Source organism: Beta vulgaris, chromosome 4 (genome assembly GCF_026745355.1).
Source record: "Beta vulgaris subsp. vulgaris cultivar EL10 chromosome 4, EL10.2, whole genome shotgun sequence".
NCBI lineage: Eukaryota > Viridiplantae > Streptophyta > Magnoliopsida > Caryophyllales > Amaranthaceae > Beta > Beta vulgaris.
Genome location: NC_079205.1, coordinates 3,541,891 through 3,613,258, shown reverse-complemented (window position 1 = coordinate 3,613,258; position 71,368 = coordinate 3,541,891). Strand labels below are relative to the sequence as shown.

General features: G+C 36.5%; 3 protein-coding genes, 1 long non-coding RNA gene and 1 other non-coding gene across 28 annotated transcripts; 3 read left to right on the top strand and 2 right to left on the bottom strand.

Annotated features, from left to right (window-relative positions):
• Positions 1–2,512: 2,512 nt before the first annotated feature.
• On the bottom strand, positions 2,513–4,488 carry LOC125496305 (uncharacterized). Its single transcript, XR_007272983.2, has 3 exons — positions 4,146–4,488; positions 3,991–4,068; positions 2,513–2,669 (listed from the first exon to the last, which is right to left on the bottom strand). It is a non-coding gene; the product is annotated as an uncharacterized LOC125496305 (long non-coding RNA).
• Positions 4,489–6,661: 2,173 nt separating this feature from the next.
• On the top strand, positions 6,662–11,760 carry LOC104883392 (uncharacterized). Of its 2 annotated transcripts, XM_010667915.3 has the most exons (11): positions 6,663–6,821; positions 6,907–6,999; positions 7,121–7,185; positions 7,468–7,522; positions 8,802–8,891; positions 8,998–9,082; positions 9,184–9,279; positions 9,743–9,927; positions 10,003–10,091; positions 11,262–11,361; positions 11,455–11,760. In XM_010667915.3, exons 1-11 carry the CDS (start codon positions 6,771–6,773, stop codon positions 11,497–11,499), a joined length of 954 nt encoding a protein of 317 aa, XP_010666217.1. In that variant the 5' UTR covers positions 6,663–6,770; the 3' UTR covers positions 11,500–11,760. The 2 variants fall into 2 exon arrangements, with proteins under 2 accessions (XP_048498563.1, XP_010666217.1); XM_048642606.2 differs by lacking the exon at positions 8,802–8,891 and having other exon boundaries at positions 6,662–6,821.
• Positions 11,761–14,078: 2,318 nt separating this feature from the next.
• LOC104883391 (probable tetraacyldisaccharide 4'-kinase, mitochondrial) lies at positions 14,079–21,192 on the top strand. Of its 4 annotated transcripts, none has more exons than XR_788560.4 (8): positions 14,080–14,344; positions 14,469–14,592; positions 15,535–15,783; positions 15,911–16,060; positions 16,217–16,426; positions 16,789–16,848; positions 16,938–17,034; positions 18,106–18,244. XR_788560.4 is itself a non-coding variant. In XM_010667912.4 (8 exons), the coding sequence occupies exons 1-8, from the start codon at positions 14,172–14,174 to the stop codon at positions 18,256–18,258; spliced, it is 1,200 nt and encodes a 399-aa protein (XP_010666214.1). In that variant the 5' UTR covers positions 14,081–14,171; the 3' UTR covers positions 18,259–21,192. The 4 variants fall into 4 exon arrangements, 3 of the variants coding, with proteins under 3 accessions (XP_048498562.1, XP_010666214.1, XP_010666215.1); XM_010667912.4 differs by having other exon boundaries at positions 14,081–14,344; positions 16,954–17,034; positions 18,106–21,192; XM_010667913.4 differs by having other exon boundaries at positions 14,084–14,344; positions 15,550–15,783; positions 16,954–17,034; positions 18,106–21,192.
• Positions 21,193–40,141: 18,949 nt separating this feature from the next.
• Positions 40,142–53,498, top strand: LOC104895536 (GDSL esterase/lipase At5g55050). Of its 20 annotated transcripts, XM_057393851.1 has the most exons (14): positions 40,142–40,493; positions 43,218–43,348; positions 44,104–44,343; positions 45,132–45,381; positions 46,056–47,325; positions 47,533–47,600; positions 48,591–48,744; positions 49,409–49,473; positions 50,613–50,654; positions 50,759–50,962; positions 51,362–51,466; positions 51,976–52,043; positions 52,557–52,661; positions 53,275–53,498. In XM_057393851.1, the coding sequence occupies exons 1-5, from the start codon at positions 40,247–40,249 to the stop codon at positions 46,274–46,276; spliced, it is 1,089 nt and encodes a 362-aa protein (XP_057249834.1). In that variant the 5' UTR covers positions 40,142–40,246; the 3' UTR covers positions 46,277–47,325; positions 47,533–47,600; positions 48,591–48,744; positions 49,409–49,473; positions 50,613–50,654; positions 50,759–50,962; positions 51,362–51,466; positions 51,976–52,043; positions 52,557–52,661; positions 53,275–53,498. The 20 variants fall into 20 exon arrangements, with proteins under 20 accessions (XP_057249834.1, XP_057249843.1, XP_057249836.1 ...); XM_057393860.1 differs by lacking the exon at positions 48,591–48,744; XM_057393853.1 differs by lacking the exon at positions 50,759–50,962.
• Positions 43,985–44,057, bottom strand: TRNAF-GAA (transfer RNA phenylalanine (anticodon GAA)). Its single transcript has one exon. It is a non-coding gene; the product is annotated as a tRNA-Phe (tRNA).
• Positions 53,499–71,368: the final 17,870 nt, after the last annotated feature.

Sequence of the window (71,368 nt, the reverse complement as noted above, 5' to 3'; positions counted from 1 at the left end):
TTAAGAAAAACATATTAAAAAAATTAAAATTATTATAAATGTCTGTTCCAATTAAATTTTTTGTAACACTGATGAATAAATAATTGAGAAAAAAAGGGTAATATGAGAAACACGCATAGCGTGTATAGCTAGTACACTATGGGTGATGCAAGTGACTTTAACTTACCTACCTAAAAAAAGATAAGTACAATCAAATTTATGGATGGCTTTGGTGCAGCAGCGTAGCAGAGCGGCGAACGGGGGAAAGATCGAGTAGAGGAGAGCATGAGAGAAAGAGATTGTGAGAGAGGAGAGGGAACGAGGAAGGGAGATTGTGAGAAACACTAGTGGAAAAAACCTTATATAGTTATATGTCACTTAGTATCATATGTGATTTTTGTAAAACCGCATCCGAAAATGCTACAAAATATGGGAGGGAAATTTATCAAAAAAAATCGAATGCGGTCCATTGAAAACCGCATCAGATTACAAAATCTGATGTAGTGTTTAAAAATCTGATGCGGTTTTCTGAAAATCTGATGCGGTTTAATGGACCGCATCAAATTTTCATAATTTTGTTAAGCTCAAATGGTTAGTGCACGACCCATTTGTGCGTGGCCCATGTTTACTTTAACAAACACGACGCCCCTCTTTGTCAAAAACCCTTAAACTCCTCAACTCCCTCCCCCTAACCTCTTCTCTCCTCTCCTCAAACCCTAATTCCTCTGTTCTCCTCCCCTCTCCTCACTCAACCCTAACCTCTCCTCCCACGGCGCCATTTTTCTCTCTTCACGTAACACGCAACTCTAATCCCTCCTCTCTCTCCTCTTCAGATCTGCCCTTCCCTCCTCCCGCTCAAACCCACGAACACCGTCGTTTCTTCTCGTCATTCATGATTAATTGATGTCACGTTCACCGTTGTCCTTCTCGTCATTCTTCGTCGTGCATCGTCGTTCATCAATTTATCACGAAGCCATCAAATCGTTTTTATCACTAGATACTTTCGTTCCTATTTGTCGTTCGATTTTTTATCAGGAAGCCTCTTACTTTATCGGTTTTTTTTATTTCATTCCTCTTTGTAATTCGTATAATTCGTATGTAGAATAATGAAATTCGTTTTTAATTTGTATATCTAATTTAATTTTTGTTTGTATAAATTCGTTCCTCTTTGTCCTTTTCTTTTATTAATTTCGTAATTTTTTTTTTGTCCTTTGTATAATATTTGTCTGATTTTTTTTGGTTTTAAAGTATTGCTCTTGTTGGGTTGTTGCTTGGTTGTTGTATCTCAAAATTTCGCAGCTATTTTTTTTTTTTGAAAACCTTCCCTTATTTTCTGATGCGGTCTTGTTCAAAATCGCATCAGATCTAACGAGTCTGATGCGGTTTTGGACCGCATCAGATCTCGTCTCATACCTGCTGCGAGCCCATCTGTTGCGGTCTAAAATCGCATTCGGAAGCCTAGTTTTGATCGCATCAGCTGGGCTTTTTTTCCACTAGTGAAATAAAACCCTAACCGCTTAACATTTTAAGCCCACCGCACACGCGAGATCGTATCCCTTTCAAATAAAATTAAAAAAGGCCCATAAAGGGTCGGGGTTCGCCGAAAAACTGCAGCCCTTTATTACTTATAGGGTTGCGGTTTTTGCATTGACAACAACCCTTTGTATACGAAGGGCTGTGGTTTTTGGGCTAACCGCAATCCTTCACTATTAAGGGCCGCGTTTTTAAAAAACCACAACCCTTGTAGTGCAGCCCTTGCGTTTTTTCCCACTAATGTAGCGACTCCAGAACGTGGGATTTTGTGGCCAAAGTTGCTGCCCCTTTTACTTTATTAGTAGTTAATTACTATATTCTTGCTAGTGGGACATATTAAGCTCCTTAACTACTCCCTTGATATTCTCAACCTCTTTGACCTTGCTTACCAAGTATTCTATTCCACATGTGCCCATTTACTTTGCGAAGTAAGTAGAGATAATAATTCCCCAACATAACAAACTACCTTGCATGGACCACATCACCTTTGACCACGTGAAATGAGCCATAATAATTACTTCCTCCCTTCCCAATTAAATGCAACAAATCCACTTTTACGCATGTCAAGACATGATTTTGACCACAAATATCAATAATTACATATAAGTAAAAACTACATTTTATGAAAGTACGTCACAATACGAATCTAACAAGATCCCACTTGACTATATTTTTCATTATGCATAAATCACAAATCTTAGTCAAAGTGAAAAGTGTGAATAGTGAAAAAGTTAATTTATTGCATTTAATTTGGAACGGAGGAAGTATGTCGCTTGTCGGCGTTGGCCGTCGGTGTAACAACCCCCGTCCTAGCTTATGTTAAATATTAATTAAAAACTATACTTTCTAGCAATCGTGGAAGCAAAAGCATAATCAAACGTTACGGAGGTTGTCACCTGCTGGAGTCAACCCATTAATATGGCTGGATTGACTCTACGAGCTACACTTAAATTAAACATTCATCTCACATGAAAATTAGTTTAGTTATTACAAACCAAAATAAGATTGTAATCGTAAGTTTAAACAGTATTCATAAACAGAAGTAAATCGCAAAAGGTGATCATGTTCAAGCTTGCATCTGCTATGATAGTTGGGACATGACTTCATATTCGCTCTCCCCTCGGACTACCTTAGCTTGCTATTTCCTGCACAAAAATCTGCCCCCACCAGGATAGGTTCATAGAACAAAAATCAGCTTACGCTGGTACACATATCAATCTAAAGCTAATTATGGTGGCTGAGAATAAAAGGTATTCACAATCCAATTTACTTTGCAAAATACATGTTTCGGAAACACCATCTCATCATGAATTTACACAATTCAATGTTTAAAAGATAATCACAAATTTCTCAATACACACACAAAGTCAAAACGGTTTTCTAGTTATGCGTAAGAAGAAGAGTTCACACATTGAGGTGCACCTAAATGCAAACCTCCACACAATTCGGAGTTAAACTCCTACTTTTTACTCGCTTGCAAGCTTTTATAGGACATGTCCTCACACATATACACACATTCCTCTTCTATACGCAAAAAAAAAAAGTCCAAAACCATTTATCACAATTTCGAAACAAGTCACCAATGTCATGTGATTGAAAGAAAACTATTTGTTACTTCAATAGGAATGAATGAAGGTGATTATGACAATAGCTAAATGATAATTTGAGGTGCAACAAGACTTAGCAAAATCAAAACTTGGTCGTACAATCCATCTAGTAAAGAACTTGAGTTATCTTAAATAAAAGGATGTTTTTAGCTTCCGGAAACAAAGATGTACTTAGCTTGAATTCCAATTTGAACATTAAAATTAATAATAGGAGTTCTTCAACCTTAAACCTACTGAAAATTTCATCAATTGTAAAGGAAATTATTTATCCAAATTCTCAAACGAAACTAACATACATTTGTTTCTAAAACTGCGGTTTTTAAGGTGTAATACTCGTACTTTAGTGTGTCATTGAATAAGAGAAAACCTTTAAACAAGTTTCAATACCAAAATACAGTAGCTTAGTGATAAGAACCTTGGGTATACTTCCTCAAAACTTCAACTTATCATTTACTAAACATAATCTTATAAAAACATTGAAAATTAAGGTAGTTTAGTCACCTTTTTATTGTAAAAATCAACTATCAAATAAGATGTACTTTTTTTAGTCATGAATACCTACACATGCAACCTCTTAATCATCACTTAACCTACTGTTTCATCAACCAACATCATCCCAAAATACTTCAAATTTCAATCCCACACAAAATTTCATGAAAAACATCAAAATCACATAACTAGTTCTAGTGTAGTGAAAGAACATAATTTTCCACTTGATTTATTAACATGCAATGATTAATCCTTATCTAAGACTAATATACAGTAGATATTAATCACCTAAAACCAAGAAAATCATCCTTAAAATCGTTCTCAATGATTTTACCAAATTTTGTATAAACTAGGTTTCCAAATGGAGCTGTTTTATGTGTACCTTCACTTCTAACAGCAATAATCCGACTTCTCCTTCTCCTTTGGACGAGATTTTTACTTCTTTGGAATCCTTAAACACCTATTTATATCCACACAAAAATTCATAATGATTGTCTTAAGGAAAGTACTTCAATTTACCCAAATAAATCAACATACCTACTGTTTTTCTGGTTGAAGAAGATGGTTCTTTTTCTTGAACTTCTTGGCCACGAAATGGTGATCTTTTTGCTTCCCAATATGCTCCTATATGTAGTGAATGATAATCAGGCTTTGCATGCATAGGTTAAGAGGCAAAAATCCAAGAAACGAAGCTGAGAACCACCTCTGGTTCTTACCGCCAGAACTGGCGAGTGGGAAGAGGGAGAGAGAAAGGTTTTGGGCAGAGGAAATTTGTTTGTGTTTGGTGATGAAACTTATGTAGGATGTGAGGGTATATGTGAGGAAGGTATGGGTGTATTACTTCAGACTTGTTAGACCCATTTGGTTTGATTAATGTGGTTCCATTCCACTTGGTGTATTTCTGAATTTTCCAGCTCTTCTCATTTGTCTTAATATGACTCCAAATCTTATAATATACCATATGTTAGTGTTCTAAGACCCACAATTGCTCTTATTATACTCTAACATCCTCAACATAAAATTTACTTGATATACCTAACCTCATACCCTAAATGAAATTCTAAAGTCCATTCTATTAAGCGTAACCGTTAATTTGCTTAATAGTTGAACATAATTTCTATCTTCCAATAGCCCTCAATTTCCACAACTCAACTTCTTAAAATAATATATCGATCCTAAGTGTTTACACATAACTTGATAATATTATTATCTTTATATAATTCCTTCTAAGCACTAATTACACACAAGCATAAATTATTTTTACACACAACTTATCATACGTATTACCTACGTACGACCACATTTAAATTTCACGATTTAAGTTATTTAATCATATACTAATCTTTTATTATTTACCGACTGTTGCAGTCGGCGTCATATAAAATATGGTCATAACATATGACCTAATGGTTTTAGTAATATATCCCTTTAATTTTGGATGTCCTATAACCTCTAATACTTCAATGGAACACGTACAAGAGGAGGGGGGGGGGGTGAATTGTACTTTGTAACTTTTGGCAAAGTTTCTTGCGGAATTATAAAACTATAAAGGAACCGTGATATGAGAGGCAGAGAAATATAAAATTGAGGAAACTTCTTAACACTAATCAAGAAGAGAAAACCTCAAAAACTTTATTATTGCAGTGACTCTATTACAATAACATTCTACAACTCGAGTTCCTCTCTAACTCAAGTTCCCACAGTATTCCCCTATGATTATTGGAGCTCTCCTCTCTCTTGCTTCTACTCCGAAGCCTCTACTCACTGACTTAACTCTAAGTCGTTACAAGAGTCACTCAACCCTTGTTCTCCAAAATACAACTCAAATTTTGTGAAAACACTAGTAATTATGTTGAACTCAAGTACTTAAGGAACTTTGGAACTTTTATTGAATGCAACTGACTTTTGTGAAAACTCTTGAGATATAAACGTAGACAAATATCTTTTCAGTTGGTAGATTGCAATGAGGAAGACTTCTCTTTATATAATGAAGTCTTCTCATGCCAGTTCCACTTATTCCTCCATTAAGTGTGAAGCAGTAACCCACGTAGAATTATTTTCCCAAGTGGAATTATTTTCCCACGTAAAATTAAAACCACTGTTGCATTAATTAAATTCCATGTAGTTCCTTAGTATTAAGCAACATAAGTTACTTACATAAGTCATAAGACATACTCTTGAACTTAGACTTCATGTCATCCCTTTAAATCTTCAACTCTGAAGATCCATATGTCCCATCTAGGAACAACAGATAGTTCCTTAAAGGAACTGTAAAACACGAATGCATCTGTCAAGGAACAACAAGTAGTTCCTTGAGGAACTGTGAAACACAAATGCATCTGGAAAGGAACAACAAACAGTTCCTTGAGGATCTGTTAAATACAAATGCATCTGGCAAGGAACAACAGACAACTTCTTGAGGAACTGTGAAACAAGAATGCGTCCAGCTCAGGAACAACAGACAATTCCTTGAGGAACTGTTGAACAAGCAGAACTGTAATCATGAATCATCGCTTAGGAACTTCGTTCTTCTCTTGGAGTTCCAACTCAGGAACTTCACTTATTATCTTTATAAAGCACCATTATTAATCAATGAACCTTGCACACATAAAACTTATAAACCTTGTTAATTATTACTTTAGTTTGTCATCATCAAAACCCATAGCGGCTCAACAACCTCCTAGAAACGACTCTTGGCTCTTGCAAGAGAGATCCTCCATTTCACCCTTACAAGTCGCAAGAGACTTTCTATTTGATCAAATTATATAATATTTTATTTTTCTTCAATATTAATTTTACATGCGATATAACTTTAATTAATGAAATTTATCTTCCATCTTAACAACAATAAAAAAATACCAAGAATGTCTTGACCTAGTGGTGAAGATTGAGGTGCTGAACAAATAGGTCATATATTTGAATTCCACTCACTCTCTCTCTCTCTTTTTTTTTTTTGACGGGTTCTACTCACTCTCTTTTGTACTGTATTCGTGACTCATATTGATAAAAAAAACATAAAACAAAATTACCATAAAAAGGGTAGGAATCAGGAATTTCTCCTACTATACCTTAAAAAAAACGAAATAAACAAGGTTTGGTTAGTGTCTTCGTGAAGTGTGGAATTGCAGGAGCTCTAATCAGCAATTCTCAACTGCAGTGAAGATGTCAGTAGAGATCAAACTCTCCCGATCAAATCGCATGTTTCGCCCTGATGTTATTTTCTTCTTCTAAATCCTTCCAATTTCTCTCTCATATCTCTCTCACTTTATAATTTATAATAATGCCATGAAATTTTCAGGAACTACTCGAAGGCAAAATCATCACAAAGCTCACATCTTCTATATCCCATTATGGTATTCGTCTCACTGTTAATGGATCAGTCAACCTTCAGGTTTTTCACCCTTTTTTTATCCTCTTTATTCTTTCTTTATTTCATTACTACTCAATTTTACACTCATTTACTAATTCTTTTTCTGGGTTTTATTGGGTTAATTTGATTTCACTAATTAAAGGTTCGAGGAGGGTCAGCTGGAGTTATTGAATCTGTTGTTGGTGTACTAAAGCCCATTACTATTGGGTAAGTTTTTTTTTTTATATAAAATGTTATAAATTGTTGATCTTTGGCTTTAATTTTGTTCAATTTTCATAGGTTATACATTGATCATATAGTATATCACTATATTTGGGTGATATTATTGAATTTTTCTCATTTTTTTAAATAATTCACTTGAGATTATTCTTTTATTCATCTGGGTACTTGTCAATTTATTTTAATTGACTAAATGCTTTTGAATACTTAAGGAATTAGTTTGTGCAGCATGTATTTGAATTGAAATGATGCTTTTGCTTTTGGAAACAGGAAGAAAAGTGTTGAAATTAGACCTTCTGGGAAGATAAGCTCAGGCATTACTGAGGTATACTATTATTTATGGTTTACTGAATCATTAAACAGTGACCAGCATTGCGAATGAGTCATATTTGAGTCATTACCATAGTAATCTTGATCTTCAGTCATTAGTTATTACATATGATATCAATTGCAAGTGATATGGTTAATTTGGTATGTGGATTATTACACCTGACTATCTCGAAAATGCTGAAGGTGAATCATGTGTGTTTGTGTCAGAAGAATAGGAAAATTTCCAACTATATGGTTCATTCTTGCAAGATTTACCATTATTCTGTTAATGACGGATCTTTATTGGCTTGGCTTTGAGCTTGAATTATTACTGAGATTTGGCCCTACAGAACTACTAAAAATGTTCGCCAATTTTTTTTGATATGAAATGTTAAAACTTGAAGCAATTGAGTTGATTCTTATGTAATTTACTTTTCTTGGCTAAACTTAGCTACTAACCTAAAACTTGGAGAGCTGAGAAATGAACTCTGCATAACTCACTAATTATGTTTAACTTGTCCTGTCAGCAAAAGGACAACTTCATGAACGCAGTATTGGGTAATATCGGTGTCTAGTTCTATATTATTTATACATTCATGTTCGTTTCAGGAAAAAATATGCCTTTTTCTCCTCTAGATATGCTGTATGTCTCTATTCTAGTTCTTTTTGATGTCTAGGATTCATTGTCTCATTGACGTGTTCAAAGAGTATGTAAAAGCTTATTAGGGAAAGGAGGGAGGGAGATGAGCCCCATTGCTATTTTGAAAGGAATGTCTCAAAGCTGCTAGAAAAATGGGTTGACTTTGCATCTTTGGATTTGAGAAAATGTCTCCTTTTTTGTTTGATGATCTAAAACTTGTAACCCTTTCTTCTCCATATCTCTTGCTCTTATATAGATATTGTTTTTTTGTAGAAGTCATCTGCTAGTTGTTTTATGCCTTCACATCATAATTATGTTGGGAAACAAACCTGTCTGGTTAGGGTGACGGCCTGTCGGGCTTAGCTGTATAGACTTGTAAACAAACTGCAATAATGCACCTTGTTTAATTCCATGAATAAATTTGCTTAACATTTTTCTTTTTGTTTCTGAAAATGAACAAGAGCTCACTACTTCAAAAAAATTGGGAGCTTTTGCAGCTCTTGGATCAGTTTTTCTGTTCAAAGCTTTTGCCTTCTGTATTGTTTATGGTCTTATGTGTTGTTTAGATTTGAGATAGCAAATCCATAATTACATTGCATTCCTAATAATATGTTAAAGCACTTAGCTGAACTGATAATTATCCTAAAAATGACAGATACCTTTTTCTTTGACTTTAAAACAACCAGGGGAGAGCAAATCAGAAAAATTTTACGAGACGTTCCATGGGGCAGATATAAGCATCCAGGCATGTCATTGCTGATCTTATCACCTGTGCCATTTATTTGTAGATTTATCATTAGTTCTTCTGATGTGACAATGAGCCTTCTAATTTAGTTTGTATACTCTTTCAGTATCTGCTAACTGTAGATGTAGTACGTGGTTACCTGCACAAGTCATTGTCAGCCACATTAGAGTTTATCATTGAAAGTGAAAAAGGTATTGTACCTTAGTTTTTGGTGTGGATACTTGAGCTCAAATTGGAGAAACAAAAAGTACTTATTAGCTACACAATAAACTTGACCATGTTCCTCATTCAGCGGAACTTCATGAGCTGCCTGTTTCGCCTGAGCTCGTGCTCTTCTATATCACGCAGGATACGCAGAAGCACCCATTGCTTTCTGAACTAAAATCAGGTATGCTCCTCATTCCCAATAGTCTCTTGTTTAAAATTGATAGTAGAGTGTCGCAATTGATTTCTAGAAAGAATCTTTATTTTTACTTTGCTTTTGCCTTTCATGCTATGAAATTTTGTAACGAACAACATAGGTGAATCTTTAGGATTAAGCACTGTTACTGAGGTCTACTTGAAACTTTTCTTCGAGAGACTTGTGCAGTTCTAATATGATGTCGATATCTTTGTTGCTTTCGAAAAACAATTTCCTTGCTATTGCATGGGTAAGGCTAATTACATCTTCCCCTCCTCAGTCCGCTGAGAGTGGAACCTCCATCGAAAGCATGCAGGGTAATGTAATGTTGAATTATTGTTGCTTTTGTATTTTTGTGCTCTGACTTTTGAAGCAGGTGCTTTGCTTCATATCATCATGTTTATATTTACGCATACATTTTTCTGATGGCCATGTTATTCATGTTTCACAGGTGGTTTCCGTGTAAGTGGCAGGATTCCAACTCAATGTTCATTGTCATGTGCCCTCAGAGGGGAGCTGACTGTAGAAGCATCGGCATTGCCAATCCAGTCCATTGATATCCACTTGTTACGTGTGGAATCTATTCTTGTTGGAGATAGGATTGTGTCAGAAACATCTTTGGTTCAAACTACTCAGGTTGATGTTTTGTACTCACCTTGTACATAAGTTGTTCTCTCAAATTGAATTAACTTCTTTGTCTCCTTTTAGTAGATAGCAGATGGAGATGTCTGTCGAGGCCTGACTCTACCCATATATGTCTTACTTCCACGACTTCTAACTTGTGCAACAGTCTTAGCTGGGTACGATCTTATATATCTTTGTTTAGTGTTGTGGAATTTTGCTTGAATATCACTTGTATCATGCTGTCTCTCTGTTAGATGCATATATCATTTTGTATAGTCCGTGTGGTGATCACATACTGAAGTACTTAACAGGTAAACAGATATGCTTCACATTATCTCAATTGATTGAGATAATGCCTGTCAGTATGAAATCTATGGTTGAGAATTCTTTAACTTTGAAAGTGTGTCTGTTGACATGTAAAGATAGGTCGGTAACTTCTATAGTTTTAGGTGTATTATCTTGTCTATAATCCTTAAGTGTAGCTTTAGTTAGTTGGTAGTCCCTTTGTTCCTTTTTGTTCTTCCGATAAGGTATGTGGTTAGTGTGATCCCTCAGGTGGCCATTTGGGTTAATTGGGGAAAATTAATGGCCGTAAAAGGAAATATTTCAAACAAGAATAATAAAAGAATAACTTTTAAGTACGTCAAGAAGGGTAATCGAATAGGAACAAATGGAGTATTATTTATTGTCATAATAGTTCGATTAAAATGCCTGTGGATAACCTTCAGGCTCATCTGTTACCAACTTACCAATATATCTGTACTGTTCAACATGGTCTGTAGGTGAGGTGAAATGTTTCAGTTTGTACATGAGGTTAGAATTAAATCTAGTGATGTCTAAATTGGGTACATGAAGATTGAGAGCTTGGTGTTACCTGAAGATATACTATTTTTACAGCAAAAAGAAGCTTTTAGTATAGTCTGAAAAAGCTGTAGTCTAGGACTAGTGCATTTTGGAATTCTAGCTTCAACATCTTGTAGGGTAGTTTCATTTCTTGCCTTGACTCAACTTCCATAGTTTCTGCATTAGCAGGTCCATATGGATAGTATATATGACCTTGTCATGTTTGCTCTCGGAACTACATATTTGCTGTTAAAGCTGTTCGACATGGTCACAGCAGCAGCCTATTACACTGTTATGCTCTTACGTGCTCTGAAGTTCTTTGCAGTGGTGAATTAGTTTGACTGCTGTTTTTGGCCATCGTTGTTTTCTAAGGTGTAAATTGACAATCTAGTCTGACGATGTTAGCACTTGAGACTTCAGAGTTCTTATGTAGCATGTAGTTTGATTGTACATTTAGTTACCATGAATCTGAGAATAATTGGTGCATTTGACAACACTTGCAGTTCATTCTCAATCGAGTTCAAGGTCTCCGTTGTCATCAGCTTTCAGTCAGAGCTTAGCAAACTGCAACCTAAATCTGATCCTAGAACACCAAGACTTTGGGTATGTTTTATCTCCATGCAAATTAACTTTAAACCTCTATATCTGTTTAAATATTATAGTTTTTCCTGTTTCCTCATTGTATTTAATCTGCAGCTTGCAATGGAAACATTGCCACTTGAACTAGTTCGAACCAGGTAAAGTCATTGAGGTTATGTAATGCCTTCATGAGTGACTTGGAACTCCACCTCTCTTTCCCTAAACGGAACGCTGTAGATAAGAAATCGGCAAACGCACAAGTTTCTCATTGATAGGTGCATTTTGGTCTAGGTTATCACTGTATTGCATCTAATGCAGGTTTACTTAAGGTTGAATTTTACTTTGTTTTTATGTAATGCAGGAAAGAATGATGGATATTTTTGAAGGGTTCTAATTAAAAATCATGTTGCGTTTGTATATCAATTATTGCATATTGTTGAAAAGTTTGTATAGTTTGTTGCCATCCGGTTTATTTATCTAACATTACGTTTCTAGTTGAGAATGAATTTTGGTAAAAGTTCTAGAGAAGGAAATAACATCTTAGTTAGTTTGAGTTGATCAAATGATTTTTGGTAAAAAGTTCACATGAAGTATCTCATTTGAAAAATTACATGTGATCAAATTATTTACTATGATTTTGAGCTTTAGAAAAAGGTGTGAACTAAGTATGAAAAGTTATGGTCAGATTTATATTTTATGCAACAAACAAGCTTTTTCCAAGTATTGAGCAAAATTATTTATGAGTTGATCACAAATGGCAGTACAAAGTATAAAATAGGGGAGGAAGATTTGAAACTGTGACCTATCGTTTTCAATACCTCAATCTTAACCACTATGCCAAGACATCCTTGGTATCACAAACATATTAGATCATTTACAACTCTCTAGATGTTTTGATATAACAATAATTGTAGTGGCGATTCTGGCCAATTATAGCTTTTTGGTAGTCCTTATTTTTTTGGGTTTTATTTTTCTTTTCCTGCTTTAGTTGGTTCTTGTGTTTTTAGTTTGCTAGATTAGTAATTGGTCTTAGATTATTGTGGCCTCAAGTAATTGCGGTTCTCTTGAGAAGATTTAGGAGCTTATTTATTTTCAGTGCTATTTGTCTTGCTCCGTGAAGGGTTTCAAGAAGTTGTTTTCAGTTGGGCCTGGGAAGATGGTGTGTTGCCGCGGCGGAGCATCTACTTGCGATTCTTTGTGCTCTATTTTTTTCAGTTGCCCGGTGGTGCTTTATTCAATCTATTTTGACATATCCTAGAAGAAAGAAAAATGTCCATGTAAGTTTGGAGAACCAGAGTCAAGTTCAAAATCACTTCTTTTGAGTTTTGATCATTGGGCTGTTAGACAAGATAAAGATTCGTGCTTGAAATCTCAAATATAATGTCTAAACTGAAAAAAAACAAATATAACATGTGAAGTTGTGAATAATACATATTCCTTATACATACTCACTTAAAAGATCATAACATTCACAAATAAATGTAATCATCTACAAAAATTTCATACTCATTTGAAATACCCATTTGCACAAAATGTACAAATTTGGTAATCAAATAATCATGCTTATTGAATAATAAAAGTACAAAACATTAGTCGGAAAATAATACTATTACAATTTAAAAAATGTCTAAACTAAAAAAAAAAAACAAATATAACAAAAGATATCTTGAGAAAATAGTGAAAAATAAAGAAAAAAAAAACTGATGGTAACCAAAAAAATCTTATTTTACATTATCAAAATTTTTGTACTTGGATCGGTTGACCTATCACCTTGTAAACAAGGAAAACATAAGAGAGCGAAAAAGAAGTAAATTGCGACTATAGCTACTTTACATACATCCTAAAGGTGATCTTGGATTGGGTTGAACTTTGATAAAAAAAGTGTCCCGTTTTATGCCAAAATTCTCACGCCAAAACACACTATTTTTAAATCAGACCAAGCGTACTTTTCGAATCGTTTCGAGCCATGCCAAAACTTAGCCCGATTTTTCGAATTTAAGAAAAATCATGCCAATCTAAACCGTAAGCCGAAAAATCATGCCCAAAACCTGTCGGCCCTGCCCATGTTGATCCCTTCTAAATTATTATAGGTTGGCAAATAGCGCATCAACAAGAGTTAACTTAGAGCCTTTTTTTTTTTTTTTGAATAGTAAAATTAATTCATTAATAAAAAGTCATACGACATCTACATAAGCAATCGAATCAAACAAATACATAAGTTGAATCAAACAAAAATTTCCTTCATAAAAACTACGATCGTCAAACAAATCTTGCAATGTGGAACATCTCCCGCTTATATCGCTGGACAATACAACCTTGTTGGAGAGACAATCTAACGATCCCTTGTAGTCGTGAGGATGATTTCCGTCGGATTTATCTGACCGTATTCGAAAAATTGATAACCTTTGTGATCCCGCATAATTCTTCACCAACAAAATAATTTCACGGCAATCCATTAGATCTAGTATCCCGGATTGTAACCTGTAGATATTCCCCCTCTAAAAGAGGAGAAAAACCCTGTCTTTCGAAGGAGGTCGAAAAACCTTGTCTTTCGAAGGAGATCGAAAAACCTTTTCTTACTAAGGAGATCGAAAACCCTGTCTTTCGAGGGAGAAATCGTTATTGGAAACCTAAAAACAAATAAAAAAAGCAAAGGTGGGGGGCTTTCCAACGGTAAAAACCGATGGAAGCCTCTTTAAAAATCAACAATGGAGGCTAGGGTTTTTGAAAGTAGAAAGGAGAGAGGGGAGAGAGAAAAAAAAAGGGTTGGTCTTTTGGCTAGTTAACTTAGAGCCTAGCGGAGCTCAAGTGGAAAGTATTTTCTAGTAGTGCAGATGGAAAAATTGAAGAGAGTAGTGAGCGAGATAGCTTATTCCCATGATTTCTCCAAACTCTCCCTACTTCATCGTTCCCTTGTCCCATTTCTCTCCTTTGCTTCTTCTATCTATAATCTCTCTCTTACTACCCGCCATTATCTTTACTTTCTGGGTATTTTTCGCAAGCACAGGTAACTTTTATGTCTTTTATAAATATAATGACTTCACTTTTCTTTTTGTAAATTTCTAATCCTCATTTATTTTCTCCAAATGATTGTGTTTTTTGCTTAATTTTGTTGTAAACTATGTTTGTAGATTGCCAGTGCCAGTTATCAGTGTTGGGAATTTGACTTGGGGTGGAAATGGAAAGACTCCCATGGTTGAATTTCTCTCATGCTGGTTTAATAATTCTGGGATTTCTCCTCTCATTCTTTCAAGGGTACTCTTTCTTTCTATTATTTTTCTCAGAATTTCATTTTTCAATTGAGATGAATTTACATTTCTGTAGTGAGATTAGTGAAAAATCATATGTATTAGTATAATGGTTCTCTAAATTTGATTTCTTGGAGCTTATGAATTGATGGACAATAGTGAAAGGAGAGAACTTTATGTCATTTACTGTATTAATATTGGGTGCAACTGTTTTTATCCGAATTCGTCTGAGTGGTTACCAATATGAAATTGAATTTTGATGATAACAGATTTGAGTAATGAGGATGTAGGAGGTTTTGTGTAATGGGTAGGCTTTTATTGAATGTAATGACATCTTCATTCATTTGATTAAGTTTTAAGTTTAACTCGAATATGGATGCCTCGTATACCGTTGGCATTGTTGTGATGGCTTGAGATTTGGCAGATGATACTTGATTACTTGTTGCATAACCTAGCTGTCTCTTTAGACTAGCAAATGTTGCATCTCTAGTTTGAAGTTTGATCAATAGGCACAAAGCGCCATCCTATAGAACGATTTATGCCTTCATGGTAGTAATTGACCAGAAAAATGTTAGCATTATGGGTGTAGTGAGTACTTCATCCATTCCAAATTAGGGGACACTTCTCCCAAAGACCGAAGTTTGTCAATTTTGCTTTCATTATGTCAAATATTATGTCCAGTAAAATACAAAGAGGCTGTAAAACATCTTTGAAGAGACCGCCCAGGCTCGACATAATAGGTTATGCTTTGTTGAATTTTAAATTATTTCTTTTTTTCTACGGAAATCAAGTCTTTTATCAGCTTACTGATTTGAATCTTGATCTGAGTTAACTATTTGCTGCATAAGTCGGCTGCTCCAGTCACTAATGCATGCATGGTAGACAAAAAATTGAAGGAGAATCTATTTCAACTTTACCAGACACTTAGGCAGTCTAATAAAACTAGCAGGATTTTATGTACCAGGGTTATGCTGGGGGGGACGAAGTGAAAATGCTTGAAAGGCATCTTATGGGAACATCTGTGAAGGTTGGCGTTGGTGCAAACAGGGCCGCAACTGCTTCTTGGTTTCTTGATAGATATGGCTATATAAATTCTTGCACCAATGCATTCTTTGAGAAACTCCTTTCCGTAAACAAAGTTGATACTGATGCTACTTCAGACAAAATTGGTGCTGCAATTCTTGATGATGGAATGCAGGTAATTGTTGTTAAAATTGTGCTGCTTTTCTCTTCTTTTTTTTTTTTTTTTTAAGAGGGATGGGGATGGGCGTGACGGGTGATGAGCACTAATTTGTAACTAAAGAGAGTATCTACATGGCAGACAGCATGTGCGCTTGGAACGTGACTTGGACGTTGTGATGGTAAATGGGTTGACGCCATGGGGAAACAATCAACTAATTCCCTTTGGACCTTTGAGGGAACCATTATCTGCCCTTGCAAGAGCAGATATTGTTGTGATCCACCATGCAGATTTGGTATGTCGAATTAACCTTACAATTGTATACTTAGCTGCTTGAGTACTTCCACAGTTCCACTATCAAAGTGTATCCGGAATACCAGTTGTCAGCATGTTTTTGCTCTTACCAGTTAATTTGATCATTAGATTGAACAATTATGCTTTAATATGGCAGGTTCCTGAGCCAATTCTTATGAATCTCAAACGAAGGATTCAAGACATTAAAGAATCTCTTCCTGTTTTCTTCAGTAGAATGGTTTCCTCACACTTCTTTACTGTTCACAATGTCGACACTAAGTTACCTTTATCAGCAGTCCATAGCAGGGTCGTACTATGTCTCTCTGCAATCGGCTCTCCAAATGGTTTTGTGAAGTGTGTTGAGAAGGTATCTTATCTTTTGCTGAAATTTCAGGTGTTCATTACATTGTGAACGAGCCTTGTGATATTTTTATCTCTGACATTCTTGTTGACTATGTTACTCAGACACGGATTGAGTGTCTATTCCGATAAGGGTGTTTAAGTGTCCGACTCGACGATTTTGTAGAAAAAAGTCAAGTTTTTAGTTTAAAATGAAGTATCCAAGTAAAGCGTCATGTCGGACACGACATGACACGATACCTCGTTTTTGAAGTAAATGAAGGTGTCGGATTAACACTGCTTGTGAATGACTTGCATTTCTATTCGACCACATGCTTTTCCTGTCTTCTGATTAGTACTGTATATTTTTTTGTTTCTTTACTGCTGTAGCTAGGGCCATTACATGTTGATCAGCTTCATTACAGTGATCATTACATGCTGCAGCCCACGGTACATTTTCTTTCATCTCAATACTCTGGAATTTGTTGCATTATATTGTAGTACCCTCTCTTGAGCATCGAGTTAAATTATATCTGTAGCCTTCAACTAAAACAGGATATTTGCTTGATGAGGAGGAAACTTGAAGAGCTCTGTCACAGTTTTGGTTCCCGACCTATTGTTGTCACAACAGAAAAGGTGGGTATATCTGTGATCTGTGGAATGTGCTGTAGATTTTGAGCAACATGAGAAACACCACTTCTCACTCTGGACTGTTTTATTATGTAGTTCTTGTAATGAATTTTGGTCGGTCTTACTAAAACTCCCTCTAGTCAGAAACAAGTGTTGTTTGGGCTCCTCTTCTTCAGTCAAAATATGTGTTATTTTACAATATTTACTGAGGTTTCTAATCTTAGCTTTATCTTATGATCAAAGAAAATAACCCTTGAATTCAGTCTTCTAGAAAAACAAATCAACTTTAATTAGGTAAATTTGCCCTGTCATTCCTGAACTTTTGGCCTGTAATGGTACATTTAATTCTGACCAGAGAGAGTGCTTAACCAAAACATAACTCCAAGACATACCACTTTTCATCGTTTCCTTGTGAGTTGGATACACATACCAACAATTTGATAAAACTTTCAACGTGAACGGATGGTCTTGTAAGAGAGCGCCTACTTTTAATTTAGAATTAGGCAATGGCCCAAGGCCAATATTCAGAAGAGAACAGTTCACTTTTCTGAGTAAAGTGACTGGTTTAATATATTAGCAATCTGTTAAATCCATTTAATAATCACATTCTTGAATCCTTTTAGTGATTAGTTTAATCTATTCAGTAAAACGTTCGGATTTTTTATTTTAAATTTTGTTGTAGTTCAAAATTCAAAGTTAAACAAAGGAAGGAGAAGAGGAGCGACAACTAGGTTGGTGTGATATGTTTAGGGATAGTGTTGGGTCAAAATGGGGTGGAATGAGCTTTTGAAAAAAATGTAGGCTTGCGTTTGTTTAATTTTATATTATAATCAGATTGCGTATTGTAATAATTTGTGAAACGTGAATATCTCCACAAGTATCCTTTCAGTTTATCAGTTGTGTCGGAAACAGTGAGAACGAGAATTTTTTTTACCGATTGTACATTTTATTGGGAGTCTTGGCACGTCATTGCATCCTGTAACTAAGCTTTTTCTCTTTTGTGTTGCATTAGAAATGGAAATATAGCCATCCGCACTCTTCTGATCTGATTTAGCTGTTTTTATGGCACCTAAACAGGACTATGATCGGGATCGTGAAATTCTATCGCAATTGTGCCCTTTTGACGTTCTTGTACTCTGCTCTCAGCTACAAATTGTCCCTCATAATGGAAGCTCAGAGAAAAGATTCAAGGAGCTGTTAAAGCAACTCTTAGATTCAAGATCAAGGTGACATTAAAGAAGTACGCAACCATGAACTTTCAATTTCTTAAAATTGTAGGCTTGTAGTTGTAGGGGAGATCTGTTACCTTTCTAAGGAGGTGTTTTTATTTTTTTGATGTTCTACAATACATCAATATGAAACAGTCGTCTTAGATTTACAATTAAGAAACTATAAGTTTTGAACAAGAACAAGAACAAGAACAAGAACAAAAACTCGGCGAAAAATCGAAAATTACCTATTGAAATTCAAAGGGGAGGAAATTAGACCTGAAGAAATAAACAGCATTTAGTTGAACGGAAATAACTTAAATACTCTCGAATTATTAATTGACTTTATGTTGTCAAAGATGGTGCAGTTTAATATGACTTTTAGGGTAATAGTATGACTTTCTAAGTATTTTAAGGTATAATGATAAAAATTAATGCACAATGTTGATATAATTTGACCATGTACCTCAAATGTGGTGTATATATTAGGGACCAAGGGAACAACATTGCTTTTTTTCAATGGCTTTGATGGTAAGAGAGACGTTCATAATATTTTTTTTTGTACAAAAGATAACTAAAAGAGGAAATTCAAAAAAGAAAACTTGCATGATCCTGTCCACATTTTAAAGTACTTAACGCATCATTTGATATTTATTTTTTTGATTCGGTAATTAACTGGTCAAGTAGGCTCAGCCCTTATGAGTTAGGGGGTAACAAGGGGATCCTAACCCATAAGGAAACTTCTAGAGAAATTTGGGGGTTAATGAGAGTCGAACTCCCGACCATAAGGTTGGGAGGTGGGAGCTCCAACCATTGGGCTCCCACGTGATTCTCACACGACGTTTTATATGAGGGATAGGAATTACGAGTGTAACTCTCTTCTCTCTTCCCTTCTTCCTACCCGTTGGCCGTTAGTGTAAAATTGCACATTTCTTCCTTTTCTAATCCCTCCCCCTCATACTACCCCTCCTAGGTAAGGAGATGTTTTATATCTATCGTTATCCCTCCTCTAATCACCATCCCTCTAAGCGAACACAACACGTCGTCTGTTGCTTCGCGCTATTCTCTATCCCTTTAAACAATCACGAATCATTCGATAAAGATTAAAATTACACAAATTACTCAAGTAAACAAAGTATGTAAAAATTCAATTTGCTCAAGTAAAAATGTTTTGTCAGACCCTCTAACAAGAAACTAATAAGACACATTAAAAGTTTTCATGTCTTGATTTATCTGGTAATTAACATTCAGACTGTCAAATATAAGAATTTGTGTAAATCTTGCTATCAATTACCTTGAGGGTTAGAGAGACATTAATATTTGATTATGCGAGAAAAAACACTATTCAAAAAGGATACAATGAAACCTTCATGGTATACTACATCACATGGTATGTTATCATGCTATAGGTTCTGCAGTCTTCTCATATCTTTCCCTCTTCCTTTCATCAAAATTAAATGCTTCAATACCATGCAATATATATCAATGTGGTGTTTGTAACGAACACCGGGAATTTAACTTCTTCAACCTAAACAAAGACAAAATCCGGCAAATGATCGGGGGCGAGGAACATGCGCCTCTTTCCATTACAGGACTTCCTGTCGAATACGCCTTCAAATGGTCCCTTTGATCCTCTTCAAAGTGTGTCTGTATCTTCTTTGCAGAAGATCTTCTCTCCGGATGACTGCTCGATTTCGTCGAGCTTTTTCTCTCCAAGTGCTTGCAAACTTCACCATCACACACAACTTCCTTATCTGATGCATTACTTTCTTGTTTGGACATAAAACCAAATATATTCAGGAATGCAGGCATGATTCAGATTGTATGTTCAGGTGAAATTTTTTTTGTTTGATGGTTTTTAGATTAGGGTAATAATTTCCCTTCTGTTGGGAGATTAATTACCCTGTTTGAATTATGACCATCAACCTGAGCACAAAGATTTTTTTCTCTTTATGTATTTTTTTTCTGTCTCCCTTAATTTAAGCATGGACTAGTTTTCTTTGTGGTTGTTCATTGCCTTTGAAGAAAGAGAGTATACATAATAAGCTTGACATTTCTCCACATTATTAGGAAAACATATAGATGTGAGTTGTTGTCCTTAAATTGGAGTAATTTGTCTATTGTAGTAGTTAAATTTACCACCTTCACAGTTCAGCAACCCAACCAAAAAATCCTCCAAAAAATCCTGTCCTTTTTTTTTTTGGGTGAACAACCAAGGTATCCACCACCGATAGCGGTGATTAATCCCCTCGCCTCGGGTGCTCCACTTAAGGGTAAAGGGCTGGTCAAGAATCTCTTTCCATTACCAAAGGTGGAAGAGCGAACCTCGACCAATTGGTTAAGGGACAAAGTGAGCAACCACTATGCCAAGACCACTTGGTTTAATCCTGTCTTTTTACTCTTGATATATCCTCTTATGTTACATTTTAGTGGTAATCAATAAATAAAATCTATGAAAAGTATAATGTTCATAAATTATGCCATTAGCCATAAGATCCATCATATATTAATATACATATACATCTTTGTGGTAGATTCATCATATTAAGTTATACTTTGTTGAATTATATAGCACATAACAAAACTACAAAGAGAATCCATATTAATTAAGATGTAACTATAAAAACTCCAATTACTTAAACAATCAAATTTTTTGTTAACTTCTCCAAACTAGTCAAAAAATGTGAGTTATAAAAGCACCTGAATATTTTCTCTATTAAATATAAGTGTACAATACGAATTACATTACTAAATATATTTACTCGATCAATATAAAATTACACATAAATTCATTTCCATTCCACTAATATATAATCTTCTCCCAGACGACCTACATATCCGACCTAAGAGTGAAAAGAAAGAAAAAAAAAACATCTACAATCTCAAGCTTTTCTAGTTGAAAGACAACCAAGTGAAAAAAGAAGACTCAACTTATCATCCTTCTTAGCCAAATATCTTCTATCACTCAATGTACAAACATCACCATTACATACATACTTTTTGGAGCTTGATGCTGGTTCAGAAAAACACCTAAACAGATTGAAGAATGAAGCCATTTTTCTTATTGGCTCTTTCTTTTTCTTTCTCTTTGTTTTGAGCCTAATTTTGTGATATCTTTTTTCATGTGAATGACATTCTTAAGATTTTATAGCATACACAACTTGACCATGTAATTATGTTGTTGTTTGTATGCATTAAACTAGTCAAATTTTTCACGTGGAAATTTAATTTTAGAGGTGGTAGTCAATTTATAATATGGCCCCACTTTAGCTGCCTTTTTTTTTATTTAATGATTTTTTTTAATTAATATTGTGTTTACATGAAGAGCCACGACAGCATGTTCGTAATCATCCATCAGTTCATACTTGTGGTATGTGGTTATGAGCGAGGTAGGTCTTAGGAATATGTATGCGTGATTTTTTCTTTTTAATTCGGCAATTTATTGGCCTAAGCAAGTTCAACCCTTATGAGCTAGAGGGTAAGAAGGGGATTCTAGTCTTTAAGGAAACTTTCAGAGACTGAAAACTGGAAATTTATACCCAGAAGCATAACTTCACACAAACACCCCAAATATGAGGTTAATGAGAGTCGGACTCCCGACCATGAGGTTGGGCTCCCATATGATTCTCAAATATATATGCGTGATGCATGGGTACGTTTAGTCTTTGGTACAAATTTATTGATTTTATGTTGAATATTATGCTTCAAAGTTTACTGAAATATTCTATGAAACTAGTCCATTTTGTTAATTGAAGGGGCGAAATTGCTAATTATTTTGAATAATAATCCTATCGTGACTTTTTGCAAGCTATCATTATCAGTAACGTAACGATGGATACAAATACATCATTTAGCGTTACGTGCATGATTTATTTATGTGCATGGCAACCCATATATTTAAATGTAGTCTAGTTTGAAATTTTGGATATGAAGTACTCTATAATTTGAAATAATAAATTCTTGTAAATTCAAGAGACACTTTACTTATAGATTAGTGAGTTACAATAACATGAGGGAACTATTATATGGGTGTTAGAGTTCATACAATACCTAAGTTTTTTTTTTTGAGGGGATCATACAATACCTAGGTTGAGGCCTGAATTAGTAATAGGTTGTAATGAGTTGTTTGGGATGTTGTTTCTGCTAAGAAATTGAGGGTGATCATAAGTGTTGATGTGTGCTGAGAAACTTGATATGGGCCCCAAGAAGGTACGCCTGAGCTCCGTTATCCGTACATCGGAATCCTGCTAAAGGTAAGGTTAGCCTACCCCGGGGGTGGTCCCGGGATCGCCCCTCCGACACTCAAGTCAGTAAATGATTGAGGTAGAGAGAGAAAGGGATCGATGTAGAGAGAGATGCTCTGGGTTTGGCAGCTTAGAGTTGCTTACCTTTGCCTGGTGAGACAACCCCTATTTGTAGAGGAGAGGAGCCCCAATAAATGAGGGTATTTTGGTCACCTCCAGCTGGTGGAGGGATGGCTTCCCTAGATGTAGGGGCATTTTAGTAACTTTGCCATAGGTGGGCTGGTCCAATAAATGGGCCCAAACAATTAGCCCCACGCCAAGCAATCGGAGTGAAAATCGCCATTTTGGTTCGGTTGATTGGCGGAATTTTCATGCCGGATCGCAGCGGAGGAAATCTTCTGGCGCTAGGATTAACCAAGCACCTTGGTCGAGCTGAGGGTGCTTTGAGGCTGGCCGAGCTGGTCCCTTGGCCGACCCGGGTGCTTTGAGGCTGGTCGAGGCCTGCTGGCCGACCCGGGTGCTTTGAGGCTGGCCGAGGTCTGCTGGTCGACCCGGGGGCTTCGAGGCTGGCCGAGGTCTGCTGGCCGAGCTGGTCCCTTGGCCGACCAGGTGCTGGCCGACCCGGGTGCTTTGAGGCCGAGCTCCCTTGGCCGAGCTCCCTTATCCGAGCTGGTCTCTTGGCCGAGCTCCCTTATCTGAGCTGGTCCTTTGGCCGAGCTCCCTTATCCGAGCTGGTCTCTTGGCCGAGCTCCCTTATCCGAGCTGGTCCTTTGGCCGAGCTCCCTTGTCCGAGCTGGTCTCTTGGCCGAGCTCCCTTATCCGAGCTGGTCCTTTGGCCGAGCTCCCTTATCCGAGCTCCCTTGGCCGAGCTCCCTTATCCGAGCTCCCTTGGCCGATCTCCCTTGGCCGAGCTGGTCCCTTGGCCGAGCTCCCTTCCCTTGGCCGAGCTGGTCCCTTGGCCTAGCCGAGTGGATGCATGGTCGAATGGCAGATCAGGTGCCTTTGGTCAAGAGGTCGACCCGGTGCCTTCGGGTGCCTTGATGAGGGGTTGACCGGGTGTGCCTAGACCGACCAGCTTCATAGTCCGACCAGGTGCCTAGACCGAGTGGCCGAGCAACTCTCGAGCTTTGCTGGCCGAGGAGGTGCTTAGGTTGAGTAGGTCTTTACGCGGATCGGAGGCCACTCGGATGGAGGAGCTAATAATGCGCCTCATGTTATCCGAGTGGGAGAACATGGAGTACCTTAGCTTGATTTTAGCTAAGTATAAGAGCGATTCGCCAAAGGAGAGGGGGCCTCCTAGTGGCCGAGCAGGTCTCCAATAGGCCGAGCGGGTCGGACGCCACTCGGATGAGGAGCTAATGAGCCCCATGCTGTCCGAGTGGTTGCCATGAGGTACTTAGCTTTAATTTGGCTAAGTATGAGAGCGATTCGCCAAAGGAGAGGGGGCCTCCTAGTGGCCGAGCAGGTCTCCAATAGCCGAGCGGGTCGGACGCCACTCGGATGAGGAGCTAATGAGCCCCATGCTGTCCGAGTGGTTGCCATGAGGTGCTTAGCTTTAATTTGGCTAAGTATGAGAGCGATTCGCCAAAGGAGAGAGGGTTACCTAGTGGCCGAGCGACTCGATTTGTTTGCACTTAATTATTTTCGCTAAGTGATAGGGTACTCCTGGCCTAGCCGAGGAGGTACCGCGAGATACACGCTCGACTCGGGAGGCTAATGAGCCCCATGTTTGGCCAAGGAGGTGAATTTGTTTGCACGATCGACTCGGAAGGCTAATGAGCCTCGTGTTTGGCCGAGGAGGTGACTTTGTTTACAGGCTATTGAGCCCCATGTTTGCCGAGGAGGTGAATTTGTTTGCACGCTCGACTCGGGAGGCTAATGAGCCCCATGTTTGTCCGAGGAGGTGAATTTGTTTGCACGCTCGACTCGGGAGGCTACTGAGCCCCATGTTTGTCCGAGGAGGTGAATTTGTTTGCACGCTCGACTCGGGAGGCTACTGAGCCCCATGTTTGTCCGAGGAGGTGAATTTGTTTGCACGCTCGACTCGGGAGGCTACTGAGCCCCATGTTTGCCGAGGAGGTGAATTTGTTTGCACGCTCGACTCGGGAGGCTAATGAGCCCTATGTTTGTCCGAGGAGGTGAATTTGTTTGCACGCTCGACTCGGGAGGCTAATGAGCCCCATGTTTGCCGAGGAGGTGAATTTGTTTGCACGCTCGACTCGGGAGGCTAATGAGCCTCGTGTTTGTCCGAGGAGGTGAATTTGTTTGCACGCTCGACTCGGGAGGCTAATGAGCCTCGTGTTTGTCCGAGGAGGTGAATTTGTTTGCACGCTCGACTCGGAAGGCTAATGAGCCTCGTGTTTGTCCGAGGTGAATTTGTTTGCACGCTCGACTCGGGAGGCTAATGAGCCCCATGTTTGTCCGAGGAGGTCTTGCGACGCTACTCGACTCTCGAGTAGGTCTAGTCGTTGACACTTAGCCGTTTTTCGACTAAGTTAGTTAGGACGCTCCTCTTATGACTGAGGAGGTGCCAGTGATGGAGCTTCTCGACTCGGGGAAGCTAGGGAGATCCATGCTTCCCGATGAGGTCTTCGCGACGCTACTCAGATCTCGAGTACGTCCAATTATTGATACTTAGCCGTTTTTCGACTAAGTGGGACGCTCCTTTTCTGACTGAGGAGGTGCCCATGATGGAGATTCTCGACTCGGGAAAGCTAGGGAGATCCATGCTTCCCGAGGACGTCTTCTGACGCTACTCCGATCCCGAGTAGGTCCAATTGCTGATACTTAGCCGTTTTTTTTGGCTAAATTAGTCGGGGGAGGTTTCCTGAGTGCCGTTGGAGAAGTTTTTATTCAGGAGATGACGAACATCATCGCACCTCCATCAATTATATTCATTTAACCAGCTGAGGCGTTCAAGTAATTAGCCCCACGCTGGATGATCGGATAGGGTAGCATCATTCCTTCCCAAGGCGATCGTCCAGCGGAAAACGAGAGATCCATGTTCCCGGGGACCCTGCTGGACCCGAGAGGGGGGGGGGGGAAACGCCCTGGTGGGGGTTAGGAAGCAACGCCCTCGAACTTTTGCAAAGTATAGTCTGCCGAGCAGCTCCCTTAACCGAGATTGTGCCTCGCTTCAATTCAGGTTCAATAATGGATGGCCGACCGGGTCCCTGTCCGAGCAGGTATCCGTGAATTACTTAGCCCAAATTTGGCTTTAAGTATAAGGGCGGCTTGACGAAGGAGAGAGGGTCTCCTATCAGCTGAGCGGGTCGATGCACTCGGATAAGGGCTTGAGCCACATTGTCCGATGGGCGCCAATTAAGTACTTAGCTTGAATTTGGCTAAGTATGAGTGACTCGCAAAGGAGAAGGGGTCTCCTACTGACCGAGCGGGTCTGGATATGGAGGATATGGGTCGATTTGAGCCTCACCACTTAGACATCATGAATGTTCCGGTATGTTGTACTTAGCCATTTTTGGCTATGTTAGTGAGATTTCCCCCTCCTGACTGAGGAGGTGTCATGGCGAAATTCTAGCCTTTTGAGCCTCCTTTTGCTCGCCTCTATTGAGTTGATAGTCTTAGTTTTGCTGGGCTGATCTGGGTGATGCAAGGCTTTTGATAGTGTGCCTTTGAAGCTGAGATAAATTTCTCATAAGTTGAGCAGGCATCTGAGGCCGAGTAGATGCCTCAGCTGAGCAGGCACCCAAGGATGAGCAAGTACCCAAGGATGAGTGGGTACATCGAAGGAGTAGGTATCGTTGATGAGTTGGTGTTTTTGATGAATAGGCCCCTCTGACTGAACAACATCATAAACTCGAGGGCGCCACTTCTTATTCCGGAGAGGTTTTGCGGTTCTGAGTCACATACCCCTCGTTCAGATCAGTCTTCATGGGTTGTGTCTTCAATACAACCTCTTCCGAGTGATAACAGGTTTTCCCCTTTGAGGGTTGACACGGTCCTTCCCTCTATTTAGGCCCTAGCCGGTTACGCTGACCATCTCAGGAAGGACAAATGATCTCCTCACGACGAGTGGAGACCATACACATCCGACTTTGTGGAGAGTTTGTTGAAGATGAGATGCAATCAAGGTGACGTTTGTTGAAGTTATGGGCATTGGGTCAGCTACTCATATCTGACCTGATGTTGCGGGATGACCGACTCCGTGTGGATTCTCCATTGGGGTGGAATCCTCATCATTCGGACAGAGGGTAGCACCATAGGTGCATATGGGATGCTTGAGCTCTCTAGGAACGGTTGGCTTGGGAGCATGTCTTCATGGTTGGGGCCATTGCTGAGCAGCAATGAGGTGAGTTTTGCTGAGTAGCAACAAGGTGAATCTTGCTGAGTGGTGGCGAAGTAACTTCTTGTACTTTCCCCACAGACGGCGCCAAACTGTTTCTGCTAAGAAATTGAGGGTGATCATAAGTGTGATGTGTGCTGAGAAACTTGATATGGCCCCAAGAAGGTACGCTGAGCTCCGTTATCCGTACATCGGAATCCTGCAAAAGGTAAGGTTAGCCTACCCCGGGGTGGTCCCGGGATCGCCCCTCCGACGCTCAAGTCAGTAAATGATTGAGGTAGAGAGAGAAAGGGATCAATGTAGAGAGAGATGCTCTGGGTTTGGCAGCTTAGAGTTGCTTACCTTTGCCTGGCGAGACAACCCCTATTTGTAGAGGAAAGGAGCCCCAATAAATGAGGGTATTTTGGTCACCTCCAGCTAGTGGAGGGATGACTTCCCTAGATGTAGGGGCATTTTAGTAACTTTGCCATAGGTGGGCTGGTCCAAGAAATGGGGCCAAACAGATGTCAAAGTGGAAAAAAGTTGAGTTGAAATATCAGGTGGTTTATATTCTTGCTCTTCCCTTCATTTTTTTATTGTTTTTATTTGAAATTTTCTTATAAGAGGAAATTGATCAAAGTAGGAAGAGCTTTCAAAAAAAGGAAAGAATATCGAACCTATTGAAAGGTTTATCTCGTATAAACATTTTGTCTATAGTACTAATTTTTCAAACTGTACTTTGAATTACTCATATCTTTTGATGGTGGTCCATCTTTAATAAGGGTTTGAAATGGGGGTAATTTTACAACCGAATGTAATCAACACATTGCGGATATGACTCAAGTCATGAGGCTTCTAGTTTCAATATGCTATGGACAATTTTATTCAAAAACAAATAGGAAAAATTGATTTAATCAATCTCAATTATGGATTCCCTGACAAAAACAGTTTCAATTATCTTTTTTTATTGTTCAGTCCCAATTTCGAAGGTTATTTAATAATAGCAGTCCCAACAGGTTGGAAACTTGCTGCATCAGGTAAACTTTGCCCAAAAAATTCTTTTTTTTTTCTTCTTCCTCCTTTTTTTTTTCTTCTTCCTCCTCTTTCCTCTCTCCTTCCTTCAATGCTCCCTCCTCCTCTCCCCTGCCACCCAAACCCCCCTTCCCTTCCACCACACTACCCCCTTCACCCCCTTCCCCTAATTGTCACCTCTCCCGCACCACCCTCTCCCCTGTTCCCAAAACTCCTTTACCTCCCCACAACCATCTCCCCCCATCCCCAAAACCTTGTTCCCTCTCCCTCCACCCATACCCTTGCCCCCAAAACAACTCCCTAGCCCAGCCACCCCCTCCTCCGCCACAAAACTCCCTCCCCATGTCCCACGACCACCTCCTCCACCCTCGAGATCACCCCCGAAGCATCTTCCCCACTCCCGAGATCACCCTCAAAACACCTTCCTCACTCCCGAAACACCTTCACCACCTTCAAAATCACCTCCCGAAAACCCAGAAGAGAAGGCAAGAGCGAAGGAGGGAGGATGCGAGAGGATTGGGGTTGGGGGTTGTTGGAGGGTGAGCGGCGGTAGCAGTAGGGGGTACTTTCTAGGGTTGTGGGGGTAGGGGTTGGGAAAAGGTTGTGCGGGGGGGGGGGGTGGGCTGGGATAGGGGCAACGGGTGGGATGGGAGGGTGAGGGTAGGCTTGGGGTGGACTAGGCAGGTGGTGGGGCTGGGATAGGGGGCTGCAAGTGGTGGCTGGATGGTGGTGGGGTGGCAAGGGAAGGGGAAGAAGGAGGAAGGACAGAGAAAGTCTGAAAGAAAAGCTAGAAGAAACAGGTGATAATAAAAAAATGGGAAAAAAGGATTAATTTGTTATTTTTTACCGGTTTAGTAAGTCATCAGTCCAATCGGACCACCTGTGTAAAGAAATGGTTAAAGTTGGGATTGAACAATTAAAATGGAGAATTGAGACTGTTTTTGTCAAGACGTCCATAGTTGAAATTGATTAAATCAATTCTTTCAAACAAGTATGTTATGCACAATTGGACGAATATGATCTTATTCACCCATAACTAATTATTTCAAATTTGTAATTGGGCTGGACTTATCACTTATAGTCCATCTATGAAATATCATCCACTATAAACAATATTCAATCATTACTTATTAATAGACTTTCTTCTCCTTCTCTTTCTGCAGCAGAATAAATCTTTCTGTCCTTTTTTTGGTCATCTTTCAATAACTTCCCATTTCAGGAACAGCGTTATTTAATTGAAATTATAACAAATCAGCCCTTGAGTTGATTAAGGGCTAAGTTGTACCTTTTTGTTGGTTACCAGTTGATTTTTATGACTAAGAAAGTAAGAATGGCTTACTAGTGCATACACATCTGATTTTTGATAAGTGCTTAAATTGGAAATCTTGCTTTTTCTGTATCTTCCAACTTGGAGATTTTCTCATACAATCATTGCACCATATAGCGACACAATTTTTTTACAACTTCAACTATATATAAGGTCTTTTAGGAATTAATGAAAAAAAAATACTTTTTATAATATTATGATTGATTGATAAGGGTCTGTATATATTACCAGTTTACCACTAGTCTTATATATATGCTAAGTGTGTGGAAACATATAAAATTTTCATATATAATAGAAATAGTGATACGGTTATTTTCGTTTTTTTGTTAACCTTCATTTGGTGTCCCCATGTGTAACGATTGTAGGGGATATGTTTTGTTGCTACCTATAGGTATAATTTTCTGTGTTGTTTTTCCAGAAGTGGCTTTCATAATTCCATTCTTGATGGAACATATTTTATATTGAAGGTTTTTGCTTTTTAACATTCAAAAAGTAGTTAAATTGGAAATGTTACATTCTTACATAGCTCAAAGTATTGTGCTTAGGGATGATAATGGGTCCAGGAGATCAGGACTCTATCCAGATCCACCTAGACCCTACCCTAAAATTAGGATATGGGTCTTAATTTTTTGGACCCTATGGGTAAGGGTAGGGTATGGGTCTTGGTATTATCGGGTAAGGGTAGGGTATGGGTCCACTCCTCAAATACCCAGACCCTACCCATAGACCCATCTAAATAAAATATATATTTTTTATTTTTTAAAATTACAATAAATATATATATAAACATAACTATCTAAGTTCCAACTTCTAGCAGACTTTCTATAAATTTAAACCCTAACCCTCCCTCACTTACTAGCCGCAAATCTCACTTCCATCAGACTCACAATCTCTCTCTCGCATAGAGTATGCAATTGTATGTGATGTTTTTTATTTAGAAATGAAGTAGAAGTGTAGAACTAGTAGAAGGTAATTGCAAAATTAATATATAAAATTGTGCTTAGCGATTATATATACATGTGATAATGTGCGCGGATTTTTTTTGTTGGACCCGTTTTAGACTCTAGACCCTACCCAGACCCTACCGGACCCTACATGTACGGATACGGGTCCTAAAAAAATTTACCCCATGGGTATGGGTAGTGTTAACTTTTGTGGTTGAACTCCATTAATGGAGTTTAGACAAAGAAATGGAAGAAACAGTAGAGAGAGGAGGAGAGGTGAGAGAAGGATAATAGGAGAGAAAAACTAAAGACTACATTGTATTATCTTGATAAAAGTAAGTAGAATAGTACAACCTATCTTATTTATACTATTTACAATTAGTAATAAAACTAACACTAAGTAACTACAATAACTAAAACTGTATATTCCAACACCCCCCCTCAAACTGGAATGGGATGACCATCCCAGTTTGAACTATGCGACATATGAACACTTAGCAAGGTGTACAACAGCTACACTGCAGGCTGACTATCAGCATTCAGATGAGACAATAGTAGCCAACCAAAGGACAGCAGATCAGCTCTTCTAGAAGGCCAGCATAAGAAGGCCAAAAACAGCTCATACATACAATTGTAGCTGAAAGAAGCTGCAAATTGTGATGAGTACCAACTGACACTTGATGAAAATAAGCAGCCCAATAATTTTCAGAAATCCCTTTGCATGGAGAAAGATGCTTCTTTGAAGACCATCCTCGTTCATTCAGTGACTAGCTTCCAATGAGCTTTTGACATAAACTCATGTTGTTGAGCACAAAACAACAGGAGGCTGACTGAACCAACAATATCTAGGCATGAACCAGCAGTCACCAAAACTCCACAACTAGCGATCTCAAACAATCACTCATGAACTATCAATATCAAAACACCACCAATTCAACAAATGTACCATCCACCAAATACACCATAATCCCCCCCTCAAGCTTAGAGGGGTTGAAAAACACTCTAAGCTTGAAAGAGAGCGACCACATAATAGAGATGGAAAGAGGAATGTGTTTAGGAATTTGTGAATGAAAGAAATACGAAATGAGAAAAAAAAAATTGTGAGAAATATGAAATGAAATTTGTCAATGGGCTTAAACTTGATCTCAATGATCAATCAAGAGGTTAAAGTCGTAAGACTATCAAAATTTGGAGGTTAAAGTCATAGGACTATCAAAATTTGGAGGTTAAAGTCATAAGACTATCAAAATTTGGAGGTTAAAGTCATAAGACTATCAAAAATTTGGAGGTTAAAGTCATAAGACTATTAAATGATCTCTATGGATCTTCAACAATGACCACTATGGGTCCAAAAATGACCTTCTATGGGTCCAAGAAAAGCCTCTAATGGGCACAAAAACAGACCACTATGGATCACAACAAGCCACTATGGGCAATCAACAAGCCACTATGGGCAATCAACAAGCCACTATGGGCAATCAATCAAGAAGAGGGAATATGGAAAGAATAAAAGAGAAAGAAATGAATGTGTTTACAAGAAGGAAAGAAAATGTTGAAAGAATCAAGAGTGTGAGAATTTATCTCACAAATCAGAAAGAAAAACCCAGAAAGTATACTATTCACCTCCATCATCCAACAATATCATCAACTCATCATGTCAACCATCATATACAACAACAAAAAATAACCATCCCAGATACATCACCAAGTAGTAAAGGCCTTCTCCCAAGTTTATCAACAATTAGAAAAGCAACTCCGGTCATAATGAGCTTAAAAAAAAACAAGCAGAATTGAGACCCTTGTCGCATCAGATGCTGCAGAAAATCCTGCACTTTTCAAGATAGAAGCAGCATAGTACAGGATACTTGGTGGTTGACTTGTTACCTGAGTAGAAACTCCGATTTCGAAGATCGCAGAAGTACAAAACCTTGTATTATGAAGCGGAAAATATCGAAGTAGAAAATTCAAGAAACCAAATCAAGAAGCACCCATGAAATCTTCAAGAAACACCCATGAAAACACCATAAAACTGATCGAAAGTTCACCAATATAGAATTCAAATCAACAATTTGTGGCTAATAGTTCAAATTTGAACAATTAAGAGGAAAATGGAAGAACCCTAGAAATTGGGAAAAACAAGAATCGAAAGATTGTGTGATTTCTGGTTCGAAAATTGAATGAATTTCATTCGAAAAATGAAGAAAAAAAAAAAAGAAGAAATTGGTTCGAATTTTGATGAAAGGAGAAATAAGCTATGTTTATGAAATTTAGAACTGAAAGTTACAGAAGAACAATGATTTTGATTTTCAGATGAATTAATAGAAATTGATCAATCTTAGAAATCAAATCAAGAATTTGCAGAAGTAAAGAAACCTTGATTGATCAAACTTACAGACAGATTCCAGAGAGAATTTTAGCTCAGAATTTTGTTCGAAATGATTGAAGAAAACGCCAGAAGAATTAACTCAGAAATTCTTGACCTGACTTGAGCTTTTGCGGAAGAATATAGTGCAGAATCGATCTGCTCTGATACCATGTTAACTTTTGTGGTTGAACTCCATTAATGGAGTTTAGACAAAGAAATGGAAGAAACAGTAGAGAGAGGAGGAGAGGTGAGAGAAGGATAATAGGAGAGAAAAACTAAAGACTACATTGTATTATCTTGATAAAAGTAAGTAGAATAGTACAACCTATCTTATTTATACTATTTACAATTAGTAATAAAACTAACACTAAGTAACTACAATAACTAAAACTGTATATTCCAACAGGTAGGGTATGGGTTTATATCCAAAATTAGGGTATGGGTATGGGTCTAGCCTTACCCTACCCAGACCCTGCCCATTGCCATCCCTAATTGTGCTTACATTCTAAGGTTATGAAAAACCAGTTGAGATTATAGGATAGACGACGTACTAGAGCTGATCGATAACTTGAAATTTATGACATAATGATATGATAAAGCATAAGGATAACATTCACTCACTACAATGCAGTGGAGCTGAGGATGTTGTTTAGGTCAGGTCTGAATAGATATTGTATTGAAGCTTGAGCTAAGTTTAGTCTGAATGGGCTGATGTTACGAGTCAGATAACTTTGAACTTTGTGTTGTTTGCAGAAATTTGTCAACTCTCTAGCAACTTATTGGCAATATGGATTTGTGGTTCTGTATTTCTGTGTTCCTTTTATGGAAGAAAAAAAAATCATTGGCATCTTGTGCATTTAGGTTCATTGTTACGAGCCACACTTGAGTTGTTGATTGTTCCAATTCTTGTACACCTTCAGATTCATGTACTATGTATTATTTCTTCTGGAGGGTAAATGCTTATGGTGTATTGTATCTTGTGAAAATGTGAAACTAGAGCAGTATAAGAGGTTATATGTAAAATGTAACATGTCTAGGTCCGGGCGTCCGACAGAACTAATTCATATACAGACTAAAACTTAATCTAAAACTCGTGACTCGACTATACGACTTGAAATTATCTCAAAAACTCGTAAACTAAGGGCCTGTTCTTTTCGGCAAAAAACAGCTGAACTGAACTGAACTGAACTGAATTGAACTGAACTGAACTGAATTGAACTGAACTGAATTGAACTGAACTGATCTGAACTGAACTGATCTGAACTGAACTGAACTGAATTGAACTGAACTGAACTGAAATGAATAGTGATATGTGAGAGTAAAAGTATTGTCAAGAGCTGAACTGAATTGAACTGAACTGAACTGGTCTGAACTGAACTGAACTGATCTGAACTGAACTGAATTGAACTGAACTGAACTGAATTGAACTGAACTGAACTGAATTGAACTGAACTGAACTGAACTGAAAATAAGCTGGGGAGAACAGGCCCTAATTCAATCTGAACTGAATATGATTTACTCGACTTGAATATAAATGTGTTAATTAATATTCTAATTTATCCTAACAACCTACTAATTGACAAAAGACCCTCATATATGACCAGGCACGAGTAGACCCGAACCGACCTGGAAGCAACACAAATGACAGCCCACCCGTATATGATCGGACTATATTGACTTTACAACACTTGATCCTACAACTCGGTATATTATCTCTACAATATAAACTAAATACACAAATTCACCTCAAAATATGCATTTTTTCTTTGTAGATCTTTTTTAGTGAATATGTTATATTAATAATTTTTAAATTTTTAGTAATTTTTACATTTTTCAACACATCAAACTATGATATTTATATATCAAATGAGTTAAACTGGGCAAAGTATATTAATTTTAGATTAATCAACGTTAACGGTTAACCTAACTCATTTAATTAAATGGATTAGTCATGTCAACCCATTTACTTAATCCTCCTAAATCTAACCCGTTATATTTGAATTAGCTTTGAGAAGCATTAGCATTAGGATCAATAATTCTGAGCTCCAATTAAAAGCACAACATTTGTGCAAATTCTTAGGTGTTTATGAGAACACCTAAAATTATGTGTTTTATAATACATTTATTTTCACATTTGTTATATATCTTACTCAAATGAGCATATTAGATGGACAGTAAAATGTAATGTAACCCACCTACATTGATAAGTTTAATTAGCCTCAATGTATATTAAAGATTAAAGAATGATAAATCAATTTTTTCTTTTTTTGGTGAATTCGATGTGAAATTGAGTGGCCATTAATGAGTAAGAGAATGATGTGAGTTTGATAATGATTGGAATTTTGGAAGATAGTAGAATATGAAAGGTGATTGGAGGATATAGAAGTACGAAGTTTGTTCCGATTTGGAAAATACAGGAGGATAGTATTAGCTGGCAATAAAGACTCATAAGATAGATCAGTTTTTATGTTCAGATTATTCCCATCTCCCAAATGGCAAATCCTTACTATTTCAGTAGTCGAGTTTTCGTACATTTGGCAAATTTTGATCAATTCACAACAAAGTTCAAGAAGTTAATTCACATGGATTGTGACAATTATTCGGAAAAATTAACGGCCCGTTTGGTAGTTGGTCATAAATGGTGGTAATGAGAATGAATTTATGTGTAAATTTGTGAAAAATATCATTGTATATTTCCATAGTAATGCTAATTTATCCTAAAGTGTCCACTTTCTTTCTTGAATTTTCATTTCTATCTAATACCACCTTGTAGGTGGTAATGAAAATTGCTTCTCCTTGGAGACAAAAACACAAGTTTAGGGGTGATAGTGCTTGCCTATGGAGAAAAAATGCCTCCACATGGAGATTTTAAGGGTGCTTCCCTAATAAAATTACACTTAAAATTTATTTTGATTCATTACCGTAATTTATTAACGACTACCAAACTGGCCGTAAGAATCCATTTTCTTTCTTTGTCGAATTTTCATTTCCATCTAATACCACCTTGTCGGTGGTAATGAAAATGGAATTAATTACCGATTATTTTTCGCTTTGTTTGGTTCAACCCCTCACGAATCAATTACCATTATTACGTGGTGGTAATGGACTCCTCCAATTTGTTACCTTTCCCTCCCCCTCAAGTAACAAAATGCATTATTTGATGGTAATAGTTACCATTACATAGCTTGAACCAAACACCTAATAAAGGTAACCTTTTTTTTGTTATCATTCCTTTATTTGTTTTCATTCTCTTTTCATTCCATACCTTGAACCAAATGACCTTCTGAAAACAAATAGAGGAGAGGAATGATAACAATAATGGTAACCTTTATTAGGTGTTTGGTTCAAACTATGCGATGAAAATAAAATGGTAACCATTATTACCACCAAATAATGCATTTTGTTACTTGAGGGGCAGGAAAAGGTAACGATTTGGAGGAGTCTATTACCACCAAGTAACATAATAGATTGATGAGAGGTTGAGCCAAACAAAAAGAAAAGGAATCGATGATTGATTCCGTTTCTTGGAGCCCAAAAATCATGAACCAAACGTGTTCTAATATGTAATATTTTTGTTTTATGTGGTGATGAAATTAAATAGATTGAATTCAAAATCTCACAATTTGTGTGTTGACAATATCAATTAGTTGCTATTAATTCTATAATTTTCCACTTCGGCCCTGTTCTTTTAGACTTGTTTTTAGTTCATATCAGTTTAATTCAATTTAGTTTGTATTCAGTTTCAGTTTCAGTTCAGTTCAGAAACATTCAGCAATTCAGTTTCAGTTCAAAGACATTCAGCAATTTAATTTCTCCCAATTTAATTCAATTCAGTTTTCTTCCTATTCAAAAGAATAGAGCGCTAGTTAAAACTTTAAAATACATTATGTACAAATGGTATATAATTTGTGGTATAGATTATGAGTTCAGGTGAATTGGATTTATTATCATAATACATACATAGTACTAAATTAATGGTTTTAAACAACTCATCAATAGAAAACTAATGCTGACTTAAGGTGGTTAAAACAATCAATCAACCTAGATATAAAAACAAAGCAATCGATTCATGAAAGTAAGTATAACAAATAAATCATAGTATTTTTAACTCTCCAAATGCCTTTACCAATTTATTTATTAGTACGTCTTGTGTGTAACATACACAACGACATAGACTCTAACAAGAATGACATGAACTATACGAATAATGCCATAAATTTTATATCATTATGTTTTTTATATTATTTCATGTCATTTGAGTTCTTTTTACAAAAGAAACTATGATTTGTGGGTTGTAACAGTTACGCCGAAAAATTTGTGTTGATTTCTTGCCTACCTTTCCACTTTTTCATTGATTTAAAATTTTAAATAAAAAGCAAATCGTATAGATTAAATAGAAATGAATGTACTATAAAACTAGTTTTTCGATAGTCTTTCTCCGAGCGATCGATCGATCATTACTTACTCCGGTACTCGACTATATAGTTAGGAGTAAAACTCTCGATTAACATCCTAATTAAGTAAGATACACATGCACGTCAATATATTTGGAATAACCTTCCTCAAAGCTATGTGCTTTTTAATCCAATAGAGAAATGAAAAAGATATATAGTTGGTGTAAAATATCCTCAAATTGCTTTGAAAGTAGCTAGGTGGATGTCATGCACATACTCTCATATGAATTTTCCATTTACTTTATATACTTACAAAGTAAAACACTAATAATACTTAAAACTGCCTTTTACATAACCTAAATACTTTCGCGTCTTAGCTACCATATAACTAAACAGTATTATATGGGAGAAGCTACATGGGGGTTGGCAAGGGCCTGATCACCTGATCCCTTAATATATTTTATTAAAATATTAAACGATGCTTTTATAGTCTTTAAGGAGGTTTTGACTTAGTGGTTAATGACGTATTGTAAAATATAAAGTTTGAGTGGCTAGGATGTCGAATCCTTTTGACAACAAAAATTCTCAAGTATAAATTTCTGGCTTCGCCCTATAGTGTAGAAAGATATATGCTTTCTCACTGTCAACAATTACTCGCACAGTTTTTGCTTTTTATACATAGATATATAAGAATGGAAATTAAGAGATAGACACAAATGAATAGATGTTTAAATGTAGAGCGGGACTAAGAATCCTAAAAACTGTAACAATAAAATTTCGACAGATTTATGAACAGAAATGTGGACGACATATGAAAGTGGTCTGGAAAATGGGACGGCGATGTGTTGACTCTATAATTGTCAAAGTAAATGAAATGTATGGAGGATTGAGAATTTGAGTTGAAACAACAAAATTTGACTCTATAATGCTTGTCCACTTACAAAAGCTGTCGGTAAGCTGGACTTGTTTGTTACTCCTAAACAACTGACTTTGGAAGATTTTAATCGAGGCGTCTCTATCAGTCATCGTTCATTTCCATGGTACAATTTTTCTTAATAGAGGAATGAGAGCGGTCGAATTCTCATCCCAACAATATGTTGGGGTATTTACTTTTGGGTTATTTAGCGTTGTACCTAGCCTTTGAGTTGGTGTGACATGCAAACTAGTAGCCGGTAAAGGAGTGGCGTCAGAGTGTCGCCCAAAACGCGAATTGAGGAATAACAAACCGCCGGTTTTGTGGAGGACCCAAATCGAAAAAAGTAAAGAAACGGCCGGAAAGTCGCCCACTCCGGTCGCCGGAAATGTCGCCAAACCCAGTCACCCACTCCGGTCGCCGGTTTTTTTGGTCAGAGTGTGAGAGAGTGTGAGACTAGAGAGAGAGACTAAGAGAATACGATTACCAAAAGAACCCCCCCCCCCCCCGTATTTTTTTGGTAAGTGGCCAGCTAATATTGTTGCGGTTTCCACGTAGGACCGCAGCAATATTAGCTGGCCTAGGCCCCACATTTTGTTCAAAATTAAACCGTTGGACAATATTGCTACGGTTTTGGGCGGGAACCGCAACAATATTGTCATTTTCTATTTTTTTTATTTCTTTTTGCGTGATATATTGCTGCGTATAGGAAAAATCGCAGCAATATCACCGTAGCAATAAGCATTTATTCTACTAGTGAGTAGTGGTAATAATTAAATATATTAATGATGAAAGCATGCAGTAAAGATCGTGAAAGTTAGTGGGATATAAAAAAAAAATGATGAAGGAAGTAACTTGTAAAGGTTGGAGTAATTAACTCGAAGTCTAATTTTACAAGCGCAATTCTTTTTATTGATAGATAAGAAAAATTACAATTAAGAGGCCCTCCTCTAAAGGAGAAGACCTAATTTATCATTTTAAAGGACCGAGAGTAGTTCTGGGCTACATAAGCTATACATTGGCGAAATTAAAGGAGGAGAAGACCTAATCAATGTTTATATACATAGAAGAGTTTACATTATGTCCCACATTAGCTATCCAGTCAGCTACTTTATTTACTTTGCGGTAGACATGCTTAATTTCTCAGTGCTTGAAATGTTGAAGAAGCAATTTGATGTCGATGATGATGTTTTTAGTTTTTCATGCAGTTTTTCAGTGGCCTTTAATAGGATTACCCACCTGTAGATTGTCACCTTACGCTCAAATGTGACTTGTAGTTGATGAACTTTTGAAGAAGATCATCTAAGCATATGAAGTAGTTTAGCCAAAGTTTAACTAAAGTATGTTCATATATATACCTTTTTTAATTAAGGTTGATGAAGAGATGATTCATAGTTTGATTGCTTTTACAAAGTTGGCATAAAGGAGTGGAGATGACGTGACGTTTGGCAAGCGTGTCACATACTGCGATATTGTTATGGTATAATTGCTATAAAAAAAGTTTAAACTTTGGGGGAATGTCTAATTTTCAGATTTAGTGGAAGGACCATTTTTCCATTTGACTAGGTAGGTCGTGGGCTAATCAAGTTGTAATTTTAACTGATAAACTTGCAGTTGGCATATACCTCATATTGGTTCATCTTCTAAGTTATTCTTTAGAATAGGAATTCCATGTACTTTATTAACAACATACGACGGATTTATTAAGTAGTTTGGACGTGTATCCATTCTTTTTCTTCGTGATGAAATCTGCTATCACTAGATTCTCATTAGTATCATTTGCATGTAAGCTTAGGGGAGAGAACAAATTATCACTAAGGACCCAATTATCTAACCAAAAGTTGATGGATTTACCATTTTCAATTTCTAACAGATACCTTTTTTTTTTTTAATGATCTCTCTTTGAGTCAAAAATTTTCTCCAAATAGTAGAGTCTTTCGTTTTGACTAATATGTAAAAAAGTTTAAAGTTAGACATATATTTTTTATTCCTTACAATTTTGGTCCATTAAGCATACTTATTGTATTAACTTATAATATAAAAATTATCTACAATTTTATCAATTAATAATTAGTTCATGTGAGTACACTAAATCATAACTTTGATTTGTTGTGCTCACATGATATGATCAGTAAAAATTGTCACTATTTCAACAACTTTTACACAATTTTGGAATCACTTCATAATCATGGGGCACTAAAATGCATGCTCCACAAGTAGTAGCAATTAAATTGTGAAAATAAGAATGGAAGAAAGAAAAAGAAAAGGAATAATCCCTTGACAATAAATTTCACCAAAAGCCAAAATTAAATCAATAGAATATGTCAAGCTTTCACACCTTGCACTAAGGAGAAGTGGTGGAACCCTCTAACCTATGTCTTCAATAAATTCTGAACTCCATCACCATTTTTTTTCCTTCATTAAAATTTAAACCCACATTTTTAGACCTTAAAATTTCTGTGGAGTACCAAAAAGAAGGTATCATCATATCCTCAGTGTAATAGTAAACATGTCAGAAAAATTCACCTTCTTTTTACTTATGTTTTGTATGTTGATTTTTATTAACTTGAAATCTTCAAGAGCTCAACTTGCACCAGCTTTGTTTGTGTTTGGAGATTCATTGGTTGATGTAGGAAACAACAATCATCTTCCTTTCTCCCTTCTTAAGGCTGATTTTCCTCATAATGGAATTGATTTTCCTAACCATAAACCTACTGGAAGATTTAGTAATGGAAAAAATGCTGCTGATTTTCTTGGTATGTAATCTCTCCTTCATTGTCTTTAAACTTCAAAGTTAGTACTGCTCTTTTATAAGTAACTTTAAAAACTTGTATTGTAATCTTATTCACTAGAATTTTACGTCTAAATGGTTTACTCCCTCCGTAATATAATACTCCCTCCGTCCCAATATATAGTTACATTTCATTTTACACCGTCTCCAAAACGTACCTTTGACCTAAATATCTTCTATTTTTTATTAGTAAAAAATATAAAAAGTTGATATTATGAATTTATACATTGAGACGAATCTAACAAGACCCTTCATGAATATGTTATTTTGTATACATTAGTAAAAATATTTGGTCAAAGTTTTTAAAATTTGACTCCCAAAATAGAAATAGGAACTATATTTTAGGACGGAGGAAGTAATTAATAAAATAAATGGATATCATTTATTACAGATAAAATATTCATTTTGCAGTTAGTATATTAAGGAGAAAGTACTTAATTTTTAGGTTGACTTTACCTAGATAAATAAAAACATCAAGAAATGTGTGAATTTTTATTTTATAATTCTATGTCGACTTTACCTAGATAAATAAAAACATCAAGAAATGTGTGTGTTTTTGTTTTATATTCTTGCTTTCCAAGTTCAAAGACCTACGTAAACAAATATTATTAATACTTGGGAAATTAGAGCTTTGTGAATCTTCCCATGCATAAATTGTGTTTAAATTTATGATCATAACATCTTAACTGCCATATTATTAGATATTATTAGTAAGATACTATCTTATTCTTGGTCTTCCTTTCCCCACCTAATAAAAAAAAATTTAAGTAAAACATGGAACTTCCATCACCTCTATGATACTAATGCCACGAATTATCAATGGAATGGACGCCTCATTTTCTTCCTTTGTTTTATTTTACTAACGTCCAAAGATATGACATGACATGTTCTAGACACTTCCAACGCGTTTTGGCATTTCATGGAATATGCATCCACTAATCACTATGTAACTATGTATGTACCATTCATGCATTGCACATAGCTTGATGAATTTTTTGGATCGTTACAAACTTACAATAATAATCAACTCAAGTAATGGCCATGAAGGTGATAGTACATATGCAAATTACTCTCTTCGTTTCAAAATATAAGGCACGCATAATGTTTCAGGTTGAATTTTGACCGTTAATTACTCTTAGTTTATGTTGATAGAAAATTTTTAAAAAAATATTATTATAGTATTTTTTAAGAAGAATCCAAAGGTATAATTTTTATTTATCGTATTTGAGAGATATTTGTGGTCAAACTAAATTTTCGTAAAACGTGAATGCCTTATATTTTGATAGTACATATGCAAATTACTTAGGAAAATAAAATGTATTTGAGAAATTCTATTAATATAATTCTGTACGGAAGTCTATCTTTAATTTATATACTTTCTAAGTTAAATTTTTTTAGAGTACTAAGCTAATTAACTCGTTCTATTTGAGGCTATCTTTTATTTACAAATACCATTAATATAATTATTATATTCTTTATACATTTTCTTCCTGCATTGTAATTTTATCTTCTCTTGTAATCCACTGTCGATAAATTAAAGGATGTAATTTTACAACCAAGTGTAGAATAAACATTATGATTCATTACCTACCTATAATAGTTACTTATATAAAATAAATAAATTATTGTATTTCTAGAGATATTAAGTTTTTTTACTCACGATCTATAGTTTTTGCTCCTTTATCAATCGTTATCATGTAATAGTACATGATTAATTACTTCACTAGAGTGTAGGTGGTTGCAACTTGCAACTTTAAGAATATGTATGTACCTGTCGAATTAAAGGATCACACAAGCCAAACACAAACCCCTTGACGTAAATGTTTACATTAATAAACATTAAATGTAGACTAATTAATACAAAATATATATGTTGGAAAATACTTTATTTTTTCATTGGGTCATTTACGTACTATATATAGATAGACATCTATGTTTGTATTATCCAATTAAACAACATAGTTTTTTTTTTTTTTCCAATAATATATCTTTAGTGGTTGGATTATCCGCTGAATAGATGTAATATATATCCTCCATATAGACTACTCGATCTATTACAATCGGATACTTATTTCATGCAATTATATCCAAGACTTTTTTCATATTATTCTTTATGAGATAAAATCTTCAAATAATATGTTACATGTCGGTGCCAAAAGAAATCATGTTAGAGGTATGTTTGACGTTTAAAAATAATAATCATTAATTAAATTGATTAAACAATTATTATTAAACAAGTAGAGAAATTGTTGAATTAAGTGGCTTAAAAGAGAAACTTAGAAATAAATTAAGGTAATTTTGACGTAATTAGATGACTTACTATTGACCATATAGCTAAAATCAATAGGTAATAATTGCCTCTATATTGCTAGAATAAGAAATTTTAAATGGTGCTATCACTTGATGCAACCTCATTAGCTCTTAAGATATAGAAAGGCTAATTAGCTAAACTGTTTTAAAAAAAAAAATTTATAAAATCATTTTATCCAAAAATTATGGCAATAATAGTGATTATTTTATGAAAATTTTATTTAGTAAAATCATTTTTATAAAGATTGCATTAAAAGACAATATAACAATATGGAATTATGGATCAATACTTTTTTTTATTGGTTGGTTAATTGTTAAGCTTCGTTATAATCCGCTACATGTTGACTCTACTTTTATGACTTGACTTATAATTTACCAGCTGAGAAATTGGGATTACTTTCTTCACCACCTTATCTTTCCTTGACGCGCATCAAAAGTTCCAACTTTTCTGCTGGAGTTAGCTTTGCATCTGGAGGTGCTGGAATCTTTGATGGTGATGATAAAATTTATGTATGGCCTCTCTTTATCTTTTTAGAGCTTTACAAAAGATCAAAAAAATGGAACTCAAAACAATAAAATAAATTAGGCAAATCTTACACTTTCTCCTTTCGAATTACTCGCTTCATTTTAAAAATTCCACTATTCGTATATGAAGTTTGACCATGTATTATTTACAATTAGATAAAATCAAATGTTATAATGTACTCCCCTCCGTTTCATTTTAATCTACACACTTATACTTTTCACGCATGCCAAAATCTTTGAGGACATATATCTTTAGTTTTGTATTTGTAAAAATTATAAGACGTATAAATCACAAACGAAGGTCAAAGTACAATTTGTGAATAGTGTAAAATGTCAAAGTGTGTAGATTAAAATGAAACAGAGGGAGTAATATGTTATTGTATTCGTCTCAATGTACATTTTCATAAAATCAGATTTTTGTACTTGACTCTAATATACAATTAAAGATATTAATAATCAAAATAATACATTGACAAACGTAAAAATCATAATATAACGAGTAAAAAGAAACGGAAGAAGTACTTTTACTAGGTTTTTTTTTCAAACAATGCTTTAAAGTACGCAATCTTTTTTCTTAAAAGAACCAAAATTAAAAATGTTAAAGAAAACTGTTAAAAAAAATGCGGTGAGCGTGGATCGAACACGCGACCTTCAGATCTTCAGTCTGACGCTCTCCCAACTGAGCTATCCCCGCCTGTTGATTAATACATAACTTTTGATTTTTAATATCATGTTTACAGCATAAATCAATAACGTTCAACAAGCAAATATCGTATTATGGGACCGTACAAGCGAAAATGGTGGAACAATTAGGAGCAACAAAAGCAGAAAAAATGATATCGAAATCAGTAATTGCGATAGTGATAGGAAGCAATGATTTTCTTGGCTATTTTGGATCATCCACTTCTGCCCAAATGAAGATCGGTAGCCCTCAACAATATGTGGCCTCTTTGCTACTTGCTTTCAAAGGACAATTGAAGGTATGTTACCACTAATATCCCACATTTCGTATTCTTGTATGAGTCACCAATCTACATGTTAGAGAATAGCTATACCATGGGTTTTAGTGACCAAAAAAAATATAAATTCTAATTTAGAATATTAACGGATATATATTATCAATAATATTTGACTAATTATTAATAAGAGTGGGGTGGTAAGCAGTTTGATGTCACTTAAGCGAGGTCTTGGGTTCGAGCCTCAGCCCCGAGAATAGTTTTATATTCTAATAATTTTCTTTCGGCCATGCAAATATAATTATATGATCTATTTCATAAAGATTGTACAAAACACGGGATCATATTTCATATAAATTGCATGAAATTGGAAAAAAAAAATTGACAGAAAGGAAACACTTATATTGAATATAATGTTCTGATGCTTAAAATTATAAAATCATTGTAGATCCAATACACTCTTATTCAATTAATTATAATACTTTGATTAAAAAAAATTAAAATCTTAATCTAACCATTCTATAAAGGTGGAAGGAGAAGAGATGCATTTTCTAAAGGGGGTAAAAACAAGGGTTTAAAGGCCGTGTTTAGTAAACAGGGGTTGCGTTTAATACTACCCAGTCCAATTTAATCGATATAAAACTATTCTAATTTCGTCCCAACGAAATTAGAATGAACCCTTGTTGGCTTGTTCCTATGTGTTTACAACCCTAAGGCCCTAATACGTATTATATACAAATTAATTAAAATCTTTATAAAACAATTAAAACGAAGTTTCTTATGAATGCTTTGATTTGATGAATTTCTGGCAGCGGATATATGATTATGGGGGCCGAAAATTCGTGATATTTGGAGTGCCAGCAATGGGGTGTTGCCCAGCTCAGAGAGTTCGGAACAAAACCGAAACATGCAACGAAGCAGCCAATTATTGGGCTGACAATTATAACAAAGGGCTTGTATCATTTCTTCAGGACTACAAAACACAAGTTAAAGACTTCCAATACACCTACTTTGACACCTACAACGTCTTTCTTAACCTCATTCAACAACCAGCTACCTATGGTATGTCCATCATCTATTCCGTCATTATTATTGTAACATTACGTTACCCCTTGACTTATTATGAGGTCTTTTTAATTTATTTTTGTTTATTCAAACTTATTAGACGTTATTTTCTAAGTTACACCATTTTTTTATGTATATTTTAGCTTATTTTATTATTTAACAATTTTAAAAGATATCTGAGACCAAACTGTGCATGCTTGGTAGAAGATCCTCTCCTTCTAGACTTGACTTAGAGCGTGTTTGGCAACAATAGCTGTGGTAGTACCTTTTAGTTGTTAGAGTAATTTTGAGCTGTGCGGGTAGCTGTTAGCAGTTTGTGTATAGCTGTTAGCTGTCCAAGTAGCGGTATAAAATATTTATGTTCGGTAAAAGTAGCTGTCAAAGTAGCTGTTTACAAATAATTAATTAAAAACTCAAACGAAACTTTAATGTACAATTTATGCACCACTAAACACTATCCTAAAAGCTACAAATTATAGCTTTCACAAACACTATTAACTTACCAAATACTAATATTTTTCTTAAATTAGTGTTTTGACCTAATCAAGACACTAAAAGCTACTTAAAAAGCTTGTGCCGAACACGTCCTTAATGAGTAAGAATGACTAGTGATTTATAGTTGTTTTGTTGTGTAATCAATTAAAGTTGGATTTTTTTATGGACATTTACAGGATTCAAGGAAGAGAAATCAGCATGTTGTGGACTTGGAGATTTAAATGCAAAGATACCTTGCTTACCTATTTCAACCTATTGTTCTAATAGAAGTGACCATGTTTTTTGGGATCTTTACCATCCAACGGAAGCTGCAGCTCGCATCGTCGTCGAAATTGCTTATAATGGTTCACCAAAATACGTCTTTCCGGTGAACGTGAAGCAGCTTGTTTCATCTTAGCTAGCTTAAGCACTAGTGCTTATATTAGTTTATACAAATATATATTTTTTCTGTACGTGGAACAAACTCAACAGTGTCATATAGAAGCATTAGTTTCACACCTTACCATTACTTTCACAATAGAAAAACTGAAAAAGGGTGTAACAAGAATTTTTTCTAAGAAATAAAGTGAAGATATAGAGATAAAGTGATAAACTTTTGTGTTTGTACTATTAGATCTTGAACGACACATAACTCTCACATCAGAGAATAGAATCCATATAGGTATAAGTTCAAATTAAATTAGATAAACCTGTGTTTTAGAAAATTCGGAAAAATATGATAAACATCTTTCATCTATTTTATTCTTTGTTTTTGGGCATTTTTTATTGGCTACTTTTTCACAAAATTATTGGGCTATTTTTTTTAAAGAGAATCTATTTAATTTCATTATCTTAGACCTTTTAAAAGTTGGAGTTCAAACACTATTCAAATGAATAGTGTTCTGAGTCACAAAATAGTGAAATTCACTATTCCTTTTAGATGGACAATCTCAGCCATTCATCACCACTCAATCTAAACCGCACGATTTGTCTCGGCACCCTTCTTCTTTGGCTGCAACTTCTTTCTCTCACTCACTCACCGTCACTCTCTCTCTCATCTTCTCCATCTTCCATCTTCTAGATGTAGAAAAATTAGGGTTTTGGCTATGGCTATGGCTGTCACAAAAGCTTGCAATTTCTTCACTGTTACGACGACTCGGAGCGATCGTCTCCTCTTCTTCACTTCGTCTCTCTCCTCTCTCATCTTTTTCACGTCGTCTCTCTCCTCTCTCATCTTCTTCACGATTCTCTCATCAATCTTTCTCCCAATTTTTCACTGCTAATTCTTTCGTTAATGTTATATTGATTTCTTTGATGATTTTTTCGGGCTAATTTATTCTGAAATTGAGTAATTTTATGGTTATTAAGGTTTCGTTTTTGATTTTTTTTGCAGAGAATTGTGTAATTTGGGAGATGAACAAAGATCGACCATTTGATCCTCTCGATTTCTTCATCTGAACTGTTGAGGTAACGATTGAATTTTTTCTGTTTTTTTTTTCTCTTCTCTCATCTTCTTCACGATTCTCTTGATGTGCATCAATTTTTCTCCTATTTTTCACTGCTAATTCTTTCGTTAATGTTATATTGATTTCTTGATGATTTTTTCGGGTTCATTTATTCTGAAATTGAGTAATTTTATGGTTATTAAGGTTTCGTTTTTGATTTTTTTTGCAGAGAATTGTGTAGTTTGGGAGATGAACAAAGATCGACCATTTGATGATTTCTTCATCTGAACTGTTGAGGTAACGATTGAATTTTCTGTTTTTTTTTTTCTCTTCTCTCATCTTCTTCACGATTCTCTTGATGTGCATCAATTTTTCTCCATATTTTTCACTGCTAATTCTTTCGTTAATGTTATATTGATTTCTTTGATGATTTTTTTGATGAATTAAATCTGAAATTGAGTAATTACTTTTAAAAGTACCAAAAAATCATAGCCCTTAATTTCATCTCCCTCTTCTTCAGTCTTCACTGCTCCTCTCTCCTCTCTGTGTGTCTCTCTCACTCTCTCAATTCTTTTCTTCTCTCTCCTAAGCCATACAATTCTCTTTCAGAAAGAAGGTTTTTAGAGAGAGAAAGAAGGAGAAGGCATTAGAGAGAGAAAATCTACAAATACAAGTATACAACCAGTAGAAAAAACTAAACAAAAATAGTGTACAAGATGAAGGAGAAGCAGCTTGATGATGGAGGTGATACTAATAAAGGCCGAAACTTTGAATTGGACCCCAATCTTCCTAAATCTTTTTGTCAGAATTGCCGTCATCCTCTTTCCATCGTTGGAGTCGTCGATTCTTTCAGTTAGGGTTTTTCTTTTTTTCGAATTTTGATGTTGTTGTTGTTGTTGTTGTTGTTGTTGTTGTTATGCTATTCTGATTCTTCTTTGTGATCGCTGAATAATTACAAGATTATGATTCTCTTTGATCGAATTTGTACTTTCAATTCTTTTGATTTGATTGATACTGAATTTTCAAAGTGATGAATTCAAATTGTCATTTTTAATTTTGTCGTCAAAATTTGGTTTCTGGTTTAGGAATTGTAATTCTGTAGTTGTTGGGTTTTTTGAGGTCCTCAATTTGAGGGGTTGAAATTGAACAAATTTCTAAGATATGAAAGTATGGAATGGGAGCAATTTCTTTATATTGGGTTTTTAATCTAATCAAATGGAATTTTTTTTTGTCCTGGTTGTACATTTGTGTAATTGTATGTGTATGTGATGTTAAGACAACTTGCAGGGTTACAGGGCTCATCACTCCAAGGAGCAGACAGTGTTGGCTTCCTCACATATGGACCATTTGTTTGTCGTGTTGCCAAAGCAAAAGTCTCAGACACCTGGTGCTTCTCCTCGTCCCCGAGGAGGTGGAGTTCGGCAGGAAACGTCTCCGTCTGGTAAGATGATGGATGAGTCGTTTGTGGTAAACTTTTTAATCAATTTATTTATTTATAGAGTATCATAAACAATAGTGTGGAAATAAGTTTAGCCAACATCTAGAGAATACATGTTGATAAATCTGCCAAAAACAAGCAAGATAAACAGAGAAACGGCAAACTGAAGCACCAACTCTTAGTAAATGCTCGCCATTATTATTTAAACCCATCTACTAATTTATCCCATGTATGTTCTGGTCCCTTGCCAAATATATATTCATGGTATGTGATCAACGACACATGCACTGGAATAGGTGAATTTGTGGCACCCAAATTTGTGGAAACAGGACTCTGCTTTCAGTGAGCAAGCTTCATGTGCTAGAATTAAATTGTTTGAAACATGGTCTTATCATATCTAAACAAACTCCTCCCCTCCTATCTTGCATGTTGTATTAAAATAATAATGCTCACCAAATTTTCCTCATTCAATTGATGTGTGTGGATAGTAAATAAGCAAGATTTTGATTTCTCTTATTTTTTGTGGTTGTTTTTTTGGGTATAATAATCACTTATTCTACATTTTTTGCTTTTTGATTCTTAGCCTTTTTTGCTATTTCTCCTAATCGTTAGTTCTATTAGATGAAATTTGACAGCGCAAGAAGGTTTAATGCTATCATTCTATCAGTTGGTGTAGGTGGGATTTCATTAACAACAGCAACACTTCATTAACAACAGCAACATTAGAGACAGGTTAGTGTCTAATGCTTGACTTTTTATGGCTAAATGTTGGATTTTGGGATGTTTTGAGTTGTAGGTGTTAAACATTTCTCTTTTTTCAGATGGGTTTAGCTAATTTTGATTTATGGTGTTGATTAACTTTTTTAAAAAGTTTTAGATTGATATTCGGTAGCTTCTCTCAATCGTTCTTGGCTTGTATATTTTCTGCAATTTCAAAATGTGCCAAAAATTAGTGGGTTTGTCATACTTCTTCTTTATCTCTTTTGTTCTTCAAATTTTTCTCCTGTTTATGCTATTTTCCTAATTTCTCTCTACAAATTCCTTTACTTTCAAAGTCGGAAGATATCTGAACCTCTAATGTCCCAAAATCTGAAGGTGCTATAGTTATTAGATAAAAGGATATTAATAACTAATAACTATAGCAGCATATCTTTTTAATAACTATAGCCAAAATTCCTTTACTTTCAAAGTCGGAAGATATCTGAACCTTGGCAAATCTGAGCCCTCCATCTCTCCTTCCATCTGAATCGCACATTCCTTTCTTTCTCTCCTCTTCTTCACGTTTCTCTTCAGTCTCCGCAGTCCTCAATCCTCTCTCTCTTCATCGCCTCTTTTGTTGTCTCTCTCCTCTTTCTCTGTTTTTTTGCCATTGTTATGGAGTTATGGAGCGCCATTATTAAAGGTGATTCTCGCTATCCTCTTCAATCTAATTAACTTGTAGTATTGTGTTTTGCTTTGAATTTTTTCTTTTGATGCTAATTCGGTTCTTGCTTTTGTCATATTTTCAAACTAGGGTTTTTTAATTTTTCGTTCCGTTTTTTGTATTTTTTTTTCTTTTTTTTCTTTTTAAAATCTTCGATCTTTGATCTAATTTGAATTGATGGGATGACCATGGTTTTGATAGATTTTAGTTTTTGATACAGATTTTTGCGATTTCTGGGTTAGGGTTTTCTTCTACGCTTCTTTTGGGCAATTTGTTTGAGAAAAGAAATTAATGATAGAACTCGTGGGGATCCAAATTTGTTCTTATTTATCTTCTTCATGTTTTAGTTTGTTTGAGTTTGTTTTAGTTTGATGTGGGTTTTGCAATTATTTTTTGTTCACTTCTTGATTTGATTTTGGGTTCCTCATATTTATGAATCTTCTTTCAGATCTAATGTTTGTTTTTCTGAGATCGGTTGGAAATTGAGTGGGTTCGTTTTTCTTCTCTTCTTCACGCCTCTCTTCTAATGATGAATAGTTCACTTCTAATTATTTTTTGTTCACTTCTTGATTTGATTTTGTTTTTCTGAGACAGAAGATAGATGTTTAAGGCTGAAGTAGCATTACCAATGCCATGAATATTGACATAAGAATCCCTTAGCAGATTCACACTCAAATAACTATTACCACCACATATGAATTCGTACCAAACGGGCTGTTAGGACTTAGGAGTACCCAAATCCACATAGAAAAAAGAAGTCTCAAAAGTTCATGATCCCACTATTAAGTGCTATTCAAAGTAAGTTCATCATTATTACTCCCTTTACCACCTTTTATATGGTTTAAGAAGATACATTTTAACTAAAGTATATATAATTGTTTTAAGGTTTCAAACCTTGCTATGTATTATTAATTACTAACATCGGAATGAGAAGGATACCGAGAGAGGAGTTAATAATAAGCCCTAAAAGAAGACTAAGACAGATATAGGAAAAAGGAGCAAGAGGGGTGAGGGAAAAGGTACAAGAGGTGGATAGAAAAAGTAATTGTATGGATGACTTGTATGTTCCAAGCCACTAATATGCCTCTTGCTTCTGTAGTTCACTCATCTGAGTGTAGTCTATGGATTCTGCATTTCTATCGCTCTTTATTATTCAATTCTTGAAGCTTCGTTCTCTCTCAATTCATTTTTTAATAGTTGGCAGGAAGTGATCACAATAAGAGTGTTGTAGTGGAGAAAGGAGGTAGGGATAAATTGGTCAGGCTCTTTGGCAGATTTGCAAATTGTAACGAATACTCGGAGGTCAATTTTCAAGTGTTATGTTGAATTGTTAAACCGCTCTCTCTCTCTCCTCATATGTTTTCTTGCATTTTCGCCTTTTCCTTTCTTCGAAATTTTTAATCTTATGATGTTGTTTGCTTTTTTTTTTTTTGAATTAGGTTTAATTTACTCGAGTTTCTCGAATTTTGCGCTTCTTTTTTTCTCTAAATATTCCAGCGTTAGCTCGAAATTGATGGATTTTAAGGAAGATTGTTCATCTTGATACCAAATAATTTAGCAGCTAAAACTTTTTTTTCCGTGTCTCGATTTAAGTTTTCATTATTGTTTTTCTGGGGGAAATCCAGGGAAATGGCATTATAAGGTTATGTTCTAGAGGTGTTCAGTGCTCTTTTCTCTCTCTATTCAGTTTGCCCAATACCCAACCCCTCCTGCTTAAATCTTTTTAAAGGTGTCTTCATTGCTTCCTTAAGTTGTTTCTATTAACAGGAAAAATTCTCGGCTAACAATTGATTTTAAATGTTATTTACCAGTTTCTTTCAGTGTGCTACACGAGATGCGTCCTCCATTGACATTGCACCAGCACCCTATGTGTGCTGAAGTAAGTTGTTACTTTGTTTTTGAACTTCATTTCTGATCTTATGTCGTGCATGCTACAGCTTAGCATCTTGATTTTATGTATATTCTGGAAACTAACGCTGTTCTTTGGTATTCTATATCCCTTCTACTAAAAGGTGCAGTGATGTATATTAAAATGAACTTGCAATATGGTATTTTTCTGGCTGTCAATACTCATTTTTCTTTCCTATCTGCAATGGTTCAATGTAATTTTTTTGTTCCTGTGGTCTATGGATGGTAATATGTACCTATATATTCTCATGCTACTTAATCTAAATCCTTCATTCCTTTTGCCAGTGCTATCATATAATATCTCTTTTTTTTTCCCCCTAATTTGTGTCATTTTGAACTAATCAAGTATTTTTCTCTTGAAAGAGGTGGTAGTAAAACAGCTTGTTTGACCCAAATTTGGCTATTGTTGTCTTAGCCCTGCTGCACTCCCACATTTAAAAGATCAGAGGAGTTATTGACTTTAGACTCTCATTGTATCGTGCAGATCATTGAGGCATTCCAGAAATGTCATGGAGATCACCCTTTTGTCAAAATTTTCGGCAATTGCACTGAGCTCAAAATTAAACTTGATCGCTGCTTTAGGCAGGAGGTACTTACTCTCCATATTTTATGTATATAAAAGTCTTAAACATCTTTTTCTTTGGGTGGGTGAATTTATTGGATTTTATGGTTTGTAGCTAAATAAGTAGAAGTCTATCTGCTACTTGTAAGCATGCAAGTATTTTCATATGTTTCCTTCTTATTGGACAATGATTTCGTTCTTAATTTTTTTCATTCTAGATGATATAATGTACTCTGAATATGTAACTTATTAAGACTAATATATACTTCCTCCGTTTTGTTTTAGATGTTACACTTTCTATTTTAGGAAATTTTAAATTAGATGTTACACTTTTATTTTGGGTAATAACTTCACTCTATCTCTCTCCTATCACATGTTCACATGGGGCCCTTTTGTTTTCTTTCTCTCTATCTCTCTCTTCTTCAAAAATTACCTAGGAGTCCGTGATTTGAAAAGTGTAACATCTAATAAAAAACGGAGGAAGTATTTGAAATTTGAGAAGCAAGCTTTTTGTTTCTATCCTATGTTTTGTTCCATAATATAGACCCTTATGATTGTAAAATAGTGCTATGGTGCTTACATTGACAAACCTGATCACTACCATAATCTCTTATACTTGTTATTTCACTTTCAATGCTAGAGCACGTTATAGCCTGTCATTAGGAGGATCCTATCCTAAGTTACTTGTACTTGATGATAAGAATAGTCCATTATCTACAGAAGACTTGCATTTGGAAAATTTCGTCAAGACAAAGAAGCAATGGAGGTTGTGTCTGCCTAAAGCATATCACCCTCTTTTACTTCAGCGACATCGACATAATCTGCGGGAAGCCAAGAAGGATGTCGCTAATTAATGCTATTGATGTATGACTACTCGCACTTGCTTTTTCTATTGTTTTAACTTTCATGACAAAGATATGAATTTTGCTATACCAAGACTTCATTGGTCATCGCCCTTCACCTTTATTGGACTGAAGTCTAACTAGGTTAAAGAACATATACTCCCCGCGATTTCAGATTCTTGTCCATATGGTCTTACAAATTCATTGAGTGTAAATAATGAACTGAAATCAACCAATAGTATGGTAGTCTTTTGGGAATGAATATAAGTTAATTAAGTAGCATTATTAATTATAGAAGACAATATAAAAGGAGAATTACAAACTATAAAAGTGGACTTTATCTGTGTATGTTGATTTTTCAGTTGGGGCATATTTATTTTGGTTGTTTGGTTCTTAAATCTTAGTGGGTTGCACATGTGCAGAAAATAAATTATAAAAGGGTGACCTTTGGTTTGCTAACCCAGAGTGGGATGTCAATCGGGAGAATTAAGTCAAAAAATAGGTTAGCATTTTGTTTATGTTGGGTTAATACATTTATTTCTTTTCAGAAAAAAAAAAACAGTTATGTTTTGAATTAGACTTTCTTTTATGATATTTCATGTTTTAGGCTCTTGTGATTATGTTATTCTAAGATCCCTAATTTGTGCTTTATTGATTTCTGGTTTCAATTGGATTGATCTGAGTGTTTTTTTTAATTTTTTTTTACTGAATATCATCTTTGTACAAGGCCTGATTTGTGTTTTGTATATCACTTCTATTATGTATTTGTGTTTAGTTAGATTCAAAAATTTTCACCCTTGACTCTTGAGAAACGTTATGAATATTTTCCTCATAAAAGAAATGTGGCTGATAACTTGTGATTCATTCGATTCTAAACCAAGGCTTCTTTCCTCAGTTTTGCACATAAATTTGATAACTTTTACTTATTGACTCACGTCTTTTGTTATTTATGTATGCTTAAATGAGTCTTTCACACTAACTTCCAAAATTGAATCATGGATCTAAATCTATTCGCGCAAGTATGAATTTTTCTATATTGGCACTCTCTGGTGCTCTTGCTATATCTCTTGAAATAGCAGCGACTTGGTAATTGATGCTTCTACTATAGCTTAATAACACTAAGATTACTATTTACCCTTAGGAAAAGTGATTTGAGGATTTTTCCCTTCACTCTTCACATAACTACTTCCCTGCCCTCCCTTTGCCACGCGTGTCCTCTGGATGCTGCTTTACCTCATGGCTCCTCCATTCTTTTCCCTTTCTTTCCTCCTCTCCTGAAGTGTTCCTTTCTTTTCAAATTCCTAAGGTTATCGATTGAAGCTTGAATTCGTCTAATCGAAAATGGCAACGCAAGCATGAAGTCAAGGGATGGACCTAGCAGTGTTGGACGACATTATCGGACGACTTTTGGAGGTTTAGTTTCTAGGGTTTCCGTCATTGTTATTGATAGATCCGGCGACTATTGCATCGCTTCTCGTGAAACTTTGATGCGCCAAACCTTATCTATCTCTTTCTCTTCTCTTTTCCCATCGAGTTTTTCCACCAACCTGATCACAAAGGTAAATTTCTTCGATTTTTCTCGCAATCTTCCGTTTTTAGGTTTTACGATTTTACTAATCTTAGCTGTATGTCTGTATAAGTCACAAAGTATGTACAGATTCAGGAGATGCAGGAGATTGTCAATTATCATCCACTTCACTAGAGATTCAGGAGATGCTAACAAAATGTTCGTTAATGTCTCACCTTCATTCTTACTTAGTTTATGATGCCATTCCGCTAATGTACAGATGCAAATATACCATCTCTCTATAATTAGAACTTTTTTCGTGCTAGATTTGATCATGTTAAACTTCTTACCCAGAATATTGTTGCTTTTATGTATTCCTGAATTATTTGTTTTCTGGTTCGTCAGACTTTTCATTGGTTTGTAAAAAAATACGAGCATGCATAATAGTTAAAAATTGTTAGAGGAGGAAGTTTTGCTTCAGTTACACATTTTCAGTGCCAGAACACTGTTGAGGGTGCAAGGTGTGTCATGTATGCATCTTAACGGTCTAAACCTTTTGATAGCAGAATCAGTCATTATCAAATGCATGAAATTGGTGGACATTCTTTTGGATAGGCAGAATCAGTCAATTATCATTAAGATTTGTCATCTCATATTCGGGAGACTATTGATTCTTGTTCGTAACCAAAAACAATAATTGCTGTTTTTAATATAATATATAATATTAGTTGTATATACTAGCCATGTAACTTCCTGGAACCACTATTTTGCATTTGTGAACTCACCCTTTGAGTTGTTAGAAATTGAAATATGTGATGTACTTTGGACACTGGACTTTAATTAGCCTTCAGAATCTTGAAGAGGACAACTTTGGTCAATCACCTTTCGGTATGATATAAAAAGCATCCTGAACTCTGAAGTACTCTTTTGTCACATCTTTTCTGCTTGATCATAGTTCTTCACACTCTGGTGCAATGAGGTTTTGCAAATATTTGCCTACTACTTCGGTCCTTAGAGTGAATGAATTAGTATTAGATCTATCCATGCCTATTTATGAAGTGAGAACAACTCTGATCCAGGATTGTTATTGAGGGTGTGTTCCTAAAATTGAATCACTTACCTGTTCTTCATATTAGAAAAATGTATCTTTTAAAAATACATTTACATTATTACTTGTGCTAGATATACTTGTACTTCGTTTGAATCAGTATTGCCTTATCTGTTTTTGCTACTACTGTCTAATTTAGATGAGTTTACGTCTGTTCATTCCACCTACTGATATTTTTGTTGCATTGCCAAATTAAATTGGATTCTTTTGGAGTCTCTTGTTGGTCGAAGAAAAGTGCATGCTTTGCCGAGCACCCGGTGACTGTCACTGTGTCAGCACTTACAACTTATACCTCGAGTATTAACAATGAGCCAAGGGTAGTTAAAACATTCAAACATCATGTAAAATGAATCCTTTTATCTTCGTTTCTTTCCTCTACAATATGCATTTACTTTTATTTATATAATAAAGTTGTAGAGACGATGTATTTTTGATGTAAATGAGCGGTTAAACTCAATGATGTAGACATAATTTGATCCTAGGTTTTGAGTACCATCCCCAGATATTTAATTACCAACTAAGTTCGATAGTATTACATAAAGAACAATGATGTCAACCAAGGATGTAATGTCATAATCAATTTGGGAATAAGTGACATTTAATTTGGAGAAATTTATTCTTCTCATTTCTATTTTGTATATATATACATAAAGTTGTAGAGAATAATGATCATGACACTAAATCTCTTAACACTCTGGAGAGAGATAAAAGCAAGACTTATTATGTGATTGGTGAAAGGAGAGTAAAATATATCTTATATGCTCATAAAGATTGTTCTTCGGATTTCGTCGGCCAAGGACGATTGTTGTTTAGCAATCATTCAAAAATATTGGCCAAATTTCCTTGTATTATTGTGGGTAAGATTAATTTTTTTTTCCTGCATTTTATTCTATTTACATTTCAATTTTTTGTAGTTTATATGGAAAAAAAAACAAGTGAAAGATGAAGAAAGGATGAAAGGGGAGGAGAGAAGAGGCGGACGAGTAGGAGTTGATTTTTAGAAAATTGATAAATCATAAAGATGAGTAAGAGAGAAAGGGAAAGAGAAAAGAATACCTTTTTCTTTTTATCGTAGAATTATAATATTAACCTAAATCTTAAATTGCTCAAGAGTCGGCATTCAAATTTCCAACTACAAATAGTTGTGGATAAGGAAGATACATATAATTACGAAAAAGGTAGAACTACGTTTCGAAAAAGGCGATAATATCTCGAGCGAGCTTTGGTTTGTATTACTCAAAATTTATGTTTTCGTATTTAACCATTTGGGAGAATGTTTTTTTTTTGTTTGAGTTTGTGGAAAACAATTAAACACTTGCCATTACGATATTTTGGGGTAGCGTGCGCGTAGCGCGCGGTACAACAACTAGTTTATTTAAAAGTATCATTAAGCTCCTAGTGTCCTAGTTACATTATTTTTCCCCAGTTATGTATGCTACGTACTCTCTCCAAGAAAAGCTAATCTAATTTGTTTCTCCCCTTGTCTATGTACATAACTAACACATTGTTAGTGAGTGAGTAAGCAAGTAGACTACATTTGTTGACTACTCCTTAGATTCTTCGTCCCTATTTATTAATTTAACCCATTATTTATGGTTACTTCTTTTTTTGGGATGGGAGGAGTTCTTACTTCTTAGAAAGACATAATAAATGGGGCAAACAAAGTTTATTTGAGAGTGGAGATAATATACTGGAGAGATTTCTATAAAGGAAAATAAGGCCAATAAAAGGACACCAAGTGAATATACGAATTCTTCACATACAAACCCAAACAATCCGACTCAGCCATCTGGCGTAAGATTTTGGCCCAGCGTGAAATTATTCGCAAAGGGGTCCGATGGAAAATTGGTAATGGTCATAGTAATTTCTTCTGGCTGGATAACTGGCTCTCTCCTAAGAACTTGATCGAACTCACTCATTTATGTCCCTCTCAGGTTGATCTATCGGTCCGCCTTAGTGACTCCATCCTTCCTAATGGCTTCTGGGATTGGCCTAAACTTTGCCCCCTTCTTCCACCCCACACTTTGTCCATTATTAGGGGTATTCCCTTACCAATCACCCCTGCTGAAGATATGCCTGTCTGGGGCCCTACCTCTCACGGGGATTTTACCGTCAAGTCCGCCACTTGGCTCTCTCATAATCTTGGAGATTCCAACCCTACCTGGCCTTTTAAATGGATTTGGAAACTAGACTTCCTCCTAAATTGCTAATTTTCTTATGGCAAATATGTCATTCTAGCATTGGGGTCCGTAATGTGCTTCGCACTCGTCAAATTATCCCCTTTGCCACCTGCCCTCTCTGTAATTCGCAGGATGAAACAATTGATCATTTATTCCGGTCATGTCCTACTATCCAACAACTATGGAACCTACCTCCAGTGCGGGCCTGGCTCGGCTTCTCTCTGGGTCATACCCCGTTCTTTCAGTCACTTCAGCGGCTGCAACAACACAAAACTCGCACTGCCAAGTTAGTCTATCTCCTATGGTGTATCTGGAAGGAACGAAATGATATAATTTTCAATAATCAACATCTCAACATTCACCGCATTTTTCATAATAAGGCCAAATTCTTGTTTACCGAATGGGACACTAGGACCCAATTGGATCTTCATGTCTCCACAGGTACCCCTGCTTTCTCCTCCGTTTCCTCCTCCCTCATCAACTCCTCCCAGCACCCTCCACGTGTTATTCAGGTTCGCTGGACCCCTCCGCCGGCCTCTACTCACAAGCTCAATTTTGACGACTCCGTTCGCCATGACTCAGCAGCAGCGGGTGTTATTCTTCGTGACTCAGATGGTCAGCTACTCACGGCTTGCGCCTACAATCTTGGCTCCGCTAAGGTCTTCATAGCAGAAGCCACAACACTCTAGAAAGGGATCCTCCTGGCTATCCAACAAGGGGTCTCATCTCTTCATATTGAAGGTGATGATCTGCTTGTCATTAATACTGTGCTGGGGAAATATTCCATACCATGGCAGATTGATCATCTCGTTCGTGATATTCGGGCTCTTCTAGGTTCTTTCTCCTCGTGGACCCTGCAGCATATCTATCGTGATTGAGGCAAATCAAGCAGCTGATTGGGTTGCTAATGTTGGTCACCTGATAGATTCTTCTTTTGTAATAGATTCTTGTTCTAATTCTGCTTTACAGTCCATTCTTGTAAATGACATATTAGGACCACCCCTCGCGCGGAGGGTCTCCTAATATTTTTCTTCTTATCTATATATATATAAAAAAAAGTGAATATACGAATGCCCCTCAAAATGCAAAAAAGAATTTATGGATGGTGTTTTTTTTAGTGGAATTAGGGAAATTATTATTAATAACACGTTATACGACATCTACAACAATAACAACCCTTACATAAGATATAATCAAAAACATCAATATGAAGATCTTCATCCATTTTACTAATATAAACGCTTCGGAACAGCTTCTGTGGTATGGTACTCTTCCAACCATAATGGAAATTCGATGAGTTAACGTCTTTCCTGCTTGGAGCTATAGTAAATTGAACTTGGATCTTCGTCTTGATATTCTTGATCTTTAACCAGAAAGAACCTTGTCCCACAACTTTGAACCTCTGAGCTTAGCGACCCGGAGGTACTAAACAACAACAATCTAAACTTACAACCCCTACAAGAGAGGGGATTAGAACTCTTAACAAACTAACATAACAAGAAACTAGCTTATTTAACAAAACAAGAAAACGAGAAGATTGAACCCCACACAACATAGTCATTGCTGCCCAAACAGAGACCATAATTGTTCCAAACCCATAACCCTTGTAAAACCAAGAACCTTAAAGCCCTCCCACGTCTAAGCGCGAGAACGGAGCCCTCACTAGTAGAATAATGGCTTACTGTTGCAGTGATATTGCTGCGGTTTTACCCATACGCAGCAATATATCACGTAAAAAGAAAATAAAAAATATTAAATAACCATATTGCTGCGGTTTCGGTCGAAAACCGCAGCAATATGGTTTCAACTAATTTTTTTTTGATTATTAGACCGGACATATTGCTGCGGTTTCTAGCAAAAATCGCAGCAATATATTAAAAAATTATTTTAAGCTATTGGTTCCTTCCCGAAATCGCAACAATAGGGTCATTAGGGTTTTTTTAACACTAAATAAGGGTGTCGTTCAATAGCTTTCACTTTCATTATCAAAGTGAAAATAAGGGGGTCGTTCTCTCCTTCCGCTCTACATCTCCCTTCCTCCCTCTTCACTTTTATTGAGTCCGTCCTCCACTTCTCTTCTCTCTCATCTCCCTCCCTCTCCCTCAACTTTCTCTCCCCTCCCCAACCTCCACCGATTATGACGCCGTTTCTCTCTCCCCCCACTTACGAATTTGGGGAGGAAGTTTAGTCACATATTTTGCTTCGATGTTTTGGGACCTAGGGTTTTGTTTTGCGCTGATTCTGCCATTGATTTGTTGTCGAAATCTGGTGTGAATCATTACTTGGAGTTTAAGGGTGTCGAAATCTAGTTTGTGAGTGTTCCAGATTCCAGGCGTTGATGTGACCTCGATTCCAGATTTTCGTTCGTAGATTGTTATCACTCGACGACGGTTGCAGACTCGTCGGTGCCCTAATCTCCACCTTCGCACCGTCGCCTCCTCGCGCGCACACCAAATCATCATCAACCACCAACACCAAGAACAATAAGCAATAGGGTTGTAAATTTTTAGTTTTTTTTAAGATATGGGGTTTGATTTTTAGTTTTGATGTTCGAACGTACTCTCGAAAAGGTGTACCACCACCTTCTGCCTCTGAATTTTGCTGTTGCACTATCTGAGTTTTAGATTTTAATTAACATTCCAATATGTGTTTTTTTTTTCATTTTTCTGAATTTTGTTTCAAGTTATTGGAATTGTTACATATTGATGTTAGAACAATTGATGAAGTCTTCTAGTTTCACTTTTAGATTTCAATTCGGGTTGTTGTTGATTTGTAATTTATTACTATGTATTTGTTTTTATTTTGTCTCCCGTCTATAAGTTATTAGACTTGCCAAATAATTTTTTTTTCACCTGTACCTATTGCTGCGGTTAGACCTAGGCATAGGCCGGGCCTGTTCACGGGCTTGACCCGCAGGCTTGGGCAAATGGCGGGCCGACCAGGGCTTGAAATTTTCAGATTTTGTTCACGGCCCAGGCCCACGGGCTGCCGGGCCAGGCTCGTGCCTCCTGTGGGTTGGCCCGTTTTGTATGTTGTTTTTTTTTGGGTTTTTTAAAATTTTAGGCTAAAAAACAAAGGAAAGGAGTCCATCTAGGCGAGCTCGTGCTGGTGCGGGCCTCGAGCGAGCTCGTGTCAGGTCGGGCTCAAATCGTGCCGGTATCTCGCAAGAGCTACCTGTACTAGGATCCCTAATACATTCGGCTAAATAAGTGTTCATACAATAGCTAGGTGGAGAAGGGAAAATCTTAGCTACCCTATTACATATCGCCAAGGCATTAGTGCTACATTGCTTGGCCATCATATCCGCGAGCTTGGTGTACTCCCAGCAGCAGTGGAGAATCTTGAGACCTTCAAACTTCGTGCCTAACTCCCTGCATTTACATCGAACATTAGCATATATGTTAGTATATGGGTTACTTCTTGGTCAAAAAGTTGCATGGTCATTTTACAGTCGAAACTGCACCAATTTCTTTAAGCCATGGTCTAGGGCTATTGATAAGCCTTCATGAATACCCTTTAGTTTCGTTAGGAGCGCGTCTCTCGCAAAGGTGGTTTTTGTGAAACCTAAAATTCATCTCCCTAAATTGTTGCGAATAACTCCCCACACCCCAGAAGTTTTTAGATGACTTTAGAAGGCAACATCTACATTAAGCATGGCCCAAGAAGGTGGCGTCTAGTCCATTAGGTTTGGGGTTTGGTTTGCTTTTTCGTGGTTGTGACTGTGAAGATTTGCTTGCACAAAGTCCTTTGCATTTCGCCATGCCTGTGCAACCATTGCCGCAACGTTTAATGGATTCTTAGCTGGATTAAAAACACTATGGTTTCGAGTCTTCCAACTTTCAAAACACAGGAAAAGGGAACATGATGCGCCAAGCTACATGGCGAAATTCCAAGTTTCCATTCAGGTTGGATTTTATTCACTGAGGTATATCCGTGTTCCTATGAGGGTTACAGGGAGCAACGACATCCCAAATCTCAAGAGAGCGTGGGCATGCTAGAAGAATATGATGGGAATTTTCAATGCCTTAGGGTGAGATGGTGATGTGGCGGTCACTAAAGAGTTTGTCGTGGGGTAGCCGGTCTCGGCATAGAAACCAGAAGAAGAATTGAGTTTTTGGGGTTGTTTAGATTTTCCAAACCCAATCAATGGCCTGCGTACCAGGGCATGAAGTTTGGGTTTTATAGACGGAGGATAGAGAGAACCCTTGTTGTGATAGAAAGAGGGGGATAAGGGAATCTGGTTGTGCCTGTTCCTTTGGGACATCTAGATCATAGATTCTATACTGATTATAATGTCAGGGAGACTTATGGATAATATCTGTAAATTCCAGTCACCATCTATGCTTACATCTTTCACTCTCAACTCACTTTTCCGATTGTTTAGGGGTCCCTCGCAGAACGTTCCGATGGGTCCTATTCCTAGCCAATCATCCTGCTAAAAGTTAATGTTTTCTTCATTCCCTAAGATCCATTGACTATTTTCAGCTAACAATGCCCAACCTTTCCCTACACTCTGCCATACTAATGACCCTTTCCGGAAGGAGGTGACATAATTTTTATGAACATACTTGGAAGTGATACACTTTTATGCTAGATTTTCAGGACCTTGGGACAAATTACATCCTAATTTAGCCATGTAAGCTTTGTTCATTAGAGTTTGGTTGCAAATATCTAAGCCTCCATGCGTTTTTGGTGTGAAATTTTTCTCTTTTCTACTAGGTGGATTTTGTTCTCTTTATCCTGGCCCCCCATAAAAAGTTACTGCACACTCTATCTAAGTCTTGGAGGGTCTCGACAGGGAGGAATATAGGTTGCATGTAATATGCTGGGGTTGTAGCAAGCGTAGAGGAAATCAGGCATAGTCTACCTGCTCTAGAGAGGTACATTGTTTTCCAGTTTGCAAGTTTCTTTTTAACTTTATCGACCACGAACTAGACTTGGTTTCGCGACGGCCTTTTATGGGATAAAGGGAGTCCTAAGTAAGTCCCAAGGTCCTCATTCTCCTCAATGTTCAAGGTTTGTTGAAATAGGTTTCTGTGATCATTTGAGGTGTTAGGCGAAAAGATGAGGCGACTCTTGCTTTCATTAATTTTTTGCCCTGAAATAAGGCAGAACTCTTGTAAGATTTTCCTAACTTTGAAGGTCATTGCCTCATCCACCCTCCCAAAAATCAACAGGTCATCTGCAAACATTAAGTGGGATATGGGAACTTTATCTTTTCTTACCCACAATGGGGTCCATTCTTTTCCAATGTTGCTTTATTAATCATTTGGGAGAGGGCCTCCAGACAAATATTGAAGAGGTATGGTGACATAGGGTCGCCTTGTCTGAGCCCTCGAGAGTGATCGAAAACTTCATTTTTTCGACCATTGATTAGGAAAGAGGAAGAGGATTGAGACACGCAGCTCATAATCAGGTCAATGGAAGCATCACTAAGGTTTAGATTCTGGAGGCAAGTCCTAACGAAGCTCCATTCAATTCTATCATAGGCCTTTTCTAGGCCGATTTTTAAAACAAACCACCCCATTTTCCCTTTATTCTTATTCATTGAATGTAGAATTTCCGAAGCTACCACAATGTTCACATCTGGACCCCTCCCCTTTATAAAGCTATTTGGATTTGGTGAAATCCAATAAGGAATCAAAGGTTTCAGTCGGTTGACTATTACTTTAGTAGCAAGTTTATAGAGTGCGTTACAGAGACTAATGGGTCTTAGGTGTTTTACGGTTTTCGGCGGATGTTGCTTAGGAATCAAACATATGACAGCTTGGCACATCTCCTTAGGAACCTTCCTTTGGCTAAACCAAGATCTAACATTCTGACACACATCCTCCCCCACAATATCCCACATTTTTTTGGAAGAATATAAGATGATAACCATCGGGCCCAGGGGCTTTAATGGGTTTCATTTGCTTGAGAACCTTTTTTATTTTCTCGTTTGACAGTGGGTAGGCTATGTCGATCAAGTTTTGACTCATATTAGGGGTCCAGTTACATTCCATTTGATCGGAGGAGTATAAGGTATGGAAGAAGTCCGAAATGTGCTTCCTTATATGACACGACTCTTGAATATCTATGCCTACTTCATTTCTAATGGATAGGATTCAACTCGCATTCCTTTTAATCATTGCACTTCTATGAAAAAAGCTAGTGTTCCTTTCCCCATCCTTAATTCTATCCATTTTATTTTTTGCGGCCCATAAAGCTTCCTCTTGCATTAAAATGTTTACTATTTCAGAGCGCAACTCTATTTCCAAATTGTGAAGGAATTATGAGTGAGGTTTTGTTAGCACTTTTTGGGTTCTCTCAAGCCTCGCTAAAGCCCTTCGTTTCCTTTTATAGACGTTGCCAAAATTGTTAAAGTTCTAAGCAGTGAGCACATGTTGCATTTCCTGAAGGATCGGGCCGATTTCCCCCCACCCACAAGCCAAGTGTTTCCGGTATTTTCCTTAAACGCGTTGTCTAACAACCACATAGGCTCGAAACAAAAAGGTTTGTTCCCTAGTCTGGGGGTAGGATTATCAAGGTGGATTAGAAGGGGGCAGTGATCGGACGTTACACGAGGTAATAAGTTCTCCAATTAGGAAACATGGTCATCCATTCCGGGTTTACCCATCCCCTATCAAGTCTTTCAAAAATTGGATTTGTTTTCCTCATATTAGACCATGTAAATTTTTGATCTTGGTACCCCATATCTAACAAATTACATGAGTTCATAGTTGATGCATATAAGTTAGCACAGTTTTTCTTAACCGGTTGGCCACCAAATTTCTCCTCTTGGCTAATAATTTCGTTAAAATCGCCAATAGCTAGCCATGGACAAGTAATAGAGTCTGACGTTTGCATAAATCTTGCCATAAAAGTTTTATATTAACATATTTGGGACTTGCATAAATTGCGGACAAAAATAAAGAGTTAGTTGAATGACATACCTCGACCACTCCATGCACCCCTTGAGCATTTCAACCCACCACATGGAACTTGAGATTAGTAGCGTTCCAAAGGAGGACAATCCCCCCCCCCCCCCGAATCCCCTCGGTCCACTGTATATGTCAGGAATCAAAGCCTATGGTTTCTATAATGGTAGTAGTGGCTTAATTGGCGGCACAAACGGGTCTCCACAAGGATCACCATATCTAACAAATTACATGAGTTCATAGTTGATGCATCTATAAGTTAGCACGGTTTTTCTTAATCGGTTGGCCACCAAATTTCTCATCTTGGCTAATAATTTCGTTAAAATCGCCTAGCCATTGAAAATACATTTAATAATCTAAAATAATTTTTTCCCTAATCTATGTACCTTTTTTCATATTTCATAGCTTATTTTAGTTTAATCTCTAATATATCTTTACTATTATGTTAAATCTAAGGTGTCTCTTTGTTAAAAAGGAATAATATTGAAGGATTTAAGAAAGTTAATCATTTTTTCAACTATTTCTAATAACAAAATAAATTAATTATTAATTATATAGGATTATAAATCCATTTCAAAGCCCTATAGGGCCCATGTTTGATGCCTGGCACAGGGTCCCAAAATGGTCTAAACGTCTCTGAAGGTAGGTGTTGTAGCTAAGGTAATCAAGAATGATTATTATTATTTGCTCCACGGAGAAGTAGCTATAGCTTCTAGGGGATGGAGTACGTGTACATCATGGTGATAAGGAAAAACAAGGGATTGGAGTTGCCAATTGAGATGAGACATCAGATTGGAGGAGGGGAGAGACAATGGTAATAGGGGAGAGGAGGGGGAGGTATGGTTGTTCTTTGAAAAGGGAAATAATCAACGGAGGAAAGGGTTGTTCAGGGCTTAAGTCAAAAGGAGAGACAAGAATAGATTTTGTAACAAAGAAAAAAACACTACTGTTTACCTATCTAATAAATCAGGAGCTTTGCAAACACACAAAAATGATGTTTCCTATTTTTGATGATGACAAACTAACAAAGATACAAATTAAGTTATAAACTAACAAGTTATTGAGTGAATGATATTTGCAAGGTACCACTACATTGAGCAAAGAGAATATTGAGTCTAAGGAAGAAACCAAGTTGGATTTTGGAGACTAACTGAAGATACTCAAGGAATTGATACTGGAGAAGCGTTGGAGCAAAAGAGTCAAAACGAGGCTTTTATCTTTTAATTCCTATGTAAGGAACGAGTAAGTAATGGTAAGGAACAATGACTAAGTTAAAAAGAGAATGTTATGTCTGTTCCTCTGTAAGGAACATACATGCTCGTACTATTAATCTAAGTTAAAGGAACTAAGTAGTAGTTAAATGAACTAGGCATATATGTGAAATAATGTGCAACAGTTAAATTAAGTTTGTTGAAATTATAAAGGCTAAAATTTAGGAAAGATCAAGCTAAATGATTTTATTTATTTAAATATGATTTTAAGGAAAAGATTTTATTTTTATTCGAAAATAAAATCCTTTTGTTTTTAAAAAAAATCATTTTAGATATTATTTGTTAAAAAGGATTTAATTTAGATTTATTAATTAAATAGCTTTCAAAGAAAAAACCGAATTTGAGAATATCATGCACAAGTAACTGCGAGTTTATAGAAGGTCCATTACAGGATTCTATACACGTTCTGAGAGAACATGGGGTTTGTGGAGATAATGGAACATGTTCCTTAGGCTAAGAAACACAACCTGGGAAAATGTTTAAGCCACTAATATATGTTTTAATTCCACGTTTCTTTTAATGACTGCAATAAATACATGTCTAATTAAGTTTTAATTTGTGTATGACTAAGTGATTAAGTGAGCTTAACTAATTAAAGTGTTAGTACCTTGATTCTCTTATAATCCATTCATTTATTTGTCTTCTTACTCTATTCCACTAAGTTTAATGTTCATTGTAATTTTGGTTTTGGAGTAAGAGAATTTTGAGTGAAGTTTTGTATAAGAGAAGCTTTGAGTGAATAAAGTTAAAGTGAGATAACTTAGCTTCGAGTGAAGTTGAGAGGAACAACTAACTATTAAGGGAACAATTGTTCAGGAACTTGAATTTTATTAGGAACTCAAGTTGTGGCCCTTGAGTAAACTTAGGTTGTAACTAAGTTGTTTGGCCTAATTGGTGAAATAGTCGAGTTTAAAATTCCCAGTGATCGAGGTTATTTCTTCTTGATGGGCCTAATAAGTTTTTCCTCATAAAAATCACTTGTGTTCCTTTAGCTTGTTTTATTGTTTTAGTTTTATAATTTCACAAAAAGTACGTTTGTTTTACACATACAATTCACCATCAGTCTTGTAGTGTTCCTATTAAAGTAACAAAGGGCTACATTGATATGGATCTAAATTGTCTACATAGTTATAAAATGATTGATCCCTATACTACTTAGTTTATGAAGTTCCGAAATGCACAATACACATGAATCATAATATGTACAAGAACACTTAATAAATAAGTAAGCAAAAAACTCAATTCGAAAGTTCCATATCAATCTCTCTATATTGTACAATCCTATGTCTATATTCTATGACTTAAACCAAACATGCTTTTAATCTTACTTATAATTGTATCATGTAATCTCCTTCCTTACTTGTAATTGTATCATCAATCATGTAATCTCCTTCCTTCCAAATAAAATTTATGATAATCCTTTTCGACGTGGCCTAAAGTATGTACAAAGTTTCGCCGTGATCAACAAGTCATGAACTCATGTTCAAGTTCATAAACCCCCCCAAGTCCTATTGACTATCGATCTAGGAATAATAGCAAACAATAATAGAATATCAAATAATAAAGCAGGAAAGAACACACCAGAACTTTTACGTGGAAACCCAAGGGAGAAAAACCACGAATAGCACTAGAATCGATGAATATTCAAGAAAGATTACAAAAGCGCTCAAGAACTCTCTCTATAGCTTTTTCTCTCTCTAATCTGTGAATAATGATGAATAATAAAATAAAATAAAATAAAATAAAAGGCGTATTAGGGCGCTTATATATACCCCCCTTCGAGAAAAACGCGTTTTAGAATCAAAACCGCACAAAACGCACCCCCGCACGATCAGGTCGGGCGAGACCCGCCCGATCGGGCGCTTAATCCTCGAAGAAAATCAGTCCCGCCCGGGCCTGATCGGGCAACAAACGCCCGTGTCGTAATTCGTCCTGCCGCCCGATCGGACGAGTTGGCCCGACGCCATCGGGCGAGCCACAAACACACGCTGCCCAGTAATTCCTTTCGGGCCCGATCAGGCTCCCTCGCCCAATCCGATCGGGCGAGACTTAAAACAGCCATAACTTCCTCGTTCCTTATCGGAATTGGGCATATGACATGCATATCGTTGGAAAGCTCTCGGAACAAGCTATCACCTCCAATTTGAATCACCTCAAAATCGTCTATAGATTGAAAGATATGTCCATTCAAAGTTAGCCTTATGCCCAATATGACGTTTTCCATCTACGCAACCTCATCTCCACACCCATACACCTCCATGAGATCCATATACTACCATATACCCAACACCCCCCTTTTAAGTGTTGATGACAATACACTTTATAGACATGTCGTAAACTATGATAATTATTTTTTGGATAGTTTATGAGAGTTGAGAATCCTGGTCGAGGTAAAATTTTATATGTAAATTTTGTCATATCATGATAGCCATACCGATAGGCCTAGAAGATTTGATAGTGTCATATTAAATTACTTCCTCCGTCTCAAAATAAAATTTTTATGTTTATTTTTTAGGAGTCAAACTTTAAATCTTTGATCAAAGATTTTCATTAATGTATATAAAAAAATATATACATTCATGTAATTAGGTCTTGTTAGATTCTCCTCAATGTGTACATTTATAGCATCAACTTTTTATATTTTTTTACTAAATTGACAATAGAGGCCTGAACTTTGGGTGATAATTTTTAAAAGGTCTGAACTATTAATTAACCTGTGTAGGTCCCAACTTTAGGGGGTCTTAACTTTTAGCGAACCTCGACGACTTAAAACTGAAGATTTTTTTTTTAAATCTCACCTAGTTCCTACATATCTCCCTCAATTAACCCTTCTGATGTGACCCAAGTTTTACAAGTGATAACCTATTAAGCAAGTTTTAAGTCACTAGGCCCGCTAAAAGTTAAGACCCATAAAGTTGGGACCTACACAGGTTAATCAATGGTTCAAACCTTTTAAAAATTATCACTCAAAGTTCAGATCTCTTATTGTCAATTTATTATAGGTCAAATATATGTATTGGAGCATGTGCAAATGAGAAATTATATTTTAGAATAAAGAAAGTATATCTTTTACATACATGACAAGTGTATGGGTATAACCCAAGTTCATTAACGGCCTTCTAACTAGTGACCGCGAATATACTTATGGACGCGAATACAATAAAACCATTAAAAGAGTCGTTCGGGTCAGTTATCACCTGGGACGGCAGTGTTGGCGGACGCCTAACAAGACAAAATAGAGGGAATCTTCCCACCTGTCAAATGCGTCAAGCCCTACACGTGTCAAAGGATCATACGTCCTGTCAGAGGAATAGTACTTCTATAAATACCCCAATGGTACTATTCTGCAGGTACATTCTCTTACACACTAAAAATAGCTTATCTCTCTCTCTCTCTTATTTCTCTCTCTACATCCTATTGGTCCAAATATCTGACTTGAGCGTCGGAGGGGGTTTCCTCAAAACCACCCCGAGGGTAGTTTACGTTTGCATCCTGTGCAGCTTTCCAGCAAGGACGTGAGCTCTCAAGACTTGGCGGACTCTTGCGAGGACGCTAACCGTTTCAAACCGAAACAATTTGGCGCTAGAAGGAGGGGCCTCCCAACCTTAGCAAGAAGCAATCATGGGTGACGTAAACAACACAATCAAGGATCCAAGGATAAGGATGTCGGCCAGACCTCGTCGCAGCCAGTCATCACTGGGGCGATAGGAAACCCACAATTCAACTACCAATCTCCCGAGGGACAGACACAATAGTAATGTACCTCTCAATTTAGCTCAGCTAAGTCAATTCTCACCTGAACAGCTGCAAACTGTGCTTCTTTCATTCAAATGTTGACTGCCAACCCCCAACAAAGCACACCCAATCAACCGCTGGCGGTGCACGTAAGCGACCACTGGTCACGGCCGGTAGGAACGCGGACGCACCCCCTTCGAAAATGCGATCTTTGAACCTAGCGGACGAGAGATGGAAAAAAGGATTGATCAGTCAGACTATGAAGAAGACATTTTGGAGACAGAAGAATTGTATCATTCAGAGGAAGAGGCCCAGGGTGGCTCCCGTCGTGAGTACAGTGCCTCAGGCGCTAGTAACTATTCGATGGGGGTCACCTACTCATTAAGCCTAAGCTCTCCCCTTCACTATGGATATTTTGAACCATCCAATGACGAGAATCAAGATGCCAACCTCCAAGTATGATGGCACTTCGGATCCAGATGACCACGTGGCTGCTTACGAAGGTCACATGTTCCTTTACACTGATGTAGATGCCATATGGTGCAAGGTCTTCCCGTCCACATTGACAGGCATAGCCCAGACTTGGTTCAAAAGTCTAAAGCCAGGTAGCATCTCTAGCTTCTCCCAGTTGTCGTCCACATTCAGTACTCACTTTGTCAGTAATAGACGCCGCGAGCGTACTACAGGAGAATTATTGTCTGTCAAGCAGGGGGCAAATGAAAGTTTAAGGGACTATATCGGTCGCTTTAATGTTGAAGCCGTTTCAATTCCACGCTTACAGCAAGATGTAGCGGTGCTAGCCTTGATGACTGGCCTCAAGGAGGGGTCCCATTTCGAAATTATCTGGGTCGTAAATCTTACACCACTCTGGTCCCGTCCTGGGTAAAGCAAATGATTATATCAGAGGGGAAGAGTTTGACAAAGCTGTGGGTAACCGTGAATCTGAGAAGAAAGAGGATAAGCAAAAGAAAGATAAGGGCCGTGAATCTGATCGCGCCGAGATGATAGACGACAAGAGTCGCATATGGTAAAAAGAGGAGATGACGAGAAAGGGATGGCGAAAGGTATGACCGCGATCGTAGGGATCGTGAGAGGAATGTTCGGGAAGGAGGTGAGCGCAGAGACAGATTTGACGCGTACACCCAGCTGACTACCTCAAGAAGTCAGATCTTTT

What these genes read in the sequence shown, in the direction of transcription:
- LOC104883392 (XM_010667915.3), top strand. Translation starts at nt 6,771, where the DNA reads ATGTCAGTAGAGATCAAACTCTCCCGATCAAATCGCATGTTTCGCCCT. An exon ending in ATGGATCAGTCAACCTTCAG is followed by an intron (nt 7,000 to 7,120) that starts GTTTTTCACCCT and finishes CACTAATTAAAG; the next exon opens with GTTCGAGGAGGGTCAGCTGG. An exon ending in GCTTTCTGAACTAAAATCAG is followed by an intron (nt 9,280 to 9,742) that starts GTATGCTCCTCA and finishes CATGTTTCACAG; the next exon opens with GTGGTTTCCGTGTAAGTGGC.
- LOC104883391 (XM_010667912.4), top strand. Translation starts at nt 14,172, where the DNA reads ATGGAAAAATTGAAGAGAGTAGTGAGCGAGATAGCTTATTCCCATGAT. An exon ending in GGTATTTTTCGCAAGCACAG is followed by an intron (nt 14,345 to 14,468) that starts GTAACTTTTATG and finishes CTATGTTTGTAG; the next exon opens with ATTGCCAGTGCCAGTTATCA. An exon ending in TTGTGAAGTGTGTTGAGAAG is followed by an intron (nt 16,427 to 16,788) that starts GTATCTTATCTT and finishes TTACTGCTGTAG; the next exon opens with CTAGGGCCATTACATGTTGA.
- LOC104895536 (XM_057393855.1), top strand. Translation starts at nt 40,247, where the DNA reads ATGTCAGAAAAATTCACCTTCTTTTTACTTATGTTTTGTATGTTGATT. An exon ending in ATGGTGATGATAAAATTTAT is followed by an intron (nt 43,349 to 44,103) that starts GTATGGCCTCTC and finishes TCATGTTTACAG; the next exon opens with CATAAATCAATAACGTTCAA. An exon ending in TCAACAACCAGCTACCTATG is followed by an intron (nt 45,382 to 46,055) that starts GTATGTCCATCA and finishes GGACATTTACAG; the next exon opens with GATTCAAGGAAGAGAAATCA.